The 72,089-nt window shown below is 37.4% G+C and overlaps 1 long non-coding RNA gene across 2 annotated transcripts; it reads left to right on the forward strand.

Moving 5' to 3' along the window:
* Positions 1-30,407: 30,407 nt before the first annotated feature.
* Positions 30,408-31,641, forward strand: LOC149205253 (uncharacterized). 2 transcript variants are annotated; one of them, XR_016251862.1, is made up of 3 exons: positions 30,453-30,813; positions 30,953-31,035; positions 31,149-31,641. It is a non-coding gene; the product is annotated as an uncharacterized LOC149205253 (long non-coding RNA). The 2 variants fall into 2 exon arrangements; XR_016251861.1 differs by having other exon boundaries at positions 30,408-30,813; positions 30,953-31,641.
* Positions 31,642-72,089: the final 40,448 nt, after the last annotated feature.

A 72,089-nucleotide genomic window follows, 5' to 3' on the forward strand; every position in this document is an offset into this window, starting at 1 on the left:
TGCAACTTTTGAATGAGTGTCCACACCTCTTTGTCATTCTTCCATTCATCCCTTGTTTCGGTTATCCAATTAGGTTAGATAGTAGAAATGACACAAAACAATGCTTCCACATCCTCATTTCTTTTGAGAGTGCATTTGCAAAAACATTTTTCTTCCATTTTTTGTAGATGATTTCAAAGTCATAACCCAACATTTTTGTGACCCATTTTTGTTTCTCTTTTGAAGATAATATTTGTTCCAAAAAGTATTTAAGACTACCATGATCTGTGTTTACCTTGAAGTGTCTTCCCATTAGGTAAGGTCTCCATTGTTTGAGTGCATGTAGTATTGCCAACATTTTCTTCTCATAAATAGGTTTGTGTAAATAATTTCTTTTGATTGGACGACTATAAAAAACAATGGGTCTTCCTTCTTGTATTAAAACAACACCAATTCCACTTCCTGAGGCATCACATTCCACAATAAATGGTTTTGTGAAGTCTAGCGTAGCTAAGACCAGTGCTTGGCACATTGTCTCTTGAAGATGTTCGAAGGCTTTAGTTGCTTTTGGAGTCCAAGGAAATGTATTTTTCTTTAGTGATGTTGTTAGAGGCGATACTATTCTACCATAATTCTTAACAAACTTGCGATAATACCTTGTCAATTTGAGAAATCCTCGAAGATGTTTTATGGTTGTGGGGATTTTCCATTCCTTAATGGTTTTAATTTTTTTAGGGTCTACCTTAACACCCTCATGAGATATAATATGACCCAAATATTCCACCTCTTGTACTCCAAAGAAACATCTGGAGGTTTTTGCGTATAATTTTTTTCTCTTCCACTAGTTTGAGCATCCTGTCAACATGTTGAACATGATCCTTCCAAGACTTACTATAGATTAACATATCATAAAAAAATACTAACACAAATTTTGTATGGAAGGGTTTGAAAATGGAATTCATCAAACCTTGAAATGTGGAAGGTGCATTAGTAAGGCCAAAAGGCATGACCAGAAATTCATAGTTATGAACGTTGTTTTCAGAATGTCTTCAGCCTTCATTCTAATTTGATGATATCTTGAATGAAGATCCAGTTTGGTGAAGTAAATTGCTCCATGTAATTCATCTAACAATTCAGTAATGACAAAAATGAGAAATTTATTTTTAATAGTGAGCTTGTTGAGCTTCCTATAATCCGTACACATACACCATGATCCATCTTTCTTGTGCACCAATACCACTGGAGCAGAGAAAGAACTTTGACTGGGCTGAATTATACCAACCTCTAACATTTTTGCAACCATATGTTCAATTCACTCTTTTGGCTATATGGATATTTGTAAGGTCTGATGTTTGGAGGAACACTTCCTGGAATCAAATGAATAACATGATTATGACACGAATAGGTGGGAGGCCTTTTGGAGTCTCAAATACCTTGAAATGGTTGTGCAAGATTTTCTTTGAAGATCTAGAAAAATAGATGATTTTGTTGTTTGAACCTCTAGCGAGCATAATTGTGCAATGATGCCTCGTTGTTCATTCTTCAAAAGATTTGTCATGCCATTAGATCTAATTATCTTTCCTGGTTTCCCTACGATACTCCTTAATTCAACTTCCTCTCATTCTAAAAAAAAATTCAAGAAAAATTCTTGAAAATTAAAAGCTATTGCCCCAAAAGATTGTAACCATTGGACTCCTAATATAACATCAATACCACCCATTGGAATGGAAAAATTTGGATTATTCAATACATATTCCCCCATGGTTAGCTTGATATTATGACACTTTTTAGAGAAATTTATAGTTCCTCCATTTTCAACCATCACTTGACACTCTGGTGCTGGATATAGGAAGCAATTCAATTCCTTGACTATCTTACAATGAATGAAATTATGGGTACTACCCGAATCAATCAGAAGTATCACCTTTTTCTTCTTGATATATCCTTCTATCTTGAGAGTTTGAGGAGTGGTCATTTCTTCCACTACATTAAAAGGCATGGTCAGATTCATTTCTTCTTTCTTTAGGGTTGGTTTCTGGAGTATATCCTCTTTTTTTGATGTTTCTTGTTCCTTTTCTTCCTCCTCTTCACAATCTATGTAAAATAATTTCTTCTTAGTGCATTTATGACCTTTTGTATATTTTCTATCACAACTGTAACAAATCCCTTTTGCTTTTTTTGCCTCCAATTGTCATGGTGTTAACCTCGTAGGTTGTGGAAGGCTAGGAGCAGTAACACTTCCATCTTTATAGTTGTGCGTGGTAGAATTCCTTGTTTCCATAACTTTGCTTTCAAGTTTTCTTGCCACCTTGAATGCCTTCTTTAATGAATCAGGTTCCCGAAGGAAAACCTCATGTTGGATGTTATCTTTTAAAGTCCCTATGAAGACATAAATTCTATGCTCCTTTGGAATATCAATTACCCTAATATTCAATTTTTGGAAGTCTTCAATGTGCTTCACCATTTAACTTTTTTGTTTGAGATTTATCAATTGGCTAAAGAAGGTGTTTCTCTTTGTATTTTTATAATGCGCTATCATTTCCTTCGTAAAAATTGACCAAGGGACAAGTGTTTATAAGAACGAAGCCATATATGTTAGAAAATCAGAAAGGCAGTAAAACTTTTATTGATCTTGATAATTACTTGTGATGTTTCTTATTATTACAATTCTTTATATCTTTTTTTTTTAATTCATCAATAAATTACCAAAAGTAGCAACACATAAAACAATAGACACCAGATGTAAGCACATGCCAAGGCAAAACCCCCCTCGAGGGGAAAAACTGGTCAAGATAATTCTTCCTCTCAATAGTATCATTTGAGCCTTTTCACCCTAGACCAATACCATATCTTCCCTTCACACCATGTCAGCCTCCCAAAATTTCAACCTCTTCCCAACAACTTCAACTATGTAGCAACTTACGACAATTGGCAGCTTTCGACAATAGTGAGACTTGGAAGACTTCAATCTCTCAATCTAGGGCACGAAATAGAGAGAGAGATGCCAAAATTTCTATTTTCTTTGTTTCCTTAGACTTTCCCAAAATCACATTCACTTCGGCTTCCCGACAATAGGGTTCACACCTTTTCCCAACTACAAGAGAACTTCACACTTCTACCCAACAACAAGAGATTTTCGCACTTCTTCCAGTTACAAGAGATTTTGAACTTGTGATAGAATGATGCTCCAAATGAATTCAATGTGCTTCCTTTTATAAGCTTCTTATGGGGTTGAATAGGGTTCTCAGGCCAACTTGATCTTCTTCTAGGCCGACATGGTGTGGAGGTTACATAATTCATATTTGGCTCTACTTAATCTTTTTACATGATTCAAAAGCCCAAGAAGGGTCTCTTTGAATGTACAATAACTCTATAAACTCAAAATAAATCCTACAAGTCCTCAATGGGAATTTGACCTAAAACATGCTGACCCAAGCATGCAACCCATGTTTTAATAAGTCACAATAATAATAATAATAATTTTTTTCTTTATTCTTTTGACAAGTACATTACATAATGACTCAAATACATTATTGAAGATCGAACATAGTTACATTTTCCAATATTCCCTCTTAACTATGGAGGTATTCATAATGTACAAATACAATGGAAGATCTCAAACTATATGAACCATGAAGAACTTTAGGCACCACAATGCCATGGACTAGATTCCTAACCACGACAATCTATCGAAACCGTCACTCAATATTTTAGGCACCACAACGCCAAGGACTAGATTCCTGACCAAGGAAATCGATCCAAGTAGGACTAAGATGGACTCAAGCTTTTAGCCCCTTTAGGTACCCTCAGGCTTACTTGCTAACCATCAACCCAAAAATCCATGCGTGTATCGAAAACAAAGCTATTTGATCAACACCAACTTTCCAACTTCAAGACTTAGACATCAATGCAAAGTGTCAACCAAATGTCTTCCCAGGCAATGCTTCACTCACAAAGCCTCAACACCCATTGATCCAACATATCAAGAATGAACAATCTCTCCCAATCAAATTGATTGGTAACCAGCGTGCAATCAAATCCTTCGAGAGATTCACCTGTACAAACACAACTCCAATCAAGAACATACTTTCACATGTACATAATCAAATACAAACCTCCGGGGTCTTTCAGACAACAAATGTTGCTTCTCAACTTTCCATAGTAGGACTATCAATAGAATCTTTGATAGAAGATTCCTCAAGCATATGTTTTTCCTTCCTACTTCTTGTGCAACAACATATCCTCCAAAATCCATTCTTCAATTAACATCAAGCTATGCCCTCCCTCTCAACCATGAAGCGCCTCTTTATCCGAACTCTCTCTTAATCTTAGGGAGATCTCTTCTATTCATTATTCCACTGGGAGATCAACTTCTTCCTTTTTGTCATCAAAGAACTTTTCGTGGCTTCCAACCATTTTATCAGAGTTATCATCTACCTCATCATGCTTATCACATTAACAAGCATCTTCACCAAGTTGAAGATTGTGTACCTACACAACTTAAATGGAAAGTACAACAAAATATATAGAAGCATGATGTTAGCCATATTAGAATCAAGGAAACATTTCATCTTAATATATATCATATACCCAGACTTAATCACAAACAAGAGACATATACTCTTCAACATCTTCTTAGGGACTTTTTCATACACCCTAAACTACTTTATAACTACATTCATTCCATATAGGGTTTCAATGTGTCTTCCAAAGGTATGCCATACCTTATTACAACATATATCAAACCCTAGAAACAATTCACACAAATATAGATCTACAAAGTATCTAACAATCGTTCAAAATACATATGTTAGACTTCTCATTAGGGATTCATACAAATCCTAGATTTCATACAAAAGAATCAATCAAAGTCAATCACAACTTCGTCATTAACCTGACAAGATTCCACTAGGGTTAGTTACAACCCCTAGATTTTCAATCAACCATCAATCAATCACTAACATGACCAACTACCACTAGGGTTAGTTGTAAACCCTAGATTTCTGATTAATCACAATCTCAACCAAAAATTCAAATTTCAACAATCTTTTACAAATCTCAAATTATCATATAGAAATCATACATAAGATATTTCTACTTCAACTAAGGTTAAATCTAAAACCCTAAAATTCCAATTTCATAATCTCAGCAATCTTGCACAAATCTCAAATCATCATATTTCAGAGATTTTCCTTTGACTAGGGTTTAGCTCCAAAACCTTAGAATTCTATTTTCACAATCCCAACAATCATTAAATACATAGATCTTAAATTGTTATATTACACACATCACTACTAGGATTTAACTGCAAAACCCTAAATTTTAATTTTCAACAATCATCTAACAGATTTCAGATTGATATATCACACATATTAGATAATTTTAACTTCACTATGGTTTAGCTATGAAACCCCGGATTTCAAAATATCATCATCCTAGAGTCTCAAACAAGGACTTCCATTAAATCCTAAAGTCATGACCATCAATGACTAGGTCAACATATATCTAGGAATTCATAACATAAGCATATCATATGTCCAACAATATTAATACATCTGACCTAGACCAAGCTAGGGTTTCAATAAAAAAGACACATCTATACATGACTAGATGAAAATACATTACATATCATGAGATAATCAAACCCAACTCACAAATATCAATAAGAGTTAGACACACAATCATCTTGATTACACTAGGGTTTGATCAAACAAACATGCACATATCAAAGGAAACATTTCTAAGACAATATAAGGGTCTTTCTCACACATTCCACCAAACCCTAATGAGCTAGGGCTCCAATGTAGAAACATAGCAAACCCAAAAATTTTCCAAAACTTCAAAGGTTCCGGGATTTCAGACCTTATCTCTCAACCCTAACAAGTTAGGATTTACCGATCATACCAAAATCCCAAACATGTTATCATCAATAAAACTTCAACTAGCATTTCACAATCACCCTAAGCAATTTAGGGTTTTCAGACATTCACATTAGCATACCCTTTGGTTAGGGTTTTCCATAGTTTGTCTAGGGTTTTATACAAACGGTCAAGAATATGAGTAGGGTGGGTAGATTTATCAAGAGATGCATCACCCAAACAAGAATCACTAAGATTGAATACATCTAGTCATAACAAAGTCAGTAATAGATAATCAAATGAATAATCCTTTTAATCAATGTATTCAAAGCATACCTTTGTTTCTTGACTAACCTTGTCTTGAGAGATCCTCTTTCCTTCAGATGTTTTCCTAGTCAAGACAACAGAGGGAGAAAGGTGATTAGTATTTTAATATAATCAAAACTAAATGAGTACATGAACCCAAGACTGAAAGACATGAAATACTTATCTTTTGGGACTTTTTGGGGGCTCCCTCCAAATCTTGAGGGAAACCTACAAACTTAAAACAAAAAATGTCTTTTCCAAAATATGTTAAACATTATTCTAAAACATATAAAACAAGATATGTAAAGCTACAATTAAAAGACTTAATAGTGTAAGTCCCTAATGTCGGGTTCTTAAGGTTTGACTTTCTTTGAGTCTCCTTCTATAGCAAGTTTGTCTTGATCCCTTCCTCTCTTCTTATTCATTGGATTCTCGGGACAATCACTCTTGTAGTGTCCCTTCTTATGACATTGATAACATTCTATCTTGGACATATCAAGTTTCTTCCTTGGTCCCTTTGATCTCTTTCCTTTATGATGAGAAACATAAGCATTTGATACTCCTTCAGGATTGGCAACCATTGAGATCCTTAATTCTCTTGACTACATGTGGTCCATAATTTTTCAAAGGTGGGAGCTACCTTCCAATTGTTGAGACATGCAACAAATGCACCCCAAGAGGGTGGAAATCCTAATAGGGCAATGATCACAAGTTCTTTGTCCGGAAAAATCTCATTGATGGCCAAGAGATCATCCCTAAGTCTAGCTATCTTCACAAAGAAGGTTACCACAATATCCTCTTTAGTCATCTTTGTAGTTCTCAACACATTCTTCAAACTTGCTACTTGACCAATGTTCTTAATAGTGAAGAATTTTGACAAGGCTTCATACATCTCTTGAGCATGATCAATGTTAGCTATGAATGAGATAATATTGTCTTTTATCCCTTCTACCATAAGAGTTATAGCCACCAATTCTAAATCCTTGAACTTCACTTTGTCAGCGTCACTGGCTTCTTTTGTAGGCCTATTTACATTTCCTTTTACCAAATTCATCACCTTGTTCTTCTCGAGGATTAGGTCAATCCTCTTCTTCTAGGATCTGAAGTTAGATGCTCCTTCAAGTTTATGTTGGAATTATGATACAGGTGTTGTCCTTGATGGCAACTCTCTCCGATGACAGTTCATAGTGCAGCAGGTTAACAACAAAGGATTACAGATCAGAATCCAAAGAATGAAGAAAGAGAGGTATACTCTAGTTCACTTTGACCAAGAAGTGTATACATGCGAGTTAACAGAACAAAAAGATTGTATAACGTATACACGCACTTTCACAGGAGGAAAAGTGTGTACATGTTAAAAAACCAAGTATTTGATCCAAGGTATTTGGTCTTAGGTATTGACCCTAGGTATTTGGTCCAAGGTATTGGTCCTAAGTGGTTTTGGTCCAAGGTATTGAGAAAGGCCTAAGAGTATATAAGGAAGAGAAGATCATTAGGCCAGGTGTGCAAGCAATAAGATTCTAAGGAATACTTCTATCTGAAGTATATTTTTATGTTGTAGGGTTATGTTTGAGACTAAATCTGGAATATTCATGTGCACCTTGAGTTCAATATTGGATCAGGAATCATGAGACTTGAAATGACTTATTCTTGAATGATCTGATATTGAGTGAGATTAGATTTGATGTTTTGCACCTGTTCAATTCGGTTTGTATGAAGTTTGGAATTGCAGCAAAGTTCTGAGTCAATATTTGTAGATCTGTACGCAGGTTCATCTCGGCCAAAGAGCATGTACATGCAGGTTCAGATCGTTCAAGTAGCGTATACAAAAGAAAAGCTTCTTTTCAGATCTGAATGATCTATCTAATCAAATTCTGTTGTTTTACTGATGTCTATCAATGAAGTCTTCTTAGATTTGAATGTAAAACTGAATGCATAAGGAGGCTGGAATTTGATTGATTGTTTGTAGAAGTGAAAGAAGTGATCTCTGTCCCTACCTGTGTAAAGCTCTGTAGATATTCAATGTATTAATGGTTGGTACAGACTTGTTTCAAAAGTTTATGTTTGTAGTAGTTTTGAAGGTATACGCAGGTTTAATTCACAGAAGTAGCGTATACACGCAGGTTGGGTTCAGCTAAGTAGCGTATACACTCTAATGCATGATTTTTCAGGTTACAACTGGTTCAGAATGATGATGCAGGGTTCTGTGTTCAACACAGTGTTCTAGTGTCAGTGATTTGATTCTTTAGATCAACTGAATATTGGTTGATGCAATTTAAGTTTAAAAGCTTTGATGGGTCCAGTGTGAAAATTTGATGGAACGTGGCCTTCAATTTTTGGTGTTGTGGTCCAGGAGTATCCAGTCTGAAAATTCATGAAACGTGGTCCCTGGTGGAAGAGTGGAGTTTTTATGTAGTCTGACACCTTCGTATTAGTAAACATATTGGCTAGTACAAGAGCTAGGGGGTTGTAGCTCCCTTCCAGTAGAAGTTGGAGAATGAGAGAAGGTTGTAACCTTCTGCAGGTAGAAGCCTACGTACTGGTATGAGTATGCACCAGTACAAGATTGTAAACAGATTTTCTTATTATTAAAAGAAGATAGAGACGACAATAACAGGTGGTTTTTACCCACATTGGGTTTCCACCTTAAATCTTGGTGTTCAGGTGTGTTGCTTATGTGTGATGCTTTATTTTGCTTTTACTGCACTATCTAATAAATCTCGGATACACTAGTTTAAGCTCAACACATGATAAATTGTCTAAATCACAAGTTCTCTGCATATATGCTGGTTTCTTTAAGCACAGTCGCATATACACGCTAGTTCACTTCACTGAAGTAGCGTATATAAATCTATTTGGGAAATAAAATTATTGATCAGATAATACTAATTCACCCCCCTCTCAGTGTTATTCCCAACAATTGGTATTAGAGTCGGTCCTTCAGAAGAAGCTTGATCGCTTGAAGGGAGATCCATCAACATGAATAATCAAGAAAGCATGGGATCCATCAGACCGCCAATATTCGATGGGAGAAACTTTGTTTATTGGAAAATAAGAACCAAAACCTATCTACAATCACTTGGAATGGATGTATGGGAAATTGTGGAAGGAGGATATACATTTCCAACAATAATTCCTACAGATGTGGTAGGTAAAAAGCAATATGAAACCAAGGCCAAAGTTGTCAATACTTTATTGGGAAGTCTGTCACAATGAGAGTTTGTCAAAGTCATGCAGCTCAAATCAGCCAAAGAAATATGGGACAAAATTGTTTTGAGCTACGAAGGAGACTCTCAGGTAAAACATGTTAAGCTTCAAACTCTCAGAATTCAGTATGAAACTCTTAAGATGCATAGTGATGAAAGTATAACTAGTTACTTCTTACGTATAGATGAGGTTGTTAATTGTATGAAGAATTTGAGTGAAGAAATAAAGGAAGTTACCTTAGTTGAGAACCTCGTCTGTTAAATTTGAATCCAAAGTGTCTGCCATAGAAGAAAAACAGGATCTGCAGAATATCACTATGACACAGCTTCACAGAATCTTAATTGCCTTCAAGATGAGAAAAGGAGGACCATCATATATGAGAGAAGCCGAATTTAAAGCTTCAGCAAAAAGAAAGGAAGAAAACAATGAATCAGGACATATTTCAGAAGAAGAAGATGAGGTAAACATTGTCAATAAGCTTCAACAGGGTTCTGGAAGGTTTAAAGGTAAGCTACCCTTCAAACGCTTTGCTTGTGGCATAGTTCGTCATTATGCTGCCAGGTGTCCTCATAAAGATCAATATGAAAAAGGAAAAGAATATGCAAAATGGAATAGAAAACAAGTTGTAAATAAAAGGAGTTACTATACTCATGAAGATAGCGATGGTTTATCTAATAGTGATGAAGATGAAACTGGACAAAATTACCGACTTCTGATGTCTTATGATAGAAATGATTTTTGGGATAATTTAGAAGAGGATAGTGATGGTTTATCTAATAGTGATGATTATAGACTTCTCATGGCTTATAATGATGATAATTTTTGGGATGCTTTAGAAGAGGAAGACCTTCATGAAGAAATATCTAAACTCAAAATCTGTTTGAAAGAAAAGAATATGATTATAGATACCTTGACATAACAACTTGCTGAAAAGGAAAAACACAATGAAAAACTAGAATGTGAAATTGTGGGTCTAAGAAAGGATCCTGAGAAAACAAAACCTCTCAATCTTAGATTTGCTAAAGGATCAAAAACTTTAAATGAAATTATCAAAGTTCAACATTTTCCTCTGATAAAGACAGGTCTTGGATATACTGAAGAAGCATCTCAATCATAGAATATGTCAACCTCCACCAAAAGCTATCTTGATGTAACAAAGACCAGTGAACAATATGACAATCGTCAGAAAAGGCATAAAGCAGATCACCAAGGAAATCATACTCAATTTACTCCAAGGATGAATATAAGCCACAACCAATCTCAGGCAAATCATACTCATTTTGCTTCAAAGATGAATATCAATAGAAACTACAATCACCAGGTTAATAGATTCAATAGTCGTAGGAACTTCTTTAATGGGAAATGTTTTTCATGTCATAATTTTGGGCACAACACTGCTCAATGTGTTGCTTACAAAACCATCATGACTAGAGAAGCACAAAATCAAAGGAATGTAACAGGGATCAAGAGAAGTTCCTATAATAACTTTTATCCGCTTGAAAATGAAATAGAATGCTCAATCTATAACAACTTTGGTCATGATTTCTATTATTCAAATTTCCAACTTACCTTCTCAAATTGAATCTTAGGTAGGATATGGTCTCCTTCCATTATTTCAAATAATATATGTATTCATATCACATTCCCTAATGTACCCTCACATTTACTAGGGAGAAGACATGGTCCTCTCCATGTAAGTACATCTCACATTCTCTAATGTACCCTCACATTTACTAGGGAGAAGACATGGTCCTCTCCATGTAAGTACATTTGACATTCCCCAATGTACCCTCACATTTACTAGGGAGAAGACATGGTCCTTTCCAACTCATTATTAATATATCTATATTCATTTCAAATCCCTCAATGTACCCTCACATTTACTAGGGTGAAGACATGGTCCTCTCCATGTAATTACATCTCACCTTCTCCAATGTACCCTCACATTTACTTGGGAGAAGACATAGTCCTCTCCATTTAATCATCAATATATATATTCATGTCACATTCCCAAATGTACTTTTCAGATTTACTTGGGAGAAGACATGGTCCTTTCCCATTAAATTTCCAATTTTATATTCATGTCACATTTCCAAATGTACTCCCAGCATTACTTGGGAGACGAGAAGTCAACTGTAGGGATGGATGAGAAGTTAATGACATTAATGAGAGGTGGTTGAGGTGGAGAAGTGAAGGAGGGTATAAAAAGGGAAGGGGGGAGGGAGAAAGGGGGGAGGGGTCTTGCTTATGATTGTGGGGTTGGTTGTGATTGTTTGGACTACTTGTGTTTTTGGAGACCTTAGGAACTTGTGGAGGTTTCTTGGGTTGTTGAGAGAAGTATTGTCATCTTGGACACACACACCACATTTGGTTGGACTTGGGCTCAGAGGGCTAGGGATTATTTCCTAGTTGGCTAGGAGGTAAATCCGGTTAGGTCTGTCAAGGGGAGCGTTCAACTTTCATCTTGGACACACACACTACATTTGGTTGGACTTGGGCTTGGAGGGCTAGGGATTATTTCCTAGTTGGCTGGGAGGTAAATCCGGTTAGGTCTGTCAAGAGGAGCGTTCAACAGGAGCAACAGGACAAAGGTATCTCCATCAGCCATCGGTACAGGTATTCCTCCATAGACTACTATTGTAAAGTTTATTAGAATGAAATATTCACTTTAATTTATGTTGATTATAATGTAAATGATAAAATTTTATTTGTTTAAAAGTCATGTAAGTAAGTAAGTTATCGCCTCTTATCGCATTTAATTTCAGAAGAAATTAGATCTGTTAGTAGACCTTAGGATAGGGCTCTTACAACATATCAAAAGGAGAAAACACCATTAAATCCCAAGATATGGAGAAGGAAAGAATCTTAAACAGAAAGATGTGGTATAGCCTTGCATCCAGAAGGACAAGAAAATCAACGGTACATCGATAGTGGATGCTCAAAACACATGACAGGTGACAAAGAAAAACTTCACTCATATAATTCCTTAGAAAAGGAAAAGAATGTTTCATTTGGAAATGACACTCCTGTTGTCATAAAAGGTAAAAGCTTTGTTTTCTTGAAAGAAAAGGTTAAAGCTAGAAATGTTATGTATGTAGACGGTTTAAAGCATAACTTGTTGAGTGTCAGTCAAATGTGTGATCAAGGAAATGAAGTGGTGTTTCGATCAAACAGATGTGTTGTTCATGAGCTTGATACATGAGAGACCATGATCAAAGGTACAAGAACTCCAAACAACTTATACATACTTAAGGGAGGACAACAAAAATGATGAACTGGTTGTGGCATAGAAGATTGGGACATCTAAGATTTTCTCAAATAAGAAATGCATGCAGACTCAAGGCTGTTCGTGATCTTCCATATATTAAAATCCCAGAAAATACAATATGCAAACCATGTCAAATCGGTAAGAAAACCAGAGTCCACTTCATGGAAAAAGAAGGGTCAGCTAGTAAGCCTCTTGAAATTTTCCATACTGATTTATGTGGACCATCAAGGAAAAAGTCACCTCGTGGAGAAGAATACTTTATTTTGTTCATTGATGAATTTTACAGAATGTGTTTGATAGGTCTTCTAAAGCATAAAGATGAAGCATTTGAAAAGTTACAAGCCTTCAAAGATTTGGTTGAAAATGAATCAGATCGAAAAATCAAATGTCTCAGATCTGATCGAGGAGGGGAATTTACATCGGATGAATTCTTTGACTTTTGTGAACAACATGGAATAAAAAGGCAATTCTCCACCGCAATGATTCCTCAGCAAAATGGTGTGGTAGAAAGAATGAATAGAATAGTTCAAAAAATGGCTCAAGCTATGCTAGATGAATGTGGAACTCCTGCAACCTTCTGGGGTGAAGTTGCATTCGCTGCCGTAACTATTCTCAACAAAGCAAATGTTCGGGTAAATAACACTCAAATTCCACATGAACTTTGCTATGGCAAGACTCCTACTGTAAAATACTTTAAATTTTTTGGAAGCAAATGTTTTATCAAAAGGACTGATGAAAAACTTGGTAGGTTTGAACCCATAGCAGATGAAGGTATTCTTCTTGGTTATTCTTCCAGAAGTAAAGGATATAAATGTTATAATAAAAGACTTGGGAAAATTGTTGAAAGCATTGATGTTGTAGTTGTTGAAGCTTGCAAAAATCCAAAACATATAAGATCAACATAAGATTATGACAATGAAGAAGATGGGGATTATCTTCCCACATAAAATCAAAATGATATTGAAAAAGAAACCAATGAAGCACCAGAAGAAGAGATAATGGTAGAAGAAAAGACTCTGTCCAGGTATGTTTAGAAAATCATCTAGAAAGTCAAATTTTAGGGGAAAAAGAGGTAGGTGTACAGACAAGAAGAACTATTACAGGGACCTTAAGCTATCTAGCATTACTATCCTCCACCGAACCTCAAAATGTAAATGAAGCATGCAAAGATGAATGTTGGGTCAAGGCCATGGATGAAGAACTTGAGCAAATTGAAAAGAATAATACTTGGGAATTAGTTCCTAGACCTCATGATAAAAATATTATAGGAACTAGATGGATATTCAAAAACAAGTTGAATGAAAATGGAGAAGTCATTAGGAACAAGGCCAGACTTGTTTGTAAAGGGTATGCTAACCAAGAAGGTATAGATTTTGAAGAAACCTTTGCACCTGTTGCCAGACTTCAAGCCATAAGGATGTTTCTTGCTCTTTCTAGCTTTCAGAAATTCAAAGTATACCAAATGGATGTAAAATCAACCTTCCTTAATGGAGATTTAGAAGAAGAAGTTTATATTGAACAACCAGAAGGATTCATTCTTGGAAATGATGCAAAACTTGTATAAAGACTCAAAAAGGCTCTCTATGGTTTGAAATAGACTCCAAGGGCCTGGTATTACTGCCTTGACAAATATCTACACAAACAAGGTTTTACAAAAGGTTCTGCAGATAGCATTCTATATACAAAGATTGAAAGTGATAAATTGCTAATTATTATTGTTTATGTTCATGATATCATTTTTGGTAGCAATGAAGAATCCATGAGTTAGAATTTTGCTTCAGTAATGCAACAAGAATTTGAAATGTCCTTGCTTGGTGAACTTACTTATTTTCTTGGTCTACAAGTTCAAAAAGCTAAAGATGGTATTTTTCTGTCACAAACCAAATATCTCAAATAGATCTTGAAAAGGTACGGAATGAAAGATTCTAAACCTATATGTACCCCAATGGTAACAGGATGTAATCTCAGCTCAAATGATGAATTAACAGTAGTACATCAACCAACTTATAGATCCATGATTAGTAGTCTGCTTTATCTAACAGGTACCCGACCTGACATCATGCATGCAGTAGGAATAGTTGGAAGATTCCAAGCAAATCCAAAGGAATCACACCTTCAAGCAGTCAAAAGAATTTTCAAATATCTTCAAAGAACTTAGGAATTTGGTTTATGGTATCTTAGAGATACAAATCTTACTCTTCATGTATGTACAGATGCAGATTGGGCAGAAAGTGTTGATGATAGAAAAAGCACTAGTGGTGGTGCATTCTATATGGGTTCTAGGTTAGTGTCTTGGTTCAGCAAGAAACAAAGTTCAATTGCTTTATCTACAACTGAAGCAGAATATGTGGTTGTTGCATCTTGTTGCACACAAGTAATTTGGATGATGCAAATTTTGCAAGATATTCAGATTGCATGTACTCCACCTATCTCCATTTTATGTGATAATACAAGTGCCATCAATATTTCAAAGAATCCAGTCATGCACTCCAAGACCAAGCACATACCCATCAAGTACCATTTTCTACGTGAACAAGTGCTTGAACAAAAGGTCAAATTGGAGTATGTTCCCTCCAGAGAATAGGTTGCTGATATATTCACTAAACCACTACCTAGAGAAAAATTTGAATATCTCAGACAAAAGCTGGGAGTAGTCGCTGCATCATCCTGCTGTTAAATCCAATTTTTTTCAGAGAAAGGTCATTATACGCGTGTTTCATGAAGTATAGCCGTGTACACATGCGGGTTTCTGTGGGTCAAGGAGCATATATGTTCTTCAGATAGGAAAAATAGTGGTGCAGGCTCTGATATGGGTGCTCTGTCTGATGTTGATGATTACTGTCTATCGATATGCTTTGTTCATTAATTTTTATCCGACTGACAAACATACCTTGATCATTGACTTGTTAATAATGCACAGGTAGCACAAGTTCAGGGGGAGCATTAGCCTTCATGTACATTCAACATTTTTGGCATTATGGTTGTTGAGTCCAGCCATGGCTTCAGAGATTTATACCATTTTTTGCTTAAGTCATGTAAAAGTCTAGGGTGTGATATGTCTTCTCATAGATTTGAATGAGTCCTATTGGACAAATGATGTAATTTGTATCCCAACTTTGCATGGGATGGATGATGTAATATTTATTGTATTTCTGTCATGTATAAACAATTGGTATATCCCCACTCGGTCGGGTGGATGAGTCGAATTTGATATATCCCCACTTGGTTGGGAGATGGATGTATGTATGAGTCTTTGGTGATAGGAAGGTCATACTCACATAGTTGAGTTATAGAGTCATGTTATTCTTTTTAAATTTTTTTACAGATTCTGCATGTGCTCAGGGGGAGCATGCATGGTTTTAGTACATCTCAGCATGTACAAATGGGAGCTCAATCAGATAATTCAGCATGTTCTCAGGGGGAGCATGGACAACATAATGTATATCAAAGGGAGAGAATATCTTGGTCTACCCTTTTCCCTTGATGTCAAAGGGGGAGATTGTTGGCGTTATGATACATGTGTTGTCCTTGATGGCAACTCTCTCCGATGGCAGTTCACAGTGCAGTAGGTTAACATCAAAGGATTACAGATCAGACTCCAAAGAATGAAGAAAGAGAGGTATACGTTGGTTCACTTTGTCCAAGAAGCGTATACACGTGGGTTAACAGAAAAAAATGAGCGTATAACGTATACACGCACTTTCACAGGAGGAAAAGTGTGTACATGTTGGAAAACCAAATATTTGATCCAAGGTATTTTGATCCAAGTTATTGGTCCGAGGTATTTGGTCCTAGGTATTGACCCTAGGTATTTGGTCCAAGGTATTGAGAAAGGCCTAAGAGTATATAAGGAGGAGAAGATCATTAGGCCATGTGTGCAAGCAATAAGATTCTAAGGAGTACGTCTATCTGAAGTATACTTTTATGTTGTAGGGTTATGTTTGGGACTAGATCTGAAATATTCAAGTGCACCTTGAGTTCAATATCGGATCAGGAATCATGAGATTTGAAATGACTTATTCTTGAATGATCTGATATTGAGTGAGACTAGATCTGATGTTTTGCACCTGTTCTATTCGGTTTGTCTGATGTCTGGAATTGTAGCAAAGTTCTGAGTCAATATTTGCAGATCTGTACATAGGTTCGTCTTGGCCAAAGAGCGTGTACACGCAGGTTCAGATCATTCAAGTATCGTATACAAAAGAAAAGCTTCTTTTGAGATCTGATTGATTTATCTGATCAAATTTTGTTGTTTTACTGTTGTCTGTCAATGAAGTCTTCGTAGATCTAAATGTAAAACTGAATGCATAAGGAGGCTGGCATTTGATTGATTGTTTGTAGAAGTGAGAAGAAGTGATCTTTGTCCCTACTTGTGTAAAGCTCTGTAGATATTCAATTTATTGATGGTTGGTACAGACTTGTTTCAAAAGTTTATGTTTGCAATAGTTTTGAAGGTATACACAGGTTTAATTCACAGAAGTAGTGTATACACATAGGTTAGGTTCAGCTAAGTAGCGTATACACTCTAATGCATGATTTTGGAGGTTACAGCTAGTTCAGAATGATGATGCAGGGTTCTGGGTTCAACACAGTGTTCTGGTGTTAGTGATCTGATTATTCAAATCAACTGAATATTGGTTGATGCAGTTTAAGTTTGTCTAGTGTGAAAATGTGATGAAATGTGGCCTACAGTTTGTGGTGTTGTGATCCAGGAGTATCCAATCTGAAAATTCATGAAACATGGTCCCTGGTGGAAGAGTGGAGTTTTTCTGTAGGCTAGCACCTTCGTACTAGTAAACATATTGGCTACTACAAGAGCTAGGGGGTTGTAGCTCCCGTCTAGTAGAAGCTGGAGAATGAGAGAAGGTTGTAACCTTCTGCAGGTAGAAGCATGCGTACTGGTACGAGTCTGCACCGGTACAAGATTGTAAACAGATTTTCTTATTATTAAAAGAAGATAGAGATGACGACCACATGTGGTTTTTACCCACATTGGGTTTCCACCTTAAATCTTGGTGTTCATGTGTGTTGCTTATGTGTGATGCTTTATTCTGCTTTTACTGCCCTGTCTAATAAATCTCTGATATACTGGTTTAAGCTCAACACATGATAAATTGTCTAAATCACAAGTTATATGCATATATGCTGGTTTCTTTAAGCACAGTCGCGTATACATGCTAGTTCACTTCATTGAAGTAGCGTATAATTATTGATCAGATAACACTGATTCACCCCCCTTTCAGTATTATTTCCAACAGTTTGTTCTCACCCTTGATTGAGTTATACATCCTCCTTGAATATAATAAACTCCTTCCCTGAGATAGTACCTATGAATGGATCAAGTGCTTGAGACTGTCTTTTTCTTTCCTTTTTCACCAAAGCTCTGATACGATGTTAGAAAATAAGAAAGGAAGTAAAGTTTTTCTTGATGTTGATAATTACTTGTTATGTTTATTATTATTACAATTCTTTATATCTTATTTCTTAAGTTCATCAAGCAATTACCAAAAGCATCAACACATAAAACAATAGACACTGGATGTAGGCACATGAAGGGAAAAATGCCCCCCAAGGGGAAAATCTAGTCAAGATAATTATTCCTTTCAATAATATGCTTTGAGACTCTTCACCCTATACCAATACCAAACCTTCCCTCCACACCATGTCAGCCTCCCAGAATTTTGAGCTCTTCCTTGCAACTTTGACTATGCAACAACTTATGACAGCTGGTATCTTCCAGCAATAGTGAGACTTGGAAGATTTTGATCTCCCAATCTAGGGTAAGAAATAGAGAGAGATAGAGAGAGACACCTAAATTTGGGATTTCCTTGTCTCCTTATACTTCCCCAAACTCACAGTCACTTCAGCTTCTTGGCAACAAACTTCACACCTTTTCCCAGCTAAAAGAGAAATTCACACTTCTAACCAACAACAAGAGATTTTCGCACTTCTTCCAGCTACAAGAGAATTCGAACTTATGAGTAAATGATTCTCCAAATGATTTCGATGTGCTTCCTTTTATAGGATTATTGTGGGGTCAAATAGGGTCTTTATGCCGACTTGATCTTCTTCTAGGCCGACATGGTGTGGATGTTACATAATTCATATTTGACTCTACTTAACCTTTTTACATGATTCAAAAGCCCAAGAAGGGCTTCTTTAAATGTACAATAAATCTATAGATTCAGATTAAATCCTAGAAGTCCTCAATGGGGAATTTTACCTAAAACATGGTGACCTAAGCATGAAACCCATGCTTTAATAAGTCACAATAATAATAATAAAAATTATTTTCTTTATTCTTTTGACAAGTACATTACGTAAAGACTCAAGTACATTATTGAAGACTGAACATAGTTACATTTTACAACAATATATACCATACAAACTGATTGGGTTCTAAATGTAAAGATGCAATACATACCTTTTGTGAGGGTTGCACATCCTGTAGATCAAAATATTGCTCAATCTGTAGTATCCATGTTACTGGATCCTTTCCATCAAACTTCCTCTTATCTATATTTGGAATGTGGTGGTTCTTAAACCCCACATTGGAGTCTCTAAAATCATAGTTCATATTCTATTTCCTCATCATCGTTTTCATGGATTACCTTGTCCCCACCGAGAAACCTTTCTTGCAACAACTTTGTCAACCCTTCCAACTTGACATTCATCGCATCCATGTCTACTTTGAAAACCTCCATGTTTCCTTTTATAGTATCCATTTCCCCTTTTAAGTCATCCATGTCATCTTTTATTTCTAATTTTGAACCATCCATGTCCTCTTTTAATTCCTCTTTGGTTTCTCTTTGTTAGAGTGAAATTTGTTGCACTTGGTCTCGTAATTTTGATATATCATGCTGCGATTCTTCCTCTTCATGTGTCATAGTAGAGCTTACCAAGGGCTTAATGGGTGTAGAATTATTTTGTTTGGGAGACATTTTAGAACCCAATACTGATATATATGCTTCAATATGCCCTTGGAATCACTTCAAACTATTTTTTTCGAAAAAAATTTATGCAATTTTTAAAACAATACACACATTTTTTTCTTGCTTTTAGAGCTTAATCTTTAAACAACTCTAACTATGTAATTTAAGATCAAGTCTAAAATTCCTTCCTATGGTATCCCTCTGAGTCTTCTTTCTAATTCCACAAGGCAGATCAAAATTGGATTCTTCAAGGTAAGTTTATGCCAAATCTCCCACAATGACTTGATTATGGACTGGTTCAGTAGAGAAAACTTGTACGTAATTCCACATGTCACTGTTCAGCCTCCGGCCTTGAAATTGATACAAAGTAAAATAAAGTTCATGCTCTTTCTGCCACTTCTTACGGAATTCCAATCCGATGCTTGAAGAGAAAGTTTGACGATTTTCCCTCGGTTGCTTGTTTGAGACTGAATTCTGGAGCATGAAAAAACCCTAACTTGTTCAGACCATATCTCAGAAAATATAGTGAACCAAGGTCTGAAATTCCGGAATGAAGTTCACCACGATTTCCACTCCACATGGTTGCAATTCCAGCTTCTGAAGCTTCGTAGAAAAAAAGTTATAGCAAAAATTTCAGGATGGCCTGTTTGAAGCAGTGAAACCCTAGAATCCAAAGGTCTGATACCAAATGTTATGCAACTGGATCACAAAATAGAAGAAAAGATAGATTAAAGATTTAAAAATTATTCTCTTCGAGGGAGAAAACTCCTTTACATTACATAAATGAACAATTCTTGGATGATACAAATGATGAGACCTCCTTGTTATATAAATGGGTTTAAAGGGGTCACAATGTATTCAGACCTACATATCGATAATAATGTAAGGGCACAACAATAACAATAGTGAGATTTTATGGGGCACAACAATAACAACATGGGGGTACATGGGCACAACAATAATAATGTGGGGCTAAACTAACAATAACAATAAGGGGAATATACTAGTATTATAGGGACCTAATAAATAACTTGAAGGAAATCTCGAGCATTGAGTGGCTCTACTTAGGATTTATTTTTTAGCATTTTGGATAGTTACAATGGTGTTTTGATGCTCTAGAGCACTACAAATTACAAACTCTTATTATTTTTTTTTATGTAATACTTGTCTTCTCTTCTAAAGAACCCCTTCTCCAACATTGTACAAAATTCTATAGGCATATTAGTCTTATTGGGAGTAATTGGAAGGTATCACCAACTCTTCAAAAACCTTAATCTAGTGCATTTCCTCCCCTTTGTCTTTTGTTGGCGATATTTTGGTTCACTATTTATTTGTTGTTGTCTTTCTTTTTTTAATTTGTTTTTCACAATTTCATTAACAATGCAACACATAGAGGTCACTTAATACAAGTGGTAAAGGCATACGTTTCATGGCCCAACTACCCGAGTTCAAGTCTCTGGAGACATGCTATTAAGCTGACCCTTGTGGCATTTATGAAATTGTTGTTATACTTGGTGAAATAGTGGCAACTGTTTGTATGAAGTTACTGATTTTGTGAATTCAGAATGTTCTCATTCCTGTTAAAACAAAAAAACAATGAAACACTTAGAGGTGAGTGGTATAAAATTGGAGAAGCATGAGACCCTTCACTTTGTCAACCACTTCCGTCAATCTCATTGTCAACCTCACATCCTTAAGCTTCATTTATATAACCAACCTTTCAATTTTGCTGAATTATTTTTTGCATTTGCATTGAATCCATTCAATGTTTGTTCGAATACATTGTGATCATACATCCCTATTGGACGGATTTTGGTCTCAAATAGATAGTATATTGAGGAGACATAAACACATGGTTGCCACTCAGGATCAGGTGTTCAGTATTTAGCTCAAAATTCAAAGCTTTCAGATTGGCTCAAAAACCGTATGGCTACATCCATCTCGTCAAGACGATCGCAACGCAATTCGTTTCATCGAAAACAGAGTCCAGATGAAGGAGAAAAGGCCCGTTGTTTGTTTTCCTAAACATCTAAAAAAGCGTAGAATGGGACAAAATGATGACATGGAAGTCCAGTCAGTAGTCAAGTCAACAAGGGGAATCTTCTTCAGTTTTTTCCCAATGGGGCTGTGACAAGTGTCACCTCTGGATTTGTCAATTTGTCTCAGGGAAGGTGAAATTGCATAATTGGCCTATAAGGTGGAATTTGATTTTTATTTATTTCTTTATATATATATATTATATAATTATTATGTTATATTATATGATTTTTTAAATTATATATTATATATTAATTTAAATATTAAACCAAATTTAAATCCACATGCAAATTAAACAAAGTTCGAATGTAATGGCATATTAATATCAAATGGCGTATATCAAAGTTTTAGGGGTGCATATATTTAAATGTTTAAAATATGCGATGGGGAAGGGCAGGTTTGAACCCATGACCTCCCCCTCATAACTCCCATGCCTTACCATCAAGCTACGGACAATACATTAAAAGGAGGGGCAACATAGTTATATTTAAAACTTCATTAAATGTTGATGGCAGGGGTGGTGGGAGCCAGTGCTGCCAATCAACCCCCACCACATGCGACTTCAACCACACGTCCATGGGCAGCGCCAAGTATAAGCGCAATTAGTGCGCCATTAATCCAAGATTAGTCTTAGTTAATCTGTTGATTAAGTTAGCGGTAATTATGGCGGAGCCACCAAATCTGGAACTGCCACCAAACTTGGCAGACTTAACTAGAGTCTCTCTAGATTTAGCGGAGGTTTTCTAGAAAAAATAGTTTGAGCCATAACGCACTCAATTTTCGACCAAATTGAGATCATAAAGAATTGTTCTTAGCTAATTTGGACCTTCTGAACACATTGGTGTAGGTATCAAGAGCCATATAGCTTTGTAAACATCATTTTTGCCACATTGAGCTAATATAGAGGCCCAAGCCATGGAAGATGGACTAAGGAGATGTAGCCCAAGAGGGGTGAACTCCTTCATCAAAACACTGTGTTAATGTGTTTCTTTTATGGTTTGTTGTACTGTACATGTTTGTTGTTCATTATTCATTTTTGAAGCTATTTTTCTCATGAACGTCTTGTTTAACTTAAGGAAATTTTCATGTTTGTAAGCACCAAAAACGAAGGAAACCTCAGCTCAAAAAGCAAGAATCAAGCACATGTCTATAATCTGTAATTATTATTAGCACAACAAAACTAATCATACAAATACAGATCAAGTTGGTATCAGAGCTCAAGGTTGAATTGCTTGATTGCTTGAGTTTGTGCAATTAGGATTTTAATGGTTGCAAAATTGTGATGCTTACAAGGTTAAAGTTGCAGAGAGGAGAAGGGAAGCTATTGGTTGCAACTCTTGAGGTAATGCCCAGAAGAAGGAGAGCCACAAGGCCACAATCTCCACCACCCAAAGTTCCAATTCTAGCTGCACTTGAAACTCCTCAAGTTTTGCCTTCAATTGAGATTGAAGAGGTACAATCAGTACAAATTTCTGAGCTTGAATCCATAGCCATTATGTCTAGAGAAAGAGATCCTGGAGGTCCCTCTTCAAAAGAGGAAGAATTCAAGAAAGCTTTCTATACTTTTACTAAGATGGTTAAAGTCCTCTATGAAGAGAGGAACACCAGAATGGTTGGAGAGAGTTCTAAACCTCCACATGGAGAAGGAAGCTCAGAGGACAAAAAATATGAGAAGAAGGATTCCAAAGGGAATGGCGGAAAGCCACCTCCATCTCCACTATCCTCATCATCTTCACCATCTCACACAACATCATCTTCCACTACCACCACTTCCCATACTCATTCAAAAATCCCAAAAGGAAAAACTCCATTCCTGAAATTGGATATAAAATTCGTACTTCCCATGTACAATGGAGAAGTGAATGCAGAAAACTTAGACAACTCGATTCGACAGTTGGAGATATATTATAGAATTCAGAACCCTAAAGAAGACGACATAAAGATCCAGTTGGCTTCACTAAGGCTAGAAGAGCTGCAATAGTTTGATGGGAAGCAAAGATTCAATAAGAAATGAGAATCCATGGTAACATATCCATTTCTTGGGTTGAATTTGTTTCTACAATTAAAAGACAATTTTATCCTTTAGCCTATATGCAAAAAAGGCATTATGAGTTGGCAGAATTTTAGGCAGCTTAAAGGTCAAACAGTCTAAGATTATACACAGGAGTTTAGAAAAAGGGCTTTGTTATTAGGAGTGAATTTGAATTCCCAAGATACAATGCTGAAATATATTGGGGGTTTACATTCCTATCTTAAACACACTATTCTTATGTTCAATCCAACTAATTTGAATGAAGTATGTGTGCAAGCCACACATCTTGAATCTAGAGGAAAAAACACTTATGAAGAGAGTAGTGATAAAAAATCACCTAAGGGTAAGGATAAAGAGAAAGGAGGAAAATGGAAAGGGAAGAAAAACACAAGTGTGAGGAAAGAAGGGGATAAAGTTATCTGTAAACATTGTTCAAAAGAGGGACATAACGACGATAATTTTTGGAAATTACATCCAGAAATGAGACCAAATAAGTTCAACAATAAAGGGAAATAGAAAACCACTGCTATAACTTAAGAAGATTTAGGTTCTGAATCAAGTAATGAAAATAAAATCATTGTCATGGGAATCAAAGGAAAACAAGATGTTGCAAGCACTAGTTCACAAAACTGTAACACTACTACTACTCTAGATGAAAAGAGATGAATTGAGCTATTTCATGTTAGGGTCATATCTAAACACACCAAGATTGAGACTAGTCGACTGGTCGTTCCATTAATCAGAGGATTAGCGAACACGCAGCGGATCTTAAGCATAGGAGAGCTAAGTCTTCCGCGTTGGCTGAACATGCTGAGAAAACCAATCATCATGTTTGTATTGAAGAGGCGAGTGTTATTGCTAAGGTTTCGCATTTCCATCATCGAAAATTCAGGGAAGCGCTTGAGATTGAAAAGAGACCAAGCAATCTCAATAGAGACGATGGTTGGAAAGTCAGTAGGTGTTGGGTCCCTGCCCTCTCGTCCTAGTCGTTTTTCATCCTCTTTGGTTTTTTTTTTTTTTTTTTACTATTATTTTATTTTATTTATTTTGATCTATTTTTTATATATATTTAATTATTTTTATTTATATATTAAAATTTTATTTATTTATTTTTATTTTTTATGTATTTATTTATTTATTTATTAATCTATTTATTTTTATTTTTTCTTTTTATTTAACTAATTTATTTTATTTATTTTAATTTTATTGTGATTTCTATTTTTGTTTTCTCCTTTCTTTCTATTTTTTCTGATATTTCAAGGCCTTCTTATTTTGAGGTCCTTCTTATAAGTATTTTTGTTCCTTTTATTTTTAACTAATTTTGGGTCCTTTTTTACCTTTTTGTAGTAATTAGCATACATTCTTTAAGGATTCTTCTAAATAATATTATTTTATTTATTCTTTTTATTTTATTGAGGCAATTACCTTTTCATAAGGTCTTTTTCCTATTAACTTATGGTAATTAACTTTGATTTCTAACCTAATTTCCTTTTATTTATTAATGAAATTTAATTAAAATTATTATTTTTATATTAATAAAATGTAAATAAAATTATTATTTTAGGTCATTTATTTAACTAGCTGCCCTTTAAATTATTAATCAACTTATAATTTTTAATGATTCTTTTAATTAATATTATTCTATTGAAGCATTTACCTTTTTCATAAGGTCATGTATTTAACTAATTTCCCTTAACTTATGATAGTTAGCCTTGATTTTTGAACTTAATTACCTTTTATCTATTAATAAAAATTTAAATAAAATTATTATTATTATTTTTATATTAATAAAATTATTATTTTCTATATTAATTTTTAGGTATTCTATAAGGCCATTTATTCAACTAACTTTCCGTCAAATTATTAATAATTTTTAATAATTATGTCTTTAAACAAAATTAAACGAATATAATAATTTTGACCTCTGTCCTTGAGTCAAACTAGCCGTTAGAAAAGATAGCTGTTGGAGGCTCCGATTAGACTATTTAACATGATGAGCTTGATCTGTTTCTTCAACTTGTCTTGCCGATGAACCACACTGGTTGGTTCGAAACGCGTCGACAAATGATATTCCATGTGATTTTCGCCGAAGAATCTTTCTTAACACCAAGATTGACACACTCTTCGATAGTGGGTCACAAGTGAATCTAATCTCTGAAGACTTAGTCAACATATTGAATCTTGAAACTGTACCTCACCATAAACCATACCCTTTGGGATGGATAACAAGAGACCCCAGTTTGCAGGTTACAAGAAAATGTTCATTTAAGTTTGCAATCACTACGAATTTTGTTGACGAAGTAGAGTTGGATGTAGTACCGCTTGATATTTCAGGTGTGGTGTTGGGTAGTCCATATTTGTATGACCGGAAAGCAGTCTTTTACCGCCATGAAAACAAGTATCACTTGTTCAAGGATGATGTGGAGTACATAGTGAGAGCCCATCGCAAAAATTTGAACATTTCTTTGGTTAATGCAGGGGAGGCAAAAAGACTAGTGAATTCAAGTAAAAGTTTAGTACTTTTCATGTTCAAGCCAAATGATGATATTGTTTATGAAAATGTTGTTGCATGTAATGAAAATTTCAATTCTGATTTGGTTGGTTCAATTCATCAGAGTGATGGAGTATTTTAGGTTTTGAAAGAATTGTCCTTCAAGGAGAAGGAAACTTCACATGAAATATCTTTGCAGTAAGAGGTTTCTCTTTGTGATGTTAGCATGCAAGGGTTGACAAAATTGCAAAGTGTAGAGACACCAATGCAATGCAAAAGTTATGGACTCATCAATCATCCCTTACGCCATGTTGTGCACTGATGGTTATGGTGCCAAAGAGGAATGGTAAGTATTTCAAGAAAGAGGACAAAAGGAGTAGTTTTCGCCAAAGAAAAGTTATGAAAAGAGGCCAGTGCAAGAATATACATAACATCAAACAAGAATGGTTTGTATGGCTTTTAATGTTGTATGTTCTTTGTAGCACTTCTATTACATACATGAATTTGAATTATGGCAAAAAAGAGTCATTTCTTAAAGAAATTGTCCACTTGGGTGACATATACATGTTGAGAATGTTTTCTTATGCACATGCCATCTATGAAGGAAAATTGTTTGATGCTTTGAAGATATCAAAGTACAAGTTGGGTTTCACTTCTTTGATGCATTTGGGCCATGATATTGGAGGAGGTAAGTTGAAGGGAAACCTCTCCAAGTTGGATGCCATAGTTGATTGGTTAATGCCCAAGATTGTCATTTTGATAAGAGGTTTGTTGGAAGCAGCCCAATGTTGGAGGAAAGTTGTTGTTGACATTTCTTCTTTTGAAGCTCCTTGGCATGCATTGTCATGTGTGTGCAAAGTCTTCCATTGGGGAGGCAAATAGCAAGAGGCATGTGTTGCTTCAAACCAAAAGATCAGTTCAATTTTTATTTATGCTCTTTCAAACTTGAAAGGTTCATTTGAGTTTCAGGTTTATGCAAGCAACTTCACCATCTTATTTCATTCAGAAGATTTCCATGGTGTAAAGATTAAGTTGCAGTGATCCATGCACTTTCATTGGATGGATACTTGTCAAAAAATTCACTTGGTTCAAAGGTACAAAATAGGTATAAGCAACAAGTTCATTGTTATGCCTTTTAGGCCTATTGGTTATGTAACTGTTGTATTCAAGCGTCATTATGTTTTACATGAAAGTTATGTTCATAAAATTTCATACTTTCAAAATGTACAATCGGGCGTGAGTCATGAAAACCAAGTAGTGAAATTTGTCATCCATTTGCATTACATTTTGTTATGTCGTCTTGGTAAGAAGGATGTTGCTTTTGATGGTGACATGGACACAATTATGAGTTTCTATGAACGACTGAAAATGGTGCAACAAACAGTGTAAGATCAGCTTGAAAGGGGTAAAGAGAAGTATAGGTATAGAATGGGGTCCTTAAGGCAAGTGAATGTTGATTTCCTTAGAGAGGAGCTCAAGGAAACAAATTCATCAAAAGATAATTGGATCGAGATCGGAAAGGTGAGGGGGCTGTACCCTCATCTACTTTTCAGATAATAGTATCTTTTGGGGTACAAAAGGATTCTAGTGGGGAGAAATGATCAGGTGCTCAATATTTATCTCAAAATTCAAAGTTCTCAAATTGGATTAAAACTATACGGCTGCGTTCGTCTAGTCAAGACGATTGCAACACAATTCATTACATCGAAAACGGAGTCCGGATGAAGGAGAAAATGCCTGCTGTTCATTTTCCTAAACAATTAAAAAAAGTGCAGAATGGGACAGAATAATGACATGGCAGTCGAGTAAGTAGTCCAGTCAGCAAGGGGAATCTTCTTCAGTTTTCTCCCAATGGGGATATGAAAAGTGTCACCTCCGGATTCCCTAGTTTGTCTGAGGGAAGGTGAAATTGGCTAATTGGCCTTTAAGGTGGAATTTGATATATATATATATATAATTAATGTTATCATGTATATATATATAAAATTAATGTTATATTACATGAATTTTTAAATTATATATTATAATATAATTAATATATATATTAAATATTAAATATTAAACTAAATTTAAATCCACATGCAAATTAAACAAAGTACGAATATAATGACATATTAATATCAAAGGGCATATATCAAAGTCTCGGGGTGCATATATTTATATGTTTAAAAAATGAAATGTGGGAGGGCGAGGTTGAAACCCATGACCTCCCCCTCATAACTCCCATGACTTACCATCAAGCTACAAAAAGTATGTTGAAAGGGGGGGGCAATGTAGTTATATTTAAAGCTTCATTAAATGCCGATGGTGGAGGTGGAAGGAGCCAGCCCTGTGGGCCAGCCCCCACTCCATGCGACTTCAACCACACGTCCATGGGCCAGTGGCAAGTATAAGCGCGATTAGTCAACCATTAATCCAGGATTAATCTTAATTAATTTGTTGATTAAGTTAGTGGCAATTGTGGCAGAGCCACCAAATCCGGAACCACCACCAAACTTTGTGGACTTAATTGGAGCCTCTCCAGATTTAGTGGAGGTTTTCTAAGAAAAACTGTTTGAGCCATAACTTACTCAATTTTCGACCAAATTGAGATCAGAAAGAAGTGTTCTTAGCTAATTTGGACCTTTTAAACACATTGGTGCAGGTGTCAAGAGCCATAGAGCTTTGTAAACAACATTTTTTTTTCCACATTGAGCTAATACAGAGGCCCAAGCCATGGAAGCTGGACCGAGGAGATGTAGCCCAGGAGGGGTGAACTCCTTTATCAAAACAATGTGTTAATGTGTCTCTTTGATGGTTTGTTGTATTGTATATGTTTGCTGTTGATTATTCATTTTTGAAGCTATTTTTCTCATGAATGTATTGTTTAACTTAAAGAAATATGCTTGTTTGTAAGCACCAACAACTAAGGAAACCTCATCTCAAAAAGCAAGAATCAAGCACATGTTTATAAATATGTAATTTTTATTAGCACAATCAAACTAATCATACAAATACATATCAACTCATCTCTTCATGTCTGTAACTTTAATTATGAATGTACTTTGTTTTCCCCATTCAAACTATGCACTTGCCCTTGTTTCATTGTTAATGAATACAATCTTCCTCTCCTTGTGTGCGCTTTGACCTGGTAGCAATTACCACCTTCAACCAAAGTGAGATTATTCTCTTCTATGTATAAATTCACATCATGATCCCATAGGTATGGGTTTCCAAACATCACTTCGTGAGCATCTAGTTGTGCAAATTCACATTCTACCTCATCAACACAATCAACATCAATTAAAAACCTAATATTGCATCTCTTGGTGATTATCATGGTATATTTCTTTTAGATCCAACCCAATGAACATGGATGCACTAAATCATAAGTTTATTGACAAAGCTCATCTATTGAAGATTCATAAATTAAATTAATTTTAGAGCTACCGCCAAACAAATTACTTAGCTTTTGATCCTTCACTTGAACTTTGATTTGGAATAATGCATTGTTGTATTCACTTTCCCTTGACAGTGACAATGTGGTGTACATCATGGGTTCTTCCTTGTCCAAAGTGCTTTCTACCATTGTTTCTTTTGTCTTGCTTGTTGTGTTTTTCTCCCTTCTTGTTCTTATATGACTTTGAATGCAAATTTGAATGAAGTTTCTAGCACTTCTCATCCATGTGTCCATTTACATTACAATGTTTGTAATTCCTATCAACATTTCTCATGTTTTGGGACTATCACTACAACCTTATTGTAACATCCTCCTAATTCACTTAGAAAATAACTATGAATTATTATTTAAATATGATACAAGTATTTATTTCCACTTCAATAGCTTAACCCCTTGAATTCTACCTTGCAAAAGTAAAATGGCTTGTTGATTTTCAACATTCTTTTTGTACCTATTACATCAAGTAGCATAGTATTATATCTACATTTTTTTTTTTAAAATTGGGTTTAACACCCCAACTTGGTTGAATATGGTATTGAACTTTGCTAGTGTATTTTCTCGTTATACAATTTCAGAGTCATGGCCATACTAGATTGTAGGTCTAGCACAACGCATCCTTATAGCTTAAGGATAGGGGTTAGATATATATATATATATATATATATAACACATTCCAACTATATAACATTATGTCATCACTTATTATGTGTATAGTGATAATCGGCCTTATACTACCAAGGTCTGCGCATTATATATATAAATATATATGTATCTATCCTTGACATTACTCCTCTCTGGTAGAAATATATATATTGATGTGCAACGAACGTTCTAAACCTTTAAAGGCCTTTGTGGCACTATAAACATATTTGGAGGTCTTATGCGTTTCGGTCCACGTGATGCAACTACATGGACGAGGGGTCCACAACACTAGATCGAACCCTAAACATGTGTCTCTACTCAACGGTGGCAATTTACTTTGGTTTGATCGATGGTGAGGATTAATCCATCACCGTTAGGGTAACTACCTACCCTCAACTTCTCCGTAGTAATAGTCATTTGTCGCTTGATCCAGTTGCAAGTCGAGCTCTGCAACCATGAGGTAATTTTGGTAAAAGACGAGGGTTTTACCATGCATTCAAAAGCTTTACTATCATGATTCTGATTGTCTTGCTTAGCATTATGACAAGAATGAATGTGCATACTGGCCGAGGCAAGGCGTGCACACGAGGTCCTATTTTGACCTTACACACTCTAATTTCAGGTTCTATTTTGACTTTACACACTCAAATTTCTTATTCCTTCTTGGATATTTATATGTTTGTGCATTTTTACAACATTTTTTGTGGATTACATTCACTAATTTGTTTGACTTGTGGGTATATTTATTGCTCAAACCCTAGCTTCTTCTAGAGGTTTCGTTGTGGATACCACCCTGTGCAAAGTTTATGGCATTTCTATACCTTTCTCATGCTCTTTCTTGGCGGTAAATTCTCCAAAACCCATTTAAAGTTAAAACCCTAATTATATTCTTTTCCAGAGAGGGCTTCTTTTTAAATATTTATAATTACTGAATGTGATTTCTAATGTGACAACAAGGTATTTCCGCGAGGGTTTCGTCTATCTTACTCAAAGATAATATATTAGTTGCAATGAAATTCCTTTTATGATATTCTTGTAAGATTCAATGGATGATATGAGACCAGACTAAGGGTTTCTTGCTTGCTATACACAAGTTAGTTCTCGACGACATTTGGCTCTTTTCTCTGAGGCATTTCGAGTTAGTTTTCCTTCAAGATTATCGGTTTCTCCCCGGCCTCCACAGGTGTTCATATACAATCACTCTTTACAGGTTCTCCAACCATGTTTGGCCTTATATTTTGATCGCCAACTACATGAAATATATTGTAATTAGGGTATTCAGAAAAAAGGCCTTAACCGAACAGGGTTCAAACTTTCATTGTGTAATTAATTTTCTGAGGTTTTCCTTAGTATATTTGGGTAGAAATCCAACTACTATAAAAGTGGACTTGTAACATTTTGATTGTACTTAAGGGTTTATCCTTTCTATTAACCAAAGCCTTTCATATTCTATACTTTGTATTGCGGCCATAACTGGCAAGGCCAAAGTTATGGTTTTTCCTTCTTCATTTCAAGAAATACAACGTTTGTATTTGTTTCCTTTTGTATTCCTGTGCATGATATTGCTGTGCAACGTTTGTATTTGTTTCCTTTTTGTATTCCTGTGCATGATATTTGTATTTGTTTCCTTTTGTATTCCTGTGCATGATATTGCTAGTTCTATTCCTTTCTTGTCTTATACATGTGTGAATATTCTTTGCTAGTTTAAAATATGCACTTCAGTTATGTATGGTTATAAATGCATGCTTCAATGAACGAATATGGTTATTGTCTTTTTTCTTTTTAGTTTAAAAAAACACCAGGTAGGCCAAAAGCCTTGGTGGTCTCCTATCGTGGGATTCCATCTTAAGGTCTTCTTTATGGCCCTATTAATAACTTGAAAAAGACTGCACATTTCATGGCTAATTGACGGGGTCTCCTTTCTTTGTCTTTGGCTTGTGACTTGCTAACCTGGCGACAAATACTACTTTTAACAAAACTATTTACTGTCATTCATATATATATATATATATATAACTGTTCTATAGTTTGCCAAGAATTCAGTTTCAGTATAAATGAAATGTTACTGTGTAAGAAAGATTGTTGCATATTTCTGTTCCTTTTGCTATTGGGGCAATTCTTTTGCTTTAGTTAATTCTCTTTGGTTTTCTTTTCATATCTACTTGTACAGTGAATACCAGGGTTAGTTCCTAGGTAGGGTCTTTTTTCCAATTCTCCATAGCAGAGAAATTCTTTGTATTACCTGTAAAAACCTTTATGTTAAATCCTTTGCCCTTTTATCAACAACTTCTTGGAACCCTACAAACCCATATACACATATAAATATACATTTTATTCATGGAACATTAGTGTGATTTACTGATTCTTATTCATAACTCTAAACTACAGAAATAATATATTAACACATTTTTTTAGATATTTATGTACTTATCTAAAGATTTCTGAAAATAGATTAAAGGCTGCCACTTTCCTCCCAACCATGAACTACGTTTATTGGTAGTCCCTCCTCGTAGTCCCTTATTGGGTCCCTCCTCCTCCCTGCATTTATATCTAGTCATGTTATTTTCAGTGTTCCACGGGGACTCGCCCCCCCCTAGGGGTCTAGTTTCCTCGCTCCCCCGCGCTCCGGGGACTTGGGGACGAGTAGGGGACGTTTCCCCACGCTCCCAAAATGGAGGAAACTCAAGGGGACGTGCCAGGGAAACGTTTCCCTTCCCTGAGGGGACGTTTCCCCACGCTCCCAAAAAAATGGCCTTGCTTATAGTTTATGATTTAATAGACCTAAAGTGGTACAAAGCTACTCATGTTCTGTATGGTGATAACGTCTTGTGCTGTCTTTTGGTTTCAACAAGCGTTATTTTAGAGGGTCAGTATCATGGAAATTTGCTGGACCATATAGCACGTATATGAATTTTCCCTTTTAAAACTTCTTTTTTTCTCAAGTGATGGCTGGATTACAGTGGGGAGATAACTGGAGTGACAGGCAAAGAATATGAGACATTCAGTTTGTGTTTTTAATTTGCATGACATTTGACATACAAACTATGGACGCAGCACCTATGTCATGTGGGAAATAATTGGGTGGATTATAGACTAAAATGCGTTTACTGCAAGCATGACAAAATACTATGGGCAGCAAGAAATCTCAGGAACTGTTGTTATATATGAATTTATACAGTTACAAAATTTACACAGAGCACAGTTGCTCAGCTTGAATTCTCAAGTCTGAAAATTATTTTCACCCATGAAATACACTGCTAGTTTGAAGTTTGAATTGCATGGCATTGCTCTAATAAGGTAGACAAATTATCCATGCCATCGTTGGTCACCCAAGTTGGTTCGCAGATGGTCATCCTGCAGTCAATGTCATTTGATAGTAAACTGTCAGAAACTCTTTCATGTGATCTTCTCATCTCTCCTGGAACTAAAACTCTTCTTTCAGCATATGGTGTATTGTCTATATTATGTATAATATAACAAACTTTATAGCTGCTGGATCCAATATAGCTGGACAACCCATTGTAGTTGCCCCTTCTACTGCCAATGCAGTGTTCCTGATCTGTTCATTTATCTTTTCACAGAATTCAGTGGCTACCTTATCAAGCTGAAGCTCTCCCTCTGTCTGACCAAAATCTAAATTAGAATTTGACCAAGCTGAATTAGAATTTTAAATTTATTATTTTATATGATATTATAAATTTGGATAATGTCAAATGATATTCATATCAATGATCATGCTTTGCAGCTTTTCAATTCAAACCAAATTGTCATAGTGGACTCAATTAATAAATTATATTTTATATTTATAAATTTTTAAGACCCTGACGCTCCCCCACGTTTCCTAAAAAATAGTAGGGAGCTTTTGCATAGGCCGCTCCTGCGCCCCCTCGCTCCCTCGTCCCCTCGTCCCGGAACCTTGGTGGAACATTGGTTATTTTTCTTTGGATTTCTTCCTCAACTTCTAAAACATTCTTTGGATTTCTTCCTCAACTTCCTAAAACAAATTCCACCCAGACATTTATATCCAGTCATGTTATTTTTCTTTGTGGTTTGCTCAACCAACAATTTCCACTTGCTCAACCAACAATTTCCACTGTATGGAAAATATTTGCATTGTCTGAATTTTTTTTACTTGTACTGCTCGACATGTCCAATATAAGATTCATAAAAAGAGACAAATTTTAGGAGTTTAATCTCTCACATGATAAACCTTTAATATATTTCCAAGAATAATAATACACAAAATAATTTTGTTTTTATTATTCAAAATAAATACTTACATTGTCGAAATGTAAGAGTCATAAAAGGAGACAAATTTACCAGGGGTATCATACTTCTTGCCTTTTGTTTTGTTGGGTCTTCTTGATATGCTATGAGCTCAATGTAGAGAGATTTATTGCTTTCCTCATTAATGATTTTCATACCAAGGATTTATAATTGATTTTATATATCACTTTGAAAAAACTTCGAAATTCTCTTATTGTTGGTCCTTCCAAGCAATAACCCATGCAGTTGGGGAAACAATTTGTTTACTAAAAACAAACCCTTTGTCTTTTATAAAGGAGGACATAGGGGTGGGATTTGATCCAATATGTATACTTGATTCATGAAACCATTTAATGTGACCCTTTGTCTTTTATAAAGGAGGACATAGGGGTGGGATTTGATCCACTTATGTATACTTGATTCATGAAACCATTTAATGTGGGGAAACAGATTGTTTATTAAACCACCCTTTGTCTTTTATAAAGGAGGACATAGGGGTGGGATTTGATCCACTTATGTATACTTGATTCATGAAACCAATTAATGTGACCCATTGTCTTTTTATAAAGGACATAGGGGTGGGATTTGATCCACTTATGTATACTTGATTCATGAAACCATTCAATGTGGGGAAACAAACTGTTTACTAAACCACTAGAGCTAAGACCCTTTGTCTTTTACAAAGGAGGACACAGGGGTGGGATTTGATCCACTTATGTATACTTGATTCATGAAACCATTTAATGTGACCCTTTGTCTTTTATAAAGGAGGAACCCTTTGTCTTTTATAAAGGAGGAAACAGGGGTGGGATTTGATGGGATTTGATCCACTTATGTATACTTGATTCATGAAACCATTTAATGTGGCCCTTTGTCTTTTATAAAGGACGACACAGGGGCGGGATTTCATCTACTTACGTATACTTGATTCATGAAACCATTTAATGTGGTCTCTTTGATACCCAATGGTGAAAAACTCCTTGCTTTCCACCATTACCCCTTTGGGAATGCATAACTAGAAATTAAATAGTAGAAGCATAACAAATAATTTCACATATACATATACAATTACTTCTTCCAATAAGATTTTCATTCCTATTATTTCTTAAGAAAACAACATGCACAAATACCAAAAAATGCCCTAAATGGAGCTTGTATAGGTTGTTGAAAAACCCCAAAACAACATAAACTTGTTATATAACCCACAAAATAGTTTATATGGTTTGTACAAATCTTTCAATACAAACACATGATAGTCTGGACTTCCATATGACTATACGAAGAATTATGCATTATTGTCCCACAAAATAGTTTATATGGTTTGTACAAATCTTTCAATACAAACACATGATAGTTTGGACTTCCATATGACTATACGAAAAACTATGCATTATTGTCTTGAACTACAAGTTGCCCTGAAAAGTCTCTTCCCTAGTTGTTTGCTCTCTCTCCATTGCTCAACTGCTCGTGTTTGCCAAAACCTCTACCTTATCTTGTCTTTATACTTTTAATGGAGATTATATTTTTAAGAGTAATACCTCTTACCTTATCTTGTCTTTATACTTTTAGTGGAGATTCTATTTTTAAGATTACTCCAAGTCAGTATAAATTTAGACTCACTTGCTAAGAATAACTCTTTCACTTTTTAATTAAAGTGAATTGCAAAATATAAGTACTTTTCCATAGTTGGAATTACATTCAAAAATAAAACTTTTGAAAATATCTTGAACTACTTCTCACATGTTCACAATGAACATGTGGGGAAGCTCCTAAAGTTGTAATCTCCCACACACTAGATGTCCCTGCTAAGTGATGACTACTGCTAAGTGATGACTACAACAATAGCATAGTTGGTGGCATCTATCTTGATCTTAAATGGTTATTTTAGGTTTGGTAGTGTGAGGATGCCAAGTGATGATTACAACAATAACATAGTTGGTGGCATCTATCTTGATCTTAAATGGTTATTTTAGGTTTGGTAGTGTGAGGATGGGTGCAGGGAAAAAGTGGTTTTATATCTTGGAATGATTTATGCTATGACTTAGAACAAGAGAACATGGATTTAGCTCAACCCTTGGTCATTTGACTTAATGGCCAAGTGATATGAGAGAACCCCAACACAAACCCACGATAGAAGTTGATAAGGACCAAGAAGCCATGGAACTTGGTCATAGTTCTTGGGGCTAGCCAAACATGAATGAATTGAATCTTGGCTATGTCCATATGCACTCCATGTTAATCCTTAATGTATTAGAGATATTTATCTACTATATGCCAAACAAACACTTCTCCATATTTTCTTACAACTTGTGTTGTCGTAGGGTGCTTAAGACTTGTTGGATGTGCTACAAATGTTCTACCTAAGTTCAACTGAAGACTGGAGCATTAGTCAAGTAGAAAGGCATGACCAACAACTCAAAAAATCCTTCTTTAGACTTGAAGGCTATCTTTTATACATTAGTTTGTTCGATCAAAACCTGTTGGTATCCTTACTTGATAAAGAACCTGACATCCTTAAGTTGATCGAGAATATCATTAATCCAAGGTAAAAGGTATCAATTCTTGAAAATAATCTTGTTCAAGGGTCTAAAATCAATATAAAGTTCACATGTATGATCCCTCTTTTGCACTAATGCAATAGGGATTCCACAAGGCCAAGAGCTTGGTCGAATGTTTCCCTCTAGTAGGGAGCAAATGTATATGGGACCATTTTTTAAGTGAGAATCGAGTAAGTAAATGGAATGTTTGACTTGCAGTGTAGATATACTCCTATAGGATAAGCATATATATCTTTGCATTATTCTACAATCTTTTCAACTTGCTTGTGTTGTGTAGAAAGGCCCTATGGTGAGGGTATGGTGGTCATAGTGACCTTTCATTCATCTTTTTACCAAATCGTGAAAAGTACGAACTTTACAGTTTGAGAGTTACCTTTCGACATTGCTTTGCCAAGATTAATGTAACCACAATAGTTAGAACTATCTTTGGTACCCTATAGAGCTAATACCCCAAAGTAACATTGACACTACATGGATATGAATCATAAACATGAAATTTTCACATAAATGGTTGTCCTAAGAGAAAATTAAAAATTTCGAGTGGGGAAACATATTACAATACCTCAATTTTGAAGGGCTTTATGCCATAGGACAAACAAAATTGTTAGCTAATGTGAATGCCTCACCCTTGTTTCCAATTGATGGTGCATGGTTGGGTGCATGACATCATCAATAAATTCATTCTCATGATGATATTAGTTGAGATTGCGTTCTTCTAGCTCCTGTTGTCGATAATGAAATGTAGTGGATCCCCCTTCACCCACATTTGTTAATGGAAAAGACACTCCTACACCTCAAGCTCTTGTGGCTCTTTTGGTTGGATATTTGTAGTTGCAATGGTGGCACTAGGTTCTACCTTAATGATATACTTTCCCTTTTCCTACTCTGAATCAAAGTTTGACCCTGGGTCTAAATCCTTTTCTTTAATCTTGGCCAACAATGACTATTTTGAGAGACATTCATTAGTTTTGTGCTAATGGCCTCAAACCACTTTCCAATCTCCTTCAAATTCATATTACCTTTCTTTACCTATGAATTGGAATAGTTGTCTTAAGGCTGGATACCTTGCTTTGTCCCTTGTTCTACGAATTAGGGATACCTTTTTCAGGCTTCTATTGCAGTGGATTTGCTGAATCAAACTCCCACTTATTCCTCTTCTTATGCTTTTGCTTGATTACAACAACATATTGATAAGTGGCTCCTAGTGACGAGATTCCCAAGAAAACCATCTTTGTTTAAATGTATATGTGTAAGGAACTATGGCACTTTAGAAATAGGCGATGCGTATCTGATACATAGCTTTGAGCGCAAGGTATGGAATATATTAGTGTACTCCAACACTGTTTAGTTTCTCTCCTGTCCTAAAGTTTCCCTTCTCATGTAATGGTCATCATAGTTCGCACCAAGGTAGAAATCATCTTTTAAGGTGTCAATAAAGGCCACCTAAGTGGGTCATTCCCGTAATATTATAAAATCATTTTCTTTGTGTCTCTCCCAGTGACCTCCCCACCAATCTTTAACATGGGGAAGATATGTTGTCAGTAGGAAGATAGTATCTTTATTGTCAGATTTTTTTTGGATAAAGTAATATCCTTGTAATAGATTTAACTATTTCTCCAAAGGATATACTTCTATCTAGTCTTCAAATAAATGGATATCAAATTTAATTTGTACTTTGAAGGGTCTCACACCTCCACATTACTGCATGTTGAATTGTTGAAGGAGCCTTGATTTCTATTGGTAGTCTTCAAAGGATTTGGGTAAAATAGTCCATCATTTTTTCCTTTGTCGCAATTGCTTCCTAGAGAAAAAAACTTGATAGGATCTCTTGCTTTTCCATCTCTCATTTCTTCTACCACAGGGGGCTACTTGGGCCAATAAGAGTAATTGTTCCCAAGTGAAACTAGCTTGAGGCCCAACTATATGTACCTTGACCTTGTTGAGGACATGCAACAAGAAAAAATGAGTGTATTTCTTTGATACCATAGATCATGGTTATACAAGAAACCAAATGGACGGTAGGAAATTAAATGGTACACACACATAAATATAGTAGAGAGCATAATGTCAATTGAGTTTATCCCTGATGGTTAGGAGGAATGATTGGGATCCTCCCCATCCAAGTTAAATTCCCATGAGTGACATGACGGACTTTGATGTTTTTAATGGAATAGATATTTATATGTGAAGAAAAAATAGTAGCGAGCATAATAATACAATGAAAATCCAACTTCTATTAATGAATAAAATAATAGAATACTGTAGAACATAAACTAGCTAAAATGGTGATAGCTTATCTATGAAGAGAGAGAGAGAGAGAGAGAGAAAGAGAGAGAGAGAGAGATATGGTGGCTACATTCATTTTCAAAATCTATCACAAGAGGCCTATTACCCACCAAAAGTGGGTGACCCCATAGGAGAAAATTTTCTCCTAATATCTCTTCCAGTTGACAATCAGTAGCCCCTAACACATTAGTAGGCGATGATGATGTGCCATTCATATCTCCGCCACATGCATCAGTGATATTTTTCCTCACCCATTTTCCAAGAGAACATGTTGTAAGGTTGGATTTTGATCAAAATATACTTTATCATTTTGTAATCGAGTGCTTATGCTTATTTGTATCTTGGGCATTTAACATGGATTACGGGGTAATCTAGAAGGAATAGGGGTTTTGAACGTGATCTTGTTTCCTCACATTATATGGGGGGTTAATATTTCATCCTAGTCACGTGGGACCTCATCTAATGGCTCAGTGGGTATAGGGGGGCATTATTTGGAAAACCTCGATTGAGATAGTGTAGTCCAATCTCTTCCTATTCCATATTTACCACTTTCCATATTACATTACAAGACCTATATTCCACCTCCCTTCTTTTGGTTCAACTGACAATTAGTTCTTTGGGATTTGGGCCCTGTTGTGCTTGTCAACAACCCCCCCATTTATTAGTATTAGTAATAACATTAATAAATGGGGACGCTTCCAAAAAATCAAATCTTAACATTTAATCATGCCTTTCTTATTATTATTATTTTTTTTTAACAAAGTCGTTTACTCGTATATTATAAAACCAATAATCCAGTGTTCTAGTACAAAAGGGGAAAGCTCTGAGAGCTGAGGTTCAAAAGTGGGTGCGCAGACCCATAATCCTCAAAGCTTCTCTTGATTAAACACAAAATTAGAAACAAACGGCTATATTGCCTGACAAAAGAGCCTCCTAGCCAACTAAATTTACAATGCATAAGATATCAAGGGGAGTGCTGGGTGACAGAGTCATCCGGGCGCTGTTCCCTCCTGCTTGCTCTAGTAGAGGCTTCAGCCTGCTGGCTTTCAGTGAGGGAGCGAAGGTGGTCTATGGCAGCTTCCATATGAATGCAACGGTCCTTTAAATCTTCGATCTCTTTCTTCCTTTTCTCCAATTTTTTGCGCTTGGAATTTCTATCAGAGTGATAATCCTCTGTCAGCTCCTTCACCTGCTTGTTCAGGGCATTGATCATGATAACATGGGCTTTACACATGTGACACTCCTTGTTGTTAAAGATATTTCCCATAGAGTTTCTGGGTTGTGCCTGATTGGCAGGTTGATTATGCTGCTCCGCCATCCTTTCAATATCAGGTTCAGCAGTGCCCCGAGGAATGTCTGAAGAGGTCGAGGGCGTGAGGGCGATGCCACCGGGCTGCTTGTTCGAAGGATTGAGTGGTGAGAGGCTCAGATGCTGAATAAGGGCGCAGCTGAGGACATAAACAAGATTGTTAGCACTACTAAAATAACAAAAGTGAAGAGAATCGATTACCCAGGGCGGTGGAGTGACGACTGGATCCCGGATCAAGCAGGGCGCCTTCGAACGATGCTTGAGAATAGAGAGGGCAATATGAGCTGTGGGAGTCTGGTCTTTGCTGTCAACCGAGAGGGCTCCGTATTTCCTTTAAACCAGACACTGGTCTTAAGTTCCTGAGAGAAGTCTTCCGACTGTAGCCCCCGCCTGTATAGAACCCTTCGCCTCTGTCTCAGAATGCCTTGAGTTGTGATAGAACTGAGATACTCATTGTAATTTATAAGAGCGAAGAGGCCTTGCTCACACTTGTTTCGAGAAGTGGTGTATCTGATCTTGGTGATCGTGAGATCTTTTGAGTTGATTTTTTCCGGTCCTTGGAGCCTGTAACCAGCATGGGCGTGATCACACCCTCTGTTATTGTCTTTGCTGTACAATGAGAGAATCCGAATCGTGCCTGCTTTCCTCGTTTCCAGAGGGTGATACGCTGTCCTGTAACCATTGCTTCGACAGTCGAGAAGGATATGGTTTGATGAGGGTCTGGTATGCGTCGGCCGGCTGCATTGGAACGGATGCCTGAGGTGACCGATTTTCTGGTGCGAAGGGAGAGCGTCCTGACTATGGAATATCCCTGTCATAAGAATCATTGTTTTCCTTTACCTGACCCGTGAGTCTTCCCGTGGCTTTGTTTGCCTGCTCGTCCGCTTCCACATTGTTGCTTCTTAGGACGTGCTTAAAAGTCACTTTGTTGATGCCCCTGATCTGATCTGCTATCCTGTCTTTGATTCTGTTTAAGGCGATTTGGTTGAAGTCTTTCCCGGAGTTCATAGCTGCTATAATGATTGCAGAGTCTCCTAAAACTAAGAGATCTTGAATGCCAAGCCTCAGAGCAATGGAGGTCCCCAATAGAAGGCTGTAAGCTTCAGCCTTATTGTTCGTCATGGTACCCAAACCCCACTCAGAAGTGACAATTGTTTTCCCTTGAGGATCTCTTATTATTCCCCCTGCTCCAGCTCTGCCTGGATTGTTTTTTGAAGCCCCGTCAAAGTGGAGCGTGAACCGCTTTTGATTTTGAATCCAGCTGTTGATTTCCTCCTTTGTCCCTCTGAGTTTCCAATCCTTCTGCCCTGTTCCTGTTGTTGACTTGTTTTTTATTCTTGGTTTATAGTTGAATCTCCGAGCCCATTCCTTCACCCTATCATCTGAGTAATCCGGGTCAGCATTGGAGATCCCATTAGCTTCTATTGTTTCTGCTATGAGAGCTGTTGTTTTAGCCAGAACGCTGGATATACTAGGTTTCTTGTTTTTGAATATACTTTCGTTCCTGGCTAACCACAACTGCCAACAAAGATTTGAAGGGACGCTGGTCCATATTCTCTTGGCTAGAATCATGTTCTTGCTGGCATAAGGGAAGATTTTCCCCCAACCTTTCTGAAGGAGGGAAGTCTGATTGGGGAGGTCTCCAATATTTAGAGGACTAGTTATAAGTTTCCAGCAGGACCTTGCTACTGAACAATCAATGAAAAGGTGGTTGATGTTTTCCTCCGCCTCCCTGCACATGAAACAAATTGAAGGACCCTGGATTCCTTTTTTCCTAAGGTTTTCTGCTGTTAGGATTTTGCCATGAAGCAAGGTCCAATTAAAAATTTTTATTTTCGGAAGGCTTTCAATTCTCCATGCTGCTTTGTAGAGGTGCCAATTATTGGGTGTTGCTGAATTTTGGAGTGCCTTGTAACCTCCTTTCACTGTGTAATTACCTCCGGTTGGATCCCAAACGTAACTATCATCTTTCATTCTGCTAGTAGGGGCTGACCCTGTGAAAGAGAGTTTAAGGTCATTCCATAGATTCTCTAAATCTTTAGGTAAGTGCAGAGTTTTCCATTCTTTCCAGCTGTTTTGATCCCAGAGTGAGATGTCGAAAAGGGTTTTAAGATTAGCTTCTGACATCCACTGCTGCAGGGGTCTGAAATTGATGGACTTTTCCTTGGCTTCCGTGCCCATAATTCTATCCTTCCATATGCTGATATGCTTCCCATTACCTGGGACTTTAGAGATGTGAGATTTGAGGAGGGGTAATGTTTTTTTGATCAATTTCCAAACTGGGGTACAGTGTCTGTCAGTGATTGCATCAGAGAGGATGTTGCTATTGTTCCCATTCAGATATTTCCTTTTGAGTACCTCTGCCCACCAGGTTCCTTTCTCTTTTAAGATTCTCCAGGTTAACTTGAAGCCCATTGCCATATTTGCCAACCTAGGAATTCTAATTCCTAATCCTCCATTTTCTAAAGGAAGGATGACTTTTTCCCATTTCACCAAGCTGAATTTTTTAGTGTCTTGCTTTCCCCCCTTCCATAGGAAGCTTCTCAAGATCAGCTCCATGTGCTTATGAATGCTTGAAGGGGCGAGGGTAATGGCAAATTGGTAGATCGGGAGGGCTGATAGAATGGCTTTGATGAGAATTGTTCTTCCCGCCAAGTTAAGCCAATACATCCCCCAACTCTGCAGTTTCCCTCTCAGCTTCTCAATTAGCTTGACCCAAACTTCGTTTTTAATTGTCTCTTTGGCCAGAGGCAGTCCTAAGTACATGAAATGGGACCATTTTGATTGAGCTGGGATTTCCATAATTAAAGAGATTCTTTGAGTTATGTATCTTGGAACATTCCAGGTGTAAATCATACACTTGTTGTTGTTTAATTTGCCCCCCGAGGCTTGAAGGAAGAGGTCCAGGATGGTCTTGAATCTCCTAGCCATGAGGCTTGAGGCACCACCGATTAAAAGAGTATCATCTGCAAATAAGGAGTGATTGATCCCCTTGGCTCCTCGAATGATGTCCACTCCTGTTATTTCCTTTAACTTTCGCTTGTTTTCCAGGTGCAAACTTAAGGTTTCTGCCATGATGATATAGAGGAAAGGGGAAAGAGGGCAGCCTTGCCTCAAGCCTCTTGTGCTCTTGAAGGCGCTGCAGGGCCTACCATTGATTAAAGGGGCTGTCCAATTATGGGAAACACATTCCATAATCCTGCTGATGAAGAGCTCTGATACACCGAAATTCTCAAGAACAGTCCTCAGAAATGTGTGGTTGACCCTGTCAAAGGCGTTCGCCATGTCCAGCTTGATTATCATACCCTTCTCATTTCTAGCTACGCTGCTGTGTATCGCCTCCTGAACCAGAATAACATTATCTGTTATATGTCTCTTGGGGAGAAATCCTCCTTGGTTATCCGAGATAAGAGAGGGAAGGATTTTTTTGAGCCTATTTGCCAGAATCTTAGTGATAATTTTGTATGAGACATTGCATAATGAAATAGGTCTGAACCTGTCAAAGGATTGAGGGTTGAGCTCCTTTGGGATTAGTGATAAATGCGAAGATTTGATACTGCTGCCCATTTTACTTTTTGAGTGAAAATTTCTCACCATTCTTATGTAATCTTTCTTGATGATATCCCAGTGGGTTTTGTAGAAGCTCACCGTGAAGCCATCTGGCCCGGGGGCTTTGTCTAGAGGCATACTATTGATTGACCATTCAATCTCTTCTATTGAGATTTCTTTGTCCAGCTCACAGTTTTGCGCTTCTGAGACCTTTCTCTCAATGATGTTGGCGAAGTCAGCATTTTCTTGATAGTGAGGGTCAGCTGTGAGAAGAGATTGGAAGTGTTTAGAGGCAGCCTCCTTGATTTCCCCTTTGTCCGTAAGCTCTTTGCCTTCAAACATTATCCTTTCAATGTTATTTCCAGCTCTCCTTACTTTAATACTGTTATGGAAGAACGAGGAGTTTTTATCCCCAGAATTGAGCCAGAGACATCTTGACTTCTGTCTTAGCTCTTCCTCTTCTTTACGGTGCTGTTTGTAAAGCGCTTTATACAGCTCACCTTCTATCCTTTGGTCTTCTTCCGTTTCTTGGACTGCTTCCTTTTCCTGATTCCATTGCTCTAATTTCATTTGCAGATCGTTTTTTTCTTTCCTTTCCTCCTTCACGTGATTCCTCGCCCACTTCTTTATGGCAATCCTCAGCAATTTGATCTTTGTTTCCCAAACGAAGTGAGGGGAGCCTGTTATCTCCGTTTTCGAGGCTTCTTTTAGCATGATTTTGAAGTCCTCGCTGGAATCCCAGGCTCTGTTGTATTTGAAAGGCAGCGGACCCATGTCTTCCTCTTTGTCTAAATACAGCGCCACTGGTTTGTGATCAGAAATGAAGCCCTGTATGATTGTGCTGCGAATCCTCGGAAAGTTGGCAACTGTTCTCTCCTGTACTAGGATTCTGTCAAGTCTCTCTTTGATATTGTTCCTGCCTGTTCTTTTATTTGACCATGTGTAACGGCCATTTTGAGGAGGGATGTCTATGAAATTGTGAGTTTGAATGATATCTTCCAGTTTTTCTCTAGATGGGTCAATAAAAAACTTCCCTCCTAACTTCTCCTCTGCATTCCTTATTAAGTTCAGGTCTCCTCCTAGGAAAATATTCCTCCCTTGGGTAGTCTCAAAATCTGCAGTTAGAGAATCCCAACAAGAAGCTTTGTCTCTGAAGTGTGGGGGAGCATACACGTTATAGATTGTGTATTCCTCCTTCTTATCTGTACTTTGCATATCTATTCTGATCCACCATCTGTTTTGCTTGTTATCTATGAGATTCCAGTTACTTTTGTTCCATATTGCTCCTATACCTCCTGAGGCTCCTATTGCACTCATGGCAGTTCCTTCATACTTCCTATTTCTTATCAGGCTGTTTTGGAATTCTTGTTCACTGATTTTGGTCTCCTGGAGTAGGAGGAAGTCTAGTTGTTCTGCTTTAATAAGGTCTCGGACTGCATTTGCTTTTAGGGAGGAGCCCATCCCCCTACAGTTCCAAGAGACCAAAATCATCATTTACCTGTTTTGTTGTGGATCCCACTTTTCTCCTTCATCTTCTCCCCACTTCCTTTGTTCCTGTCAAGGTAGGTGTCCATTGGTTGCTGGGTCCCTGTAGCCATGTCTTTAGCCGCATTCTCATCTCTTATTTCCTTGTTTGATTTCCTTCCTACTTTTCTTGGTGGATCCGCGACTGAGATGTTTTCCTTTGTTTTATTTCTAGTTAGAATTCTTTCCACTGTTGGAGGTGGGGAGACCTGGAGGGGAGAAGAGGGGGAGGTTCTGGGGCCCTTGGGAGACGGAGGGGGGGATGAAGGCTCCTCTGAAGCCAGGGATTCAAAGGGATTGGAGGATGAGGGGATGGGAGGGCCCGAGCTTGATGGATGAGTGGAGAGGATTGGGGTTTCTGAGGAGGGCTCTGTTGATTCAGGGGGAGGGTTTGTCTTTTTTTTTTTCCTGACTATTTCCCATGCTTCCTCGGGGGCTTCATTATTGCTATTATCTTCTGATCTAGATTTACTGCACCTATTAGCAAAATGACCGTATTCATGACATACCTTACACTTGAAAGGGAGCTGCTCGTAGTCCACCTGCTGAATGTGCGTCCACTGATCTACTTTGAGTTTGATTGCCTCTAGTAAGCCTTTGCCCAAATCCACTTCTACACAAATCCTTGCGCATGCATGCATATTCTCCTTTGGCTCTGATCTGTCCACGTATTTCCCTACTGCGTTCCCGATGGCACGTACAGATTCATCTCCCCAACAGTGAAGCGGTAGGTGTGGGAGGCGTACCCAGACAGGAACTGCATTGGGAACGTCCATTTCTGGATCAAAGTCAGGGGTCCAGCGATTGAGATAAAGGCCTCTGGTGTCCATGAAATAGGGTCCGTTTCTGAAAATGAGGTTACGGTCCTCCACTGTTTCAAATAGGAAGGTAAAGAAACCCCTTCCGCAAAACCTTATTGCGATTTTTCCTTGGACCATAGCATTCCAGTTTCTTTCTACCCAGCGCTGAACCGTGCGAGGGGAAGGCCATAACCCCGTGAACTGGCCAACCAGGCCGCGTTCAGCGAGGGCCACAGCAGCTCTCCTTGGAAGTGTTGGGGGAAGAGAGACTTCCGGGATTTCATCCAGCTTCTTTACAAACTTTGAGGTTGAGGGCCGAATCCTTTCCGTGATATTCTCTGGAAGAAGAGATGCAAAGGCTTTCTCCAGTTCTGCCTGCTCTTGGGAAGGTGGATCCATTGGGCCACGCAGGGGCACTCTAACAACTAACGAGAAGTAGATCTGGATGGGGAGAGGGCAGGAGGCCCTAAGAAAAGGGAAGCAGCGGGAGGCTGCAGACAGCTGCAGAGCTACCAAACACGGGCTTTATCAGAAAAGGTCAGGGCAGGAGGCCCGGATGAGGGGAGGGCAGGAGGCCCCGGGCGGAGGGGGTCAGCAGCAGGATGCTGCAGCCCAGCAGCAGAGCTGCCAGGCTCGGGCGCGCTCAGAGGAGGTCAGGGACGCGGCCGGGAGCGGGAGCTCACCATCGTCGCCACAGTCCAAAAGGTAGTGGGCTTGGCCCGGTTCGGTTACTTTTCGCACGACGAGCACTGACCTTGCTCGAGATCGAACACAAGACCGGTCCGTCATGACGAGGTCGACCTTACCACTACGCCGCCTCCACGACCTTATGCCTTTCTTATTTTTAGAATAAAATAAAAATGTCAAATTAGAACTTGCTAAAACATGGAAATTTACCTTTTCACACTTTAAGCGCATAAAACTTCACAAACTATGAGTTTCTTATAAAAAGCGCTACATGATAAAAAGCCTTAGAATAAATTTATAACGGAAAGTCATGAACATAAAGAAAAACCTTGAAAAACCCGCTTTAGAAAAGATTATTCTCGCATCGGAAAAGGTTACGACGGACATCCCTTATAAAAGTTACCACTTGAAAATGCGATCCATGAGAGTGCGAGATCATGAATCCTATAACCTTATCGCATCGCAAATTTCAATATCGTGGCGCTACTTGATGAAACATAAGCAAGTATCGCAAAATGCGATAACATCTCGCAAATCGCATATCACAGCAACTCATGTGGCAGTGTTTTTTAAACGAAAACAGATTTGCGATGTAGTGATCTACGATATTGTGAAGCAAATCATAAAATCACTTTTATCACAATTTGAAGGGCTCAGGGTTCTAGGAGAGTACTTTCCGACGTTCGATGCAAAGTTATGAATATTAAAGTTTAGCATAACGGTTCATCAGTGGTCATTTATTAAAAGAATGATTAGGATCAGTGTAAAGGACCATTTGACGCAAGTTGATATCTTTTGATATGATTTAGAATTAAAGACCCTTCGTCACCTTATTTTCGTCCTTCTATTGATTATTCCTGTATTCACTATCATCTTTATCATATTTTTTCTCTCTGCTTGCAACTTTCAGGAAGAACACACAAAGCATAATACATGAAGAAATGGTGAAGAAAGGCAAGGCTCCCATGTCTGAGAAGTCAGAAATGACCCCATTATTCACAGACACTACCTGTAGTCGGGATGCAGGGACATCTACGTGGGAAACTATGTATCAGTTGTTGGAGGAGGAACAACCGAGAATTATGGAAGTAACAGTTACAGTGGATGGACGTGGCTCTTCTGATGCATCCCTAACTGAACTTGCATGCTCGTTTCTACACCGCATTGCTGCAAGGCCGAAGATACTCCCCTACACCGACATGGTGAAATGGATTATAGATGACGCAGACATATCCAATAGAGAGTTCAAGACGGCAAGCCAGGAGGTCATGGGGTCATTTACTCCAGACAATCTGAGGCTTATGTACCACTTACCAGAACCCCAAGCCATCTACAACAAGCAATTTGTAGAGAAATTCGCCAAGGAGAACGAAGAATTGGCGGAATGCACAAAGAATTGGTCTACCAATGAGGAAATATTGAAGAAAGATAAAAACGGTATGTACGCCACTGGTTCTCTTTGTTCCCCTTACTTTTTTGCTGTCGCAATGTTATGTAGACTGTTTGGTAAACCAGACATAAAAAACAAATTTTCATGAGAATGGTTACCCCTAGTGGATGCAGCTGTAAATGCTGCAATAATGAATTGGGATTAAATCCTGTGAGATAATTTAGCCATTGCAATTTTATAATACAGAAGAAAGAGAAGCATTGCTTCAAGGGTTTACCCTCCATTTTTTATGAGCACCTATGTTATGGACGCTATTTGTTTTGTTTCCAAATTTCCAGTGATGGGATGGAAGTGGACGGTTTAGAATCCACTTGCCATTCAAATTTATCACAAAGCCATGTGGGAATCAAATTTTGTGTCCCATTTCTTCAAAATTTGTCACGGAGTTATACTCCCGATCCATAAAAATATCTACAACAGAGATGCCCCAAGGTTTTCCCAAGAAGCTGAGGTGGATATCCTCCCCGTGGCAAGATGGTTTGGGGAAGAATTGTTCACGTATATCAGAGTGTTTGGCAGCATTGCTGCACCATATGTGCTACCTTTTTATGTCTCAGACAAATTGATGGCTAGGGAGATAGCCTATCAGACCTGCGGCATGGGGGGAATGAGCAAAGTACTGAAAGATTCCAAGAAGGCCATTTGGCCCCAATTTCCTGTAATATGCAGAGCATTTGCATTGCATGACTTAGGTCATGCTTTTAAAGAAGTTAATAATGTATTATCTTTACAACTACCCAAGTTCTCGGGAAGGAAATATGATCCCTTGGGTGTTGTAAGTGATTTTACTACAATGGTTAAAATAAAAGTATTTTCCTATGAAGAAGATCCCTTTGATGATGTTTTTTGCAGAAAAACACCTTCAAAGAGGTTCAACATACAACACAAATTCTTTTTGACCAAGAAAGTCTCCAAAATTTTGACAATTACAGAAAACAGAGGTTATCTAAGGTCCCATTGGACCAATTACTCATCGAACCAATAAGGGAGCCTACTCCCAGTGTTAGCATAAGTGAGGATTCAAAAGAGAAGTCCAAAACAAGTTCTGAAAAAGAATCAGCTGAAAAGTCTGGCGATCAATCCAAGAATGAACATAGTAAAAGCGAGGAGTCAATAAAAGACATAGCTCAGTCTACAACAAAGTCTGATCAACAGACTTTGTCTACAAAGCAAGCTGAAGTTTCCACTCCTCTTACAAAGAAAACAAAGCCACTCGTAATTGATCTAGAAGGGGAATGGGAAAAATTTAGTAAGATGCTTAACACAGCGCAGAGCCACCAACAAATCATAAAGAGGCGACCACGGGAATGGTAATAGAAAGGGCTGTCAATACTCATGAAACGGAACATATTCCTATTACTCCCTCATCTAAGATTGTACTAAGAATAGAGGAAATTCCTCTAGACGTATTCTATAGCTTTCAACATAAAGCTGTCGTCAGAAGGCAAAGAAAGAAAAGAAAGCTAGATTCTGTGCTCGCTCTCGAAGATGAACCTTTGGATGTTCTTTGGAAAGACCCCTCTACAGACCCATCGGCAAATATCACTAGGCTCTCACAGGTTGCAGGTGCATACGCTTTAGCAACTATTGATAAGGCAACAGAGGCTCAATTGCTACTCAAAGAAAAAGAAGATAGGATTTTGTTTTTGGAACAACAGTTACAACAAGTACACATCAATCAACAAGCGGAAACACAGTTGGCAAAACTTCAACAAGACTTCCAGTAAATGCAATTGGCACATCAAAGCAGTTTGGCTAGTAAATAAGAACAATTATAAGGTGTAAAAGAACTGCATAAAGTTGATCCCAAAATTGGGGAGTTTGTCACAGAGGCACTTGGTCTCAATTACCAGCTCTTGTAACAGAAAGAACTACTATGCCAGAAGATTTCGCAATGGAATTCCCATTACAAAATGAATGATAATATTACAAATCAAGTCGTAGAATTATGACTTGAATATGATTCAATTTTTAAGAAAGTGTCAGACTTTTTGAATTGGCAGAGATCCGAAGAAGGGAAAAGAGCAGACATGCCCAGAATTGATGAATTGCACAAAGAAATTTTATTCGTGAAATGGAATTCTCAGCTAAAGGAAGCAGAACAGGCAATGGAAGATGTAGCGGCAGCAGTGAATAATGTCATTGAATGCGTAAATGAAAATCTACACAAGGCAAATTTGGTGGCAAAAACTACCCCTGGCTTTCTTCCAAAAGCACAACCGCTGCAAGCAGTGTGGAAACAAGCAGCAGAGGAAAGGGCAAAGGCGATTAAAAAGGTAAAAAGATTGAACTGGGAAGCATACTGGCAGTACCTGGTGAAACCACATAGCCAATGGATGACCCTGAAGTGCCTGATGACTTCTGCCGAGAAGATAGTGCCAACTCTTACCAATGCCGTATTTGCAGGACAGCTGAAAGCTGAAGTCGGCCAACTAACACTCTTAAAACCGATGCTGGATATTTGCGATCTAAAGAATCATATGCAGGATTAGTCATAGATATAGTTTATTTTTGCTTAAAATGAGGCAGGTCATTTAAACCTTTTCATCTATTTTTGTAATATTTATTTTTAGATTTCATAGAGTAGTATTTAAACCCCTATCATGCATTTAAAGAGGGATCCAGAGTTTTATCAAAAAAATTCTTTAGAACGTGCATCTTGCCCCCCACTGAGGAGGTTTTGATAAAATTAATGGAACGAGATTTATTTTCTATACGAGTTTAATATCTGCTACTGAAATTGCACTTTTGTACTCTTAGTGGATGTTAAGTGATTTGAAAATAGATCTATATTGCGGCAGCTCATGAGTAGGACATATTACAAATGGTACTTTTACCTCCTAATGCTTTTTACTTATGTGTCAAGTGATAAATCATTTTCAGTGATTTATATATGAAAGTTTGAATGTTTAGTTATCATTATTGCACTTTTGTACGGTGATGACTTACTTTTTACGTTGAATATGTGAATGAACCTTATGCGATATATTTCTCATATTGTTTCGCCTAACTTTTTATACGAAACAATCATTTTTAAATGAATTCTATTCTCATTGTGATTGAATGATCTTCATTATCAATCGATTTTAGAAATTATTTTAGATCGCATAAGTAAACGTTACTCTCGGGATAGTTTTAAAATTAGATGTTTTCTTTGAGTATGATAGATTGCATATGATAATTAGAAGATAGATTAGATTTAGAACAAGTATTCACCCCATAAAACCCCAAAAAGAAAAACATCATCCCATTAGCACACACATCAGATTGGGAAACTGGTCCATCATCCCCAGTGGGAGCCACTATTCCAAACAGAAAATGAGCTACATTAAGGTCCAGACCGGGTGGTTATCCCCCTTGTTGGAGTCCCAATTTTTCGAGCCTTCAACATATTTAGTGCGAGAAGGAGGGTCTGACTGTGAATGGAAAGTAAATCTACATCTTCAAGCCATTCTAAAAGTAAAACTCCCTCACCGTCACCCTCAAATTCTTGTTCGCATTCCAAATCTTCCATCTTTGAATCAGAAGTTGAAAACAAAAATACAGAGCACATTACTGAAATTCCAAACAAGCCAGATCATTCTTCTTCAGATCCCCGGAGTTACTTTAATTCATGAGTTACAGGGAATTTCTATATCTCAAGAAGAATCTAAGTTATCCCAAGGTAATGTCACTTCTCATCTGACCCCATCTCAACAACTGACTAGAGCATAAAGCGAAAAGCTACGAATCCCACTAGTTGAGTTTCTTTTACCGAGTCGTAAGAAATCTAGGAAAACACCAGTAGAATCTCAGAGTGAGGTTCTATCATCATTTTCATCTACCATCCCATCTCTATCATCACAAGGTCATTCATCCATCCCTCAACTCCAGATTGTGGTTCACACAGGTACAGGAGCTACATCCTCCTCTACCCAATCACCTTCAACTACTACTACACCTCCTCTTACTCATACTCCAACGATGGTAGGAAATCCACCATTAAGGCCATGGGCCAATCCAGGAGCTGTAAGAATGTCTGTACCTTTATCGCAATTACCAGCTCATTCTGAGATATGGTTGCCCAAGTTCAATCCTGACAATGGTCAACTGGCTGAGGAACACATAAATAATTTCATGCTATCAATTAATTTGAATGGAGTAACAGAAGAGGATGCAATTGTACGATTATTCCCCTTTACTTTACAAGGAGCAACAGGATCCTGGTATTTTTTTTACCAGCAGGCTCCATTAATAACTGGGATACATTTCAAGATCAGTTTTTAACAAAATTTGGGGATGATAGGTCAACAACAACTTCAATAAATGACCTCTCCAATTTAAAAGCCAAACCAAAGGAACCAATTAAATATTTCAACTCTCGCTTCAATAAATTGTTGAACAAAATACCAACAACGTCTAAGCCTAGTGATGAAGTCCAAAATGAGTGGTATACTTCTGCTTTACCATCAAATTTAGCTATCTTTGTAGATAGAGCTGGTAAGCCAACGCTAGCAGAAAACATGAAAGAGATAATAGCTGTAGAGAAATGTATCCTAGCCGTAGAAAAGAAAAAGTGCTGTAGATGAAAGAAAGTTTAAAAAGGTGTCTTTTAGAGATGATCCTAAGAAAAAACAACCAAAGGACCCATTCGACCTGGAAGGGTTACAGAAAGTCTTGAAGACCATGTCAAATGAAGAAACCTATTCCAAGAAACCTTTTAAACCCTTTAGAAGAAATCCTTCAACTGATCCTAAACCTCCAAATGCTATAACAAACGCAGAATCAGAAGGGGAAGAGGAAGAAGTTTCGAACGAGGAACAACCCGATGATGATGAAGTCATAGAACTACACGGAATGTGGGAATTTATTTTTCTAGATGAAGAAGATCAAGATGCATTACCTGTTGCTACTAGAAGTAGAAATCAACTTGATCCTCCACAATCCAGTGCTAAACAGAAAAACTCAAGTCCGACTCCCAAGGATAAAATCGTAGGTAAGAAATCCTCACCAAAGTCTACTCAGACAAACCCAGTCCAATCTGATTCCACACCTTCATCCAAAATGCTTATCATTTCAGATGAAAAGGAATATAACATTATTGAAGATATGAAGAAAACCAGGGCAAACATCACTTTTCACGAGCTCAGCAAATTAAAACATCAACAAAAATTACTCTTGAAAGAGCTGAACGCAGTACCTATTACGCCTCTATTTGCTGCTGTAATTTCACAAGCTGCTCATGGAATGGGGAGACCTCCGACTGGCATTTCAAATAAAGTCGATCCGACTGATATTGCTTTGATTGGGGGAAGGTCAAAATCCCATACCCCGTCATTTCTCCTCACCTTTGAATTTTTCAATAAAAATTTGCATAACTATCTAGTGGATTTCGATGCCTCATCTAACATTTTACCTAAAACAGTTTGCGCAAAGTTAAATGTCCAACCTCAGAAATCTGCAGTACGAATAGTGCAGCTGGATCGGTCTCAAGTAGAGGTCATCGATGAACTTAATCACGTGACCATAAGGCTTTCATCAAACCCAATGGTATGCCAAATTATTTATATACTTGTCGCAGACATCCCTGAATTTTATGGACTAATCCTTAGCAGGGATTGGTCAGAAAAGCTTCACGGTTACTTTGTGACCGACTGGTCTCATATGTGGCTCCCCTACAATGGAAAACCTAATCAGATCAAGGTTGAATGAGAAAGACATCAAAAGTATATAGTTACAGAGTTAGAAGGAGAAAACGAGCATGTAGTGTACAACAACAACATAATCAGACACTATTCTGTTGATTAATTCTTAGGGAATTTCAACGCTCATATTTCACATTTTTTGGAAAATTCCGTTTTATCTCATGTAGAAAATTTCTCTCAAATGGATAGTTCTAGATGCATCAATTTTGTAGATAAAACTGTAAATAAAACATTGTTTTGGAAATTATTTTTTGATGGTTTTAAATCTAATGATGGAGCAGGAGCAGGTTGTATATTAGTCAGTCCAGAAGGAGGAAAAACCATGTTAACCTGTAGACTCGAGTTCGATTGCACAAACAATACTGCTGAATATGAAACATTAGTTCAGGGGTTATATAAAGCAATCGGGCTTAATATAAAAAACCTACATGTATTTGGAGACTCTAAGATTGTTATTAAACAGGTAAGAAATACTATACCTTGTCTGTCGGGACACTTGAAACACTATCAAACTTTAGTACAAGACCTGACCTCACACTTTACGGCATTCAATATTTCATCCATTCCGAGACTCCAAAACGCTAGTGCTGATCTCCTTGCTAATGTAGCTTCCAAGCTTATTCCATCAGAAGACTATAGCCTAGACAGATTCTCAATTGAATTAATATTTAGACCCTCTATTCCTAATAACATTAACAACTGGAGAGTTTTCAACAATGACCTTGATATTTTGAGTTTTCTGACTTCAAAAGGCTCCTACAATAATCAGATAATTGATGAAGACCAACATGACAAACAACTGGAACAAGAAAACAACAATAACATTATACCAAAATCCGTAGTCAAGTTAGAGGACCTATATGACTTAAAGGATGGATTTAAACGATCCCTCAATTCAAAACTTCATAGTTCAACTCTGAGATATGAATTAGTGAATCTGGGGACAGAGATAAAACCACAAAACATCAACTTGGGTCTTGGCCTGACATCTGAGGAAAAATCCGCTTTCATTTGACTGTTGAAACAATACAAGAGTGTCTTTGCCTAGAATTACGATGATCTCAAAACCTATGACACTTCGATTATACATCATACAATTCCAATGATCTCTGATGAAAAGCCTGTTCAACAGAAATTGAGGAAAATCCATCCTAATTTGGAAAGCCAGATTAAGTCTAAGTTGAAAAAATTACTAAAAGCCAAGATTATTTTTCCTGTTAGGCATTCCAGATGGGTCTCCAATCTGGTCCCAGTCAGAAAGAAAAATGGTGATATCTAGATTTTTATGGACTTTAGAAATCTCAATAAAGCTTGCTAAAAGGATAATTTTCCACTGCCCCCTATGGAACAGATATTACAATCGGTCGCAGGGTCTGAATTAATGTCCTTTTTAGATGGCTTTTCAGGGTATAATCAAATCTTGGTCTACCTAGATGATCAATCGAAAACTACATTTAGAACGAAATGGGGCACTTACACGTATCAAAAGATGCCATTTGGACTGATCAATCCCAGTGCCACATTTCAAAGGGCCATGGGTATTGTGTTTAAAGGATTAGTGAACAAGTCAGTGGTGATTTACTTAGACGACATAACAGTATATTCTAAAAAACGCAGTAATCATCTCAAAGACTTACAACATACCTTCCAATGTTGTCAAAAATATGGAATCTCGCTTAATCCAAAAAAATATTTTTTCGTGTTAACTGAAGGAAAACTTCTTGGATGCATAGTGTCTAAATTCGGAATCCATATTGACCCAGATATGATTAAGGAAATTTCTGAGATATCTTTATCCCATAACAAAAAAACAATGCAGTCTTTCCTTGGTCAGATCAATTTTGTTAAAAGATTTGTCACTGATTTCTCAAGAATCCTGTCACCTCTCCAAGCCATTATAAAGAAAAACTCCCTTCAAATGGGGTCATGCAGAACTTGAAGCGTTTGGCTTGATAAAACAAGCAATTATAAATGCCCCATCTCTAGCAACTCCAAACTTTTCCGATCCTTTCACTATGTATACATTTGCCTTTGAGAAATCGTATGCTTCCATACTCACACAAGTGAATCGAGATAAAGCCGAAGCCCCAATTTCCTTCTTTAGTTCAAACTTACAAGGAGCAGAATTAAATTACTCTGATGTTGAAAAACAGGCTTATGTTGTTTTCAAAGTAATTAAACACTTCAGACCCTTCCTTTTCAAGACTCACACCAAAATAATAGTACCGTTTCGAGTGGTAAGAAATCTTTTGGTACAAAAAGACGTGGGAAAAAAGAGGGAAAATTGGGTCACAGCCCTGCAAGAATATGACGTTGAAATTAAACCAACAAATATTGTAAAAAGTTAAGGTTTTTGCAGGATGTTGGCTGGAGCACATATCAGAAATGTAGTCTCCAGACAGTGAAATACAAGTGTATGAGGTAAGCCTAAACGATTCTGAATCAAGGTATGCTGATATCATGTTCTACTTGAAAAAGGGATATGCTCCTCCACATTTGAATCACACAAAGAAAAGAGCCCTAAGGCTAAACGCTAAACAATATCAAATTGTCAATGATATACTCTTTAGGATGAATTATGACTCTATTCTCCTTAGATGCCTTGAGAAATCTGAAGCAGAAAAAGTATTGTAGGAACTTCATGATGGATCAGCAGGCGGACATTACGCAAGAGATGTAACAACACATAAAATCCTGCATGCAGGCTACTACTGGCCAACTTTATTTAAAGATGCACATAGCTATGTAAGAAGATGTCAGATTTGTCAATTGCTGCTGGAAGGCAGAAGAAACCATCGTTGCCATTACAGTCGGTCAACATTGATTAACCATTCGAACAATGGGGATTAGATATAATAGGTGAGATAGTTCCTCATTCTTCTAAACATTATAAATACATACTTATAGCTAACGACTACTTTACCAAATGGGTAGAAGCAGTGCCACTCAAGACAACCAACTCTAAGAATATCATCAAATTTATAGATCAATTCATAATCATCAGGTTTGGCTTACCTTTTGCTTTAATGTTTGATAATGCATCATATTTCTCAGGTAATGATATGACAGATTTTTCTCTCAAAAGAGGTTTTCAATTCAAATATTCTACTAATTATTATCCACAAGGGAATGGGTTGGCCAAATTAACAAACAAAAACCTTATTAGAATCATTAAACAGACTATTGATAAAAATCATAGAAACTGGCATAAGTCTTTAATGTATGATCTCTGGGAAGATCGAATAATTCAGAAAACCTCCATTGGCACTTCTCTTTTTAATTTAGTTTATGGGAAAGAAATGGTTTTACCAAAAAATCTAGCTATTCCTTCTTTAGCTTTAGTTCAATTCATTGAAGAGACCCCTTTCTCATCCATGCAATTAAGACAATTGCAGATCCTTAAACTTGAAGAGGAACGAGAAAAGGCCAAAATTACCCACGCGCATCATCAACAATTAGTGAAAGTCAAACTCGATGTCTAGAAAAGATTTTCAACTTGGAGACTTAGTATTAAAATGGATAAAGTCCATGAGGAGAAAGGTAAGCATACTAAATACCAACGGATGTGGCTTGGACCATTCCAGATTGTCGAACTCATTGGTCCATCAATTTTCATGTTACAAGATTTAGTAGGGAAAAGAGAGTCTTTACCTGTTAATGGACAGATCCTAAAGAAATATTTTCCATAGAAGATGACCTCTTCTACTTTTCTGTAAATAATAGTTCAATTTAATTTTCTTTTGATAATCAAACAAGTTGAGAATGTTTACCTTTTGTTTCCACGAAAAGAATAGTGTCTCATGTCAATTTCGCTTTTCGCTTATATAAGTGGGAGTGGTTATGAAAATTAATCTCCATTTTTGAAACATAGGGTCAAGTGCTATTATTTTGAAAATTTTACCTGTTTTTTGTTTCAAATATACAAGTTTTGGTTAGAATCAACCTTAGGAAGAAGTTTTCCTTACATCAGTCACGAAAGGTATCAATAACTAAACAAAGATTCTCTGTGGAAAAGCTATTTTTAAACTCTACAATTGTCGTCTAGGAGAATTCTTAAGGAACCAATGACTTCCCCTCCACTAGAGGAAATTACGAGATTCAAATAGTAATCCAACTATACACTTTAAAATTAAAGAATAATAGGTCTCATCAAGAGCCGACTTATGATCATAAAGATTATAACTAACTGACATTGCCATACTGCATATCAAAACAGGGTAATGGCTCAATATTGTTTCAATCAAAAGACAAGGGGTCTCATCACGAGCCAGCTTGTTTAGTTAAGTTATAAATCAAGTGAATGGTACTGTAAATTTTGGCCACCAAACCAAGACATTGTTCTTTAAGAATTAAAAGAGAAATAATAAAAGAAAAAGCAATAAGTGTATATGAGGATTTATCTTTGAAAATTGCATTCTTCTTAAGTGGGACACTGGATCATTGCTGGGTAACAAGTAACCATGTCGAGGCTATGAATGCCTGCTGGCAGTAGAGGCTCTACCTACGACAAATGAGTACACCTAAACTGATATAAAGAGATGTCTTTGTTTTTATCTTTACAACCAAGCAATGAATGATGTGAATAAAATAACAAAATCTGGGGAGAAGATAATTAGAATAAAGATAACTAGAACAAGATGTTGTTGTTAATAAATAACACTATTTAACTTATATTTCATACGATGAAGTTTCATTTTCAAAACCATTTCTATTTTGGAAGTTTTAGAAAATTAAAAAACCCTGAGAGATAACTGGTTCTTTCAAGTGAATCACCAATTGTTGTGCTTGTCAACAACCTCCCCATTTATTAGTATTAGTAATAACATTAATAAATGGGGACCCTTCCAAAAAATCAAATCTTAGCATTTAATCATGCCTTTCTTATTTTTAGAATAAAATAAAAATGTCATATTAGAACTTGCTAAAACATGAAAATTTACCTTTTCACCCCTGTGAGCATCACCCGATGCAATGAGTGCTAAGTGAACTATTCAAAAATCATGAAAAATTAGTCACTTTACGACTACCTCTCATGGAAATGGTCATCCGTTTGAATGACTTACTTAACGCAGTTGAATCCCAAAAATGATATCTAATATAATGCACTGCGTAAATCCCCCATACTTAAATTCAAAAAGAGTCAAGGGATCTCTACTTGAATGGTTCATGAGGCACAATACTTGCTAAGGTTTTGCAAATGGGGTAGCAAGCTAAGTGGGCTTGATTGTGGGGGAAAACTCCACAGTTAAGCGCGCTTGAGCCAGAGGAGTTCTGGGATGGGTGACCTCCTGGGAAGTCCTGGTTACCGGGTGCAAGCCCCGGAAGTGATGATTGATGCTATGTGATTCGTTCTACACATTTCACTAGTTTCAATCCCACTTCTTCACCCTTGTGAGCATCACCCGATGCAATGAGTGCTAAGTGAACTATTCAAAAATCATGAGAAATTAGTCACTTTACGACTACCTCTCATGGAAATGGTCATACGTTTGAATGACTTACTTAACGCAGTTGAATCCCAAAAATGATATCTAATATAATGCACTGCGTAAATCCCCCATACTTAAACTTTGAAAAACTCGCTTTAGAAAAGATTATTCTCACATCGCAAAAGGTTACGGCGGACATCCCTTATAAAAGTTACCACTTGAAAATGCGATCCACGAGAGTGCGAGATCATGAATCCTATAACCTTATCGCATCGCAAATTTCAATGTCGCGGTGCTACTTAATGAAATATAAGCAAATATCGTGAGATGCGATAGCTCTCACGATAGCATCTCGCAAATCGCATATCGCAACAACTCATGTGGTGGTGTTTTTTAACGAAAACAGATTTGCGATATAGCGATCTGCGATATTGCGAAGCAAATTGCAAAATCACTTTTATCGCAATTTGAAGGGCACAGGGTTCTAGGAGAGTACTTTCTGACGTTCGATACAAAGTGATGAACATTAAAGTTTAGCATAACAACTCATTAGCGGTCATTTATTAAAAGAACGATTCTGATCAGTGTAAAGGACCATTTGATGCAAGTTGATATCTTTTGATATGATTTAGAATTAAAGACCCTCCGTCACCTTATTTTCGTCCTTCTATCAATTATTCCTATATTCACTATCATCTTTATCATATTTTTGCTTTGTACTTGCAACTTTCAGGAATAACACACAAAATGTAATACATGAAGAAATTGTGAAGAAAGGCAAGGCTCCCATGTTTGAGAAATCAGAAATGACTCCATTATTCACAGACACTACCTGTAGTTGGGATGCAAGGACATTTACGTGGGAAACTATCTATCAGTTGTTGGAGGAGGAACAACTGAGAATTACGGAAGTAACAGTTACAACGGATGGACACGGCTTTTCTGATGCATCCCTAACTGAACTTGCATGCTCGTTTCTACACCGTATTGCTCCAAGGCCGAAGATACTCCCCTACACTGACATGGTGAAATGGATTATAGATGACACAGACATATCCGACAGAGAGTTCAAGAATCCAAGCCATGAGGTCATGGGATCATTTACTCCAGACAATCTGAGGCTTATGTACCACTTACTAGAACGCCAGAGCATCTACAACAAGCAATTTGTCGAGAAATTCGCCAAGGAGAACGAAGACTTGGCGGACTGCACAAAGAATTGGTCTGCCAATGAGGAAAGATTGAAGAGAGATAAAAACGATATGTACGCCACAGGTTCTCTTTGTTCCCCTTACTGTTTTGCTGCCACAATGTTATGTGGACTATTTGGTAAACTAGACATCAACAAATTTTCATGAGAATGGTTACCCCTAGTGGATGCAGCTGTAAATGCCACAATAATGAATTGGGTCCAAATCCTGTCAGATAATTTAGCCACTGCAATTTTAGAATACAAAAGAAAGAGAAGTATTGCTTCAAGGGTTTACCCTCCATTTTTTATGAGCGCCTATGTTATGGATGCTATTTGTTTTGTTTCCAAATTTTCGGTCATGGGATGGAAGTAGACGGTTCAAAATCCACTTCCCATTCAAATTTATCACAAAACCATGTGGGAATCAAATTTTGTGCCCCATTTCTTCAAAATCTGTCACGAAGTTACACTCCCAATCCATAAAATATCTACAACAGAGATGCCCCAAGGTTTTCCCAAGAAGCTGAGGTGGATATCCTCCCCGTGGCAAGATGTTTTGGGGAAGAATTGTTCACGTATATTAGAGTGTTTGGCAGCATTGCTGCATCCCATGTGCTACCTTTTTACGTCCCAGACAAATTGATGGCTAGGGAGATAACCTATCAGACTTGCGGGGTGGGGGGAATAAGCAAAGTACTAAAAGCTTCCAAGAAGGCCATTTAGCCCCAATTTCCTGTAATATGCAGAGCATTTGCTTTGCATGACTTAGGTCATGCTTTCAAAGAAGTTAATAATGTATTATCTTTACAACTAACCAAGTTCTCGGGAAGGAAATATGATCCCTTTGGTGTTGTAAGTGATTTTACTACAATGGTTAAAATAAAATTATTTTCCCATGAAGAAGATCCCATTGATGATTTTTTTTTGCAGAAAAACACTTTCAAAGAGGTTTAGCATACAACACGAATTCTTTTTGACCAAGAAAGTCTCCAAAATTTTGATAATTACAGAAAACAGAGGTTATCTAAGGTCCCATTGGATCAATTACTCATCGAACCAATAAGGGAGCCTACTCTCAGTGTTAGCATAAGTGAGGATTCAAAGGAGAAGCCCAAAACAAGTTTTGAAAAGAATCAGCTGAAAAGTTTGGTGATCAATCCAAGAATGAACACAGTAAAAGCGAAGAGTCAATAAAAGACACAACTCAGTCTACAACAAAGTCTAATCAACAGACTTTGTCTACAAAGCAAGCTGAAGTTTCCACTCCTCTTACAAAGCAAACAAAGCCACTCGTAATTGATTTATAAGGGGAATGGGAAAATTTTAATAATATACTTAACACAGAAGAACAGAGCGCAGAGCCACCAACAAATCCAAAAGAGGCGACCACGGGAATGGTAAAAGAAAGGGATGTCAATACTCAGCAAACATAACATATTCCTATTACTCCCTCTTCTGAGGTTGTACTAAGAATAGAGGAAATCCCTCCTCTAGACGTATTCTATATCCCTCAACATAAAGCTATCGTTAGAAGGAAAAGAAAGAAAAGAAAGCTGGATTCTGTGCTCTCTCCTGAGGATGAACCTCTGGATGTTCTTTGGAAAGACCCCTCTACAGACCCATTGGCAAATCTCACTAAGCTCTCATAGGTCGCAGGTGCATACGCTTCGGCAACTATTGATAAGGCAACATAGGTTCAATTGCTACTTAAAGAAAAAGAAGATAGGATTTTGTTTTTGGAACAACAGTTACAGCAAGTCAGCATCAATCAACAAGCGGAAACACAGTTGGAAAAACTTCAGCAAGACTTCCAACAAATGCAATTGGCACATCAAAGCAGTTTGGCTAGTAAAGAAGAACAATTACAAGGTATAAAAGAACTGCATAAATATGATCCCAAAATTGGGGAGTTTGTCATAGAGGCACTTGGTCTCAATTCTCAGCTCTTGCAACAAAAATAACTACTATGTCAGAATATTTCGCAATGGAATTCCCATTGCGAAATGAGCGATAATATTACAAATCAAGTCGTATAATTACGACTTGAATATGATTCAATTTTTAAGAAAGTCTCAGACTTCTTGAACTGACAGATATTCGAATAAGGGAAAAGAGCAGACACGCTCTAAATTGATGAATCACATAAAGAAATTTTATTCGCGAAATGGGATTCTCGGCTAAAGGAAGCAAAACAAGCAATGAAAGATGCAGCGACATCAACGAACAATGTCATTGAATGCGTAAATGAAAATCTACACAAGGCAAATTTGGTGGCAGAAACTACCCTTGGCTTTCTTCCAAAAGCGCAACAGCTACAAGCAGTGTGGAAACAAGCAGCAGAGGAAAGGGCAAAGGCGATTAAATAGGTAAAAGGATTGAACTGGGAAGCATACTGGCAATACCTGGTGAAACCACATAGCCAATGGATGACTTTGAAGTGCCTGATGACTTCTTGCGAGAAGATAGTGCCAGCTCTTACCTATGCTGTATTTGTAGGACAGTTGAAAGGAGAAGTCGGCCAATCGACACTTTTAATTAAACCAATGCTAGATATTTGCGATCTAAAGAATCAGATGCAAGACTAGTCATAGATATAGTTTATTTTCGTTTTAGTTTATCTTTGCTTAAAATGAGGCAGGTTGTTTAAACCTCCTCATCTATTTTTGTAATATTTATTTTTAGATTTGATAGAGTAGTATTTAAACCCCTCTCATACATTTAGAGAGGGGTCCAGAGTTTTATAAAAAACATTCTTCAGAACGTGCATCTTGCCCCCCACTGAGGAGGTTTTGATAAAATTAATAGAACGAGATTTATTTTCTATATGAGTTTAATATCTGCTACTGAAATTGCACTTTTGTACTCTTAGTGGATGTTAAGTGATTTGAAGATAGATTTATATTGCTGCAACTTATGAATAGGATGTATTACAAATGGTAATTTTATCTCCTAATGCTTTTTACTTATGTGTCAAGCGATAAATCATTTTCAGTTATTTATATATGAAAGTTTGAACGTTTAGTTATCATTATTGCACTTTTGTACGGTGATGACTTACTTTTTATGCTGAATATGTGAATGACTCTTATGCGATATATTTCTCATATTGTTTTGCCTAAATTTTTATACGAAACAATCATTTTTTAATGAATTCTATTCTTATTGTGATTGAATAATCTTCATTATCAATCACTTTTAGAAATTATTTTAGATTGCATAAGTAAACATTATTCCTGGGATAGTTTTAAAATTAGATGTTTTCTTTTATTATGATAGATTGCATATGATAGTTAAAAGAGATTAGATTTAGAACAAGTATTCACCCCATAAAACCCAAAAAAGAAAAAGATCATCCCGTTAGCACACACATCATAAATAGATTGGGAAACTGGTACCATCATCCCCAGTTGGAGCCACTATTCCAAATGGAAAAGGAGCTGCGTTAAGGTCCGGACTGGGTGGTTATCCCCCTTGTTGGAATCCCGATTTTTCAAGTCTTCAACAGGACCATACATCCTCACACTTGGGTAGGGACCAAAACTTGGCCTTAGGAGGTGTTGTGGTCACCAACAACCCCCCTCTTTGTTTGATATTAGTAATAACATCAAGCAAAGGGGTACCCTTAACCAAAAAATCCAAAAAATATTTTTGTTTGAAAAATCTATTGTATTAACTCCCTAAGAGCTATATCGCGTCGCAAAGGAAAAAGGAGCGCTTTCCCAAAGCGCATAAACACACTGAGGAGGAGCGACGCGAGAACTCATCGCATCGCATGCATTAAAAACGCTCAAAAAGGGAAAACCTAAAGAATCGCCGACGGCCGATATGCGACGTCGCACGTCGCAATGTCGCATAAGCAACACAAAGTGATAAAGCGAAAAACCTTGCGATATTGCGATATGCGATCTGCGACCATGCAAAACTGCGACCTACGATCTATGGTGTGCGACAAATGATACTATCAATTGCAATGCCACCTATTTACATCGCAATCTTCGATGCTGCGATGCAAATCGCAGAAGCCAATCGTCGCAGGCATTCCTCGGCATGATCTGAGAGCTTAAAATTAGGTGCGCACCTTACGGGAAATTAATGATTGTACGCCTGTGTATCCAAAGACGATTATGTTGCGTTTTTCGAAGAGTCAAGTCATAATGGGTGACATGATTATGCATTCATTAGAACTTAATGCTTTCATGTCAATCTTTTATTCTGTCTCTTTTCATTTACGTGAACTATAAGTCAGCAACTGATATAAATCTATATGCAGGAAACATCTAAGGAAAAGCGCCAGAACTAGAAGAACAGAGAGGAGATGACTTCGCAGATGGATACCACATACAGCAGGACCGCGGATCCCAGAGTATCACTCAACAAATGCTGATAGAAATAGGCTATCTAGGACTCAGAGTTAAAGGCGCACAAAAGCAAAGCATTTATGAAAGATCCTGAGTCCCAAATTGGGTAAAGCAAAAGAAAAACGCTTAAGGGGAAAGACGTCTCAGAAAACCTGGAATAAAGAATGGAAACAAGTTTCAATTGAGAAAATCGTTCAGGCAACAAAATCCCCAGCTCATTGAGTCATTCGCACGGCCGGAAACCGAAATAGCAACAACACAGTCAGTTTGAAAGAAATTTGAGTTGTACTAAGTATACACGCCGTGAAGACACTCCTCCAGAAGAACACTTTCAAAAATATCTTCTAGTTTGTCAGAAAGAGGTGCCAGCTCTCGTTATTTCTAATTTTCAAGCTTGAACAAAAGGAAAGGACAAGCAGTTGACTCTTTCACGGCGAACAGCGCATCGCCTACAGCACTAAGGAGCAGATACAGAAATGGTTAGAAATTAGATTCAGTTTTTAGAAATAAATTTGTTTTAGTAAAAGGGCGGTCATTTGAAGCCGTTCCCTAAATTTGTGTAATTAAAATTAGCTGGTTAGTAGTATTTAACCCTTCTCGTTGCATTGGAGAAGGGTCCAGAAATTTGTCAAAAAACTTGTCCTCAGAACATGCACTTTTGCACCCTCGGAGGGGGTTTTTGATGAATGGACGGATCAAGATTTATTTATGTTTGCATTTTAATACCTGCTACTGATGTTGCACTTCTGTACTCTTAGTAGGCATTAGAAGTAAGTAGAAATAGATCATTATTGCTTCAGGTCTGTGAGTATAAAGTTAGTCATAAATGGTACTTTTATCTCTTTACGAGTTTCTGCTTGCATTCTTAGAGTAATATACAACTGATGTTGTTTATATGTTAATGTATGAATGAATGGACTACCATTTGGCACTTTTGTATGGTGGAGTCATTGATTTGTGCTTAATACATGAATAACTGATTATGCGATATGCTGTTCACAACCGTTTTGCTTAACTTTTTATGCCGGATGGTTCATCTTAATTGATTTATATTCTCATAATAGCTGAATAATCTTCATTACCAGTTATTGTGTGAAATCTTTCTAGATCGCATAATGGAAAAAGTTCTATCCCGGGTTAGCGTAGATTAGATGTGTTGTTCTTGATAGATTAAAGTAGTATAAAATTCAGTCTCAGAGTTTAGAATTAGATTAGCTTAGAAATAATTCCATATTTTCATTATCATATTCTACACACACACACATCACCAAACTCTACACACACACACACCCTTAGAACGGGAAGCTGGTCCCGTTATCCCCAATCGGACCCGCTACACCAAACGGGCATGGAGCCGCCAAGCAGGTTCCTGACCGGGTGGGTATCCCCCTTGTTGTTGACCCGATTTCAGGGCCCTCAACATATTTGGCGCTAGAAGGAGGGAACGAACTATGAATGGCACCTAAAGCAACATCTAAATACCATTCTGAGAGTAATACACCCTCATCAACTCCCTCGACTTCTCCAACACGGTTAAACCCGGAATTTGAAGTCGCTCGAGTATCTACCACTGCTACATATTCGAATATATCAGACCAATCTATCATTGAACCCCTTGAAATTCAAACTTTGATTCGTAAACTCGAGGGATTCTCTATTTTTAACCAGAAGTCTGATAAATCTAAAAGCAGCGTGACTTCGCAGTGCAAACCTGCTCATCCCCTTACCAGATCAAAGAGTGAAAAATTTGGCATACAACTAAGTGAACTCCCTCTCCCTACTAGGAAAAGAGCAAGGAAAACACCACCAGAGTCTGACAGTCAGACTCCTTCATCCACTTCGTCCATATCAACTCCCTCACCGCGAAGTCAACCACCCACTCTTTCATTCCAACTCACTCACCCATCTTCTACAAACCTTCCTCTTCAAACATCAAAGATCTTAATATCTTCATCTTCTCAGCATCAGGGATCATCTTCTGCACTTCCATTAACTAGCAGCTCAGCGATGGCCCAGTCTCCATGGAACAATCCTGGGGCGGTTTTAATGCCTCCACCCGTGAGCCCTATACCGACCCATCCTTAGAAATGGCTGCCTAAATTCAATCCGGAAGCAGGCATGCTAGCCGAGGAACATATCAATAATTTCATGCTTTCCGTTAATCTCAACGGAGTCACTAACGAAGACGCTGTTGTCCGGCTTTTCCCTTATACAATGCAAGGAACAGCCGGGTCATGGTAACTTTCGTTACCTTCTGGATCCATCACAAGCTGAGACATTTTTCAAAGTTAGTTCCTCACCAAGTTTGGTGATGACAGATCCACGGCGACATTGATCAATGACCTATCTAATCTTAAGGCTGAGGCTAGAGAACCCATTAAAGATTTTAACTTACGGTTCAATAAGATCCTCAACAAAATCCCCGCTGCCTCACAACCCAGCGAGGAAGTAAGATGTGAATGGTACATCACGGCTTTACCTCCAAACTTGGCTATCTTCGTAGATAGGGCAAACAAGACCACCTTAGTTGACAACTTGACAGAAGCGTTAGCAGTGGAAAAACGCGTGGTAGCCCTAGAAAAGAGATCCGCTATAGAAGAACGCAAATCTAAGAAGATCTCTTTCAAAGAAGACACCAAGAAGAAACAAACGAAAGATCCTTTCGATTTGGAAGGATTACAAAAAGTGTTGAAAGCCATGTCCAATGAGATGATTGATATTAAGAAACAAGTAGCAGAGACTTCTTCGAAAAAGCCCTTTAGGACTTTTAAAAGAAATCCTCCCATGGAGGTAAGACCACCTAGTGTTGTTTCAAACGTTGAATTTGAAGAAGACGAAGATGAAGAGAATACCACTGAAGGGTAGACCGACGAGGAAGAGGTTGTAGAACTACAAGGAATGTGGGACTTCATCCTCCCACAAGAAGAGGATCAAGAAGCATTTCCTGTTAGCACGAGAAGCAAAAATCAACTTGATCCTCCCCTAACTACCCCAAAACAAAAGGGCGCAACCCCTGCATTAAAAGAAAAGGTCGCAAGAAAAAAGACAACTGCTAAAGCGACCCAATTTAACCCAGTCCAATCTGATCAAACGCCTCCATCAAGAACACTAATAGTGTCGGATGAAATGGAGTATAACATCATTGATGACATGAAGAAGACTAGGGCTAATATCACTCTGTATGAATTGAGTAAATTGAAACACCAGCAGAAAATAATGATGAAAGAATTACATGCTGTGCCTACTACATCTTTACCTACAGCTGTAGCTTCCCACAATCTGGGAAGGCCTCCAACCAACACGATCAATAAAATTGATCCAAATGACATCGCCTTGATTGGAGGAAGATCAAGATCTCATACTCCTCCTTTTCTTCTCACATATGAAATCTTCAACAAAAACGTGCACAATTGCTTGGTCGATTTTGGTGCTTCAACGAATATTTTACCCAGGTGAATATGTGCCAAATTGAATGTGCAACCTCAAAAATCCACAGTACGTATAGTTCAACTTGATCGATCCCAAGTCGAAGTGATTGGTGAACTCAATCAGGTGACCATAAGATTGTCGTCTAACCCAAAAGTGTGTCACGTTATCGACATTCTAGTAGCTGATATCCCTGAGTTCTATGGTTTGATTCTTAGCAGGGATTGGTCGGAAAAACTCCACGGATATTTTTCAACCGATTGGTCACACATGTGGTTACCATACAATGGTAAACCAAATCAGATAAAGGTTGAACGAGAATTGCATCAAAAATACATAGTGACAGAACTGGAAGGAGAAAATGAGGCCATAACGTACAATAGCAGCATTCTAGGCAATTACGCAATAGATTCTTTCCTGGTAATTTCAATGCTCATATTTCACCATACTTAGAGAATTCAGTTTTATCCCAAGTTGAAAATTTCTCCCAAATTGATGACTCAAAATGTTTTAGTTTTTTAGATAATTCTGTAAATACATCTTTATTTTGAAAATTATATTTTGACGGATCTAAATCCAATGAGGGAGTAGGAGCAGGATCCGTTCTGATTAACCCAGACGAACAAGATTATGCTCACATGCAGACTTGAGTTCGATTGCACGAACAACACAGCGGAGTACGAAGCCTTGGTTCAAGGCCTATACAAAGCAATCGGATTAAACGTTAAGTATCTTCAAGTCTTTGGAGATTCGGAGATCGTCGTAAAACAGGTACGTAACACCATACATTGCCTGTCAAGTCATTTAAAGCATTATCAATCATTAGTTCAAGATCTCACTGCACATTTCGTGGCATTCAACATCTCGTCAATTCCAAGGATTCAAAACGCAAGCGTAGACCTGTTAGCTAACGTAGCGTCTAGACTTATCCCTTCTGAAGATTTTAGTCCTGATAGGTTTTCAATAGAATTAATCTTTAGACCATCCATCCCTGACAATATCACCAATTGGAGAGTGTTCAACGACGATCCTGACATCGTAAATTTCCTTACTTCTGAAGGATCCTACTCAAATCAGATAATCGACGAAGACCATCATGATCATCAAATACAACAAAATGGCTCTGACAATGCTATACCGAAATCGGTGGTCAAGTTAGAAGATTTATATGATTTGAGAAGTCGGTTTAAAAGGTCCGCCAATGCTAAACTTTGCAGTTCTACCCTGAACTATGAATTAGTAAACCTAGGGACCGATCAGAAGCCACAAAACGTTAACCTAGGTCACGGCCTAGCCCCTGAAAAGAAATCAGCGTATATCTGTCTTCTGAGACAATACAAAAACGTTTTTTCCTGGAATTATGATGAACTAAAAACATACGACACTTCTATCATTCAACATGTTATCCCTATGATTGACAATGAAAAACCTGTCCAGCAGAAGCTCAGAAAAATACACCCTAACCTAGAAAATCAGATAAAAACTGAGCTTAATAAGTTGTTGAGAGCCAGAATAATCTTCCCCGTCAGGCATTCTAAATGGGTATCCAATATGGTGCCCGTTAGGAAGAAAATCGGAGACATTAGAATCTGTATCAATTTCCGAAATCTCAACAAAGCCTGTCAGAAAGATAATTTTCCCCTCCCACCTATGGAGCAAATATTACAGGTAGTAGCAGGCTCAGAATTAATGTCATTCCTGGATGGATTTTCAGGATACAATCAAGTACTGATGCATCCCAATGATCAGTTAAAGACTACGTTCTGAACCAAATGGGGCACTTATGCATATCGGAAGATGCCATTTGGTCTGATCAATGCCGGAGCTACCTTTCAGAGAGCCATGGACATCGCGTTTAAAGGGTTAGTCAATAAATCAGTGGTGATTTACTTGGATGATATAACAGTGTACTCCAAAAAACGAAACAACCACCTCAAAGATTTGAAGCAAATCTTTCAAAGATGCTTGAGGTATGGGATTTCGCTCAACCCAAAGAAATCTTTCTTTGCGTTAAGCGAAGGGAAATTGTTCGGATTCATAGTGTCGAAATCTGGTATTCATATAGAACCCGACAGAATCAAGGAAATTTCCGAAATATCCATACCCCATAACAAGAAAGCCATGCAATCCTTCCTTGGAAAAATCAATTTTGTCAAAAGATTTGTCCCGAATTTTTCACGTATTATTTCTCCCTTACAAAATATGATAAAAAAGAATTCAAATTTCAAATGGGGTCTAGATGAGCACGAAGCGTTCAACTTAATCAAACAAGCTATCATCAATGCTCCATCTTTGGCCACCCCAAATTTTTCGAAATCTTTTACCTTATACACTTTTGCCTCAGATAAATCTTATGCCGCGATTTTGACCCAAGCAAATCAAGAGAAAGCAGAAGCTCCAATCGCATTCTTTAGCTCGAACTTACAAGGTGCTGAAATTAATTACTCGGATGTAGAGAAACAAACATATGCTGTTTTCAAAGCGATCAAATACTTCAGACCTTTTTTGCTTAAAGCCCACACTAAAGTCGTAGTACCGTTTCCAGCGGTAAGAAACCTTTTGATGCAGAAAGACGTGGGCGAAAAGAGAGCTAATTGGATTACCGCTTTACAAGAATATGATCTCGAGATCAAACCAGCAAACATCGTAAGAGGTCAAGGCTTCTGCAAGATGTTAGCCGGAGCATCGCAAATCCCGGAGAACTCATCTGAAGAGGTACAAGCGTATGAGGTAAGCCTAAACAATGCAGAATCATCATATGCTGACACCATTTATTTTCTTAAGAACGGGTATGCTCCATCACGTCTGGATCATACCAAGAAAAGAGCTCTGAGATTAAAAGCTAAACAATACCAGCTCATAAATGTTGTCTTGTTTAAAAGGAATTACGATTCTGTGCTTCTTAGGTGTCTTGAGAAAACTGAAGCCGAAAAGGTTTTGCAGGAACTCCACGATGGACCAGCGGGTGGACACTATGCCGGAGATGCGACTGCACATAAAATCTTGCGTGCAGGATATTATTGGCCCACGCTGTTCAAAGACTCATACAATCACGTAAGGAAATGCCAAGTCTGCCAGACTGTTGCAGGAAAACAAAGGAAGCTGTCCATGCCGCTACAACCAGTCATCATCGACCAACCATTCAGTCAATGGGGCTTGGACATAATAGGTGAGATCGTTCCTCACTCTTCTAAGCAGCATAAGTATATCCTTACGGCAACTGATTATTTTACCAAATGGGTAGAAGCAGTTCCTCTCAAGATAGTTCATTCTGAAAATATTATTGAATTCATAGATCAATTTATCATCACTAGGTTTGGATTGCCAATAGCATTAATGTTTGATAACGATTCATATTTTTCTGGAAATACTATGACTGA

Source organism: Pinus tabuliformis, chromosome 1_2 (assembly GCF_031772625.1).
Source record: "Pinus tabuliformis cultivar Carrire ecotype Pingquan chromosome 1_2, CPIR1, whole genome shotgun sequence".
NCBI lineage: Eukaryota > Viridiplantae > Streptophyta > Pinopsida > Pinales > Pinaceae > Pinus > Pinus tabuliformis.